Raw genomic sequence first — 70,972 nt, 5'->3', positions numbered from 1 at the left:
CACGTATTCATTGTGTATACTTCATTTCATAGGAGGAGAATTCTTCAATTTCTTTTACGTTTTCATAAAAAAGCTAAAGAATGAATTTGAAAGGTTTTTTTCATAGCTGAGTATATCCCAATCATATCTAACGAATCTAACTATATTAATATAATATCATAGAGTGAGTGTAAGTATATAAAATTATTAATGAAAATTTCGTTCTTTAAAACTTTAAAGCCCACTAAAAAAATTAAAATCATGAGCAAATGAAAAACAGAGTAAGCAACAAAACGATATAAAATCTCTAGTTTCACATGCATATGAAGTTTTTCCTGAATAACATTCGCTGTTGCACGGTGTATTAATGCCCACCTACAAAAAAGTTTATCTATTTGTCTGTTGTCGCACGCTGAGGGTGCTGCTATGTACCTCACAGAGATATTTTTATTATAAGTGAGGAAGAACGAGTTTCGCACTACAGCCGGCCGACCAAGAGACTTTGTCTCAAAGATTGCTAGAACAAAACCTTGGAGGGGCTATAATATCTAAACTGGGAAAGATGTAAAGGGCCGCATGTATTGACATCACAGGCGCATTTAGAACTTACCCCAATACAGCCCTGAATGTCGTTTTGCACTTACTTTCCACAGCCTTTTACGTTATTTCCCCGAAGTGTAATCAGGTTAAAGAAAGATGGCCTCTCTCAAGGGACAAGGGAGCATTTTTGGGTAGTTAAAACCGTATTTCTCTGAGCTTCGGACAAATCTCTCTATTCGCAAACTGGAATTTGAGGGTCGTGCTAGGGCAATCTTTTCTAATCTGTCTTCACTGACAACTTCTAGATGGAATCGTGAGTCGGAGCATGGGTTTTCTCAATAAATAAGCCAATTTAGCCATTTCCTTAAAATTCCCGAATGCTTTGCGACCCTGCAGGTCGATAAAATGCTTAGGGAACGTGGAAGCGAGGGAGATATTAACATATTTTCCGATAGCCAAGCCGCGATCAAGGCTCTGACGACGCCATGGTACAGATCCGTAAGGAGGCGATCAAATTTCATTTCTCTGATCTGAATTCCACGTCATGGGAACATAGAGAGAATTGAAATTGCTGATGAGCTTGCCAGGCAGGGGACTGAATTGGTCTCATAGCCCTGCTATCCGGTCATCGGCACCCCTGTGACTGTTATTAAAGGTGAATTGCACAACTGATTTCTCAGAAAAGCGCAGAAGAGCGCCATTTCTTCGTGAGCTATTTCGAAAACCCTTTGGCCCCAGGACAGTAGTAACAGAACTCAGAAAGTCCTGGGGACTCCACCCCATTCAATTTTCAAACTCGCAGTTGTGTTACCGGTCATTGGATAATCGGCGCACACCCGGAAAAGCTAGGTTTATCATTTAATTCCCATTGCAGAAGCTGTTGAGGGTTTGGTAGTTAGACGATTAAAGTCACTAGGTTCTCCTTTCTGCGACAGCCTGGGGTACTGTGCCAACCTAAATTTCATCAATATTCTACATTCAGAGCTGGCTGGCTGTAGATATCTTCCTGTTGGGGGTCTCATAATGGTATCAAACGGCACTTTAGTGCTACTTGAGGAGTGCCAGACTAGCACTTCAACCATTTCACCTACCTAACTATCTATAACTTCTAACCGCCTCTACTTTTCTGCTAGTCCTCAACAATGTTCTCGCGGCATCCAATCGACTTTTTCAGAGCATCTCGAAGGTCTTGATTATGCTGATGACATTTGTTTGCTCTCAAATTTTGTTATTGAAGTAGAGAAAATTGAACTTGTCGACTATTTCAATACTTTGGAAGTGAGATTACGATGGATGGTGGTGCAAAGAAAAACATAGAATCCAGGTTAGCAAAAAGCGCTGGAGCTTTCGCTAGCTTACGAAAAATCTGGAACTCAACCAGTTTATCTGTGAAGACAAAATTGAACTCGTCCAAATCCAATGTCCTTCAATTCTATTATATGGATCCGAGGCATGGCTAGTTAGCGACAGCCTTACAAGTAATTTACAAGCCTTTATAAATAAAGGTCTGCGTCACATACCCAAAATTTGGTAGCCCAACACTATAAGCAACTCATCATCATACCAACGCTGTAGCATCGAGCCAGTCGCTACAATAATAAAAAGGCATAAATGGGACTGGATCGGGCACACTTTACGGAAACCTCTCGGAGAAATCTGTCGCTACATACTTGACTGGAATCCTCAAGGCAGCCGGTAATGGGGAAGACCTTAAACGTCATAGCGTCGCACTGCTGAAGGAGACAGAGAATGCTGGAAAATCATGGCTGGAGATAAAGGAGTCAGCAAAAAGTCGAACTCGGTTCAGATGTTTCCCCTCGGCCCTATGCTCCCATAGAAGTTAGAGGAAAATATTGATAATGATGATGATGTAACCGCACACCCTTGTTCTAGGAGGAAGAACATCCCTTCTTATCCAAATTGTTTCAATTGAAAGATATAAGTTGCCAATTACTTTCACTAATATAAATATTAATAGGCGGCCGCCGTTGCCAAATGGTTGGTGCGCGCCTACCATTCGGAGGGCATAGACACGCACCATGTATTTATTTTTATATTTTTATTTGCGTTACATTGTCAAGGTCATTTAGCATGGGGACGTCGCCAAGTCTGTCATAACCTGTAGGAGCAATAATCCACGAAGCATCGGTAGCTTATCCAAGTTTTTACTTTGCTTAAATTTTCAAACCATCAATGGCAACATTTACTCATCTTACCCGAAACGTTAAATTCTGAATTGAGCAAAATAATTCAAGGGACTTACTAAGTTGAAGGAAATTGCCAAATTAAACGTTTTATACTTACATACATACAAAAGGAATACACATATTTCGGATTGACCTAGTCGCGTGCAAATACACACTTTCAGATTTCATAAAATGCTCCTTTTATTGAACTCACAACAGGGATTTATGTATTTACATTTTGGAAAGCACGCAGACACCTGTTTGTAGGACACAAACTCCAGATAATCTTTGGAGAGTGCACGGTTATACAATACGGCCTTGAAAAGTGGGCAACAGATGTAGGCCAATTCACTTGTTGGGGCCGCACACGACCGACGTTGGTTCATGTCGCGTGCTCCACGCGTTTGCATGCGCCCAGCAGCAGGAGATACATAGATAAATAGGCCGGCGCAGAAAGGCAGCGCCCATGACGATAACGGCGGCAGCGGCACAAGTCTGGGCTTTGTTTTCCGAGATACGTCAAGTGGCTACAGCGGCTGCAGCATCGACAGCAGCAGGCCACCAGTGCATCATGTCAATCAACAAGCGCCAATCATTGTTTGAATAGGCCACACATACAAATCTACGTGAATATGTGCGCAACTATTTAGATTTGTATGTGTGTGTGTGTGTGTGTTATATGTATCATAGTTAACGGTAGTAGCAATAACAAAAGTTAACAAGAAGCACCTTGCATCTCGTTATGCTCTCACTTAGCTGCAGCACAAACCCCCAGGTGAGTGCGCCTTTATAGTTCTATGTAGATAAGTACATACATACATACACACACGTCCATTATGCATATGAATGAGCAAGTATTTACCACCACAACAATTCACCAATAGCGAAGTGATACTGAGAGAACATATGCTTTACACACTCTCTTTGTTTGCTCTTCGTCGAGGATCGATGTGCTCTCCGCTCGAACCCTTTATAGCCAATCTTCTACCGCATCCTTCGCAGTCGCCGTCGACTGCGACTCGGTCGTTGTTTGGCACTGTCAGTGCCGGTCAACGCTCGCTTTACTGCAGCACAGCCTCGGGCGGTGGGTTGGTTGTCACCACCTTTGTTGGTAAAGCCGGCCGTCGGCACATATTTGCGTATAGCGAGGGGTTGGTTTGAGTTCAGATTTTATTGGTGGCGCTACGACTGGCATAGTGCAGGATACGGTGAAAGCAGAGCAAGGGTTCAGGATATGCCGGCACATGCAGGTCGCACGTTGGACATGCGCTGCAAAATCAGTCGAACGCCGTTCGTACACACGATAAGTCACGTGTGGCTACTAGCTCCTGTAGTAATTGAACAAAAATAAATACATAGTTGGTTTTCATAGAGGCTTCATCAACTTGACCACACTTTTAGTTTCTAACCTGTTCATACGACGCTTGTGTTGAATATAAAACAATGGAACATAATCTGCACAACAATACGCCAGCACATTGGGGCTACGGAGTTACTCCGGTGCCAACTACGCCGCAGACCCATTGGGCTCCACCGCCACAGAGTCATGGCTTGAAACGCGCCCTGTCCGAAAGTGATTGTGACGATCTGTATTCCGAGGAGTCCTCAAAGGAGCAGTAAGTAACTATGATTTAATCAGTCGATGAAAGTGTATTTAATGATATTTCTTAATGTAAAAAAATTTAAGAATATCACCCAGTGAGCCGGGAAGCTGTCAACTATTAACACGTAAGAAACGACGAGGTGTCATCGAGAAAAAGCGACGGGATCGCATAAATTCTTCACTCACCGAGTTAAAACGCCTCGTGCCTTCAGCTTATGAAAAGCAAGGATCTGCTAAACTGGAAAAGGCAGAAATCCTTCAACTGACCGTAGAACACTTAAAAAATATACAAACAAAAGGTAAGTCAAGGACTTTAATTGTTGAATAGCTTGTGCACACACATACAAACATATAGGCATATATGCACTTTGAAAGTGATTAAGGCACTTCCTTATTAAAGGAAAGTAAATTATTAGGAAAGTGAAAAAAATATTAAGGAAGTGGAAAAATTATTAAGGAAGAGGAAAAATTATTAAGGAAGTGAAAAAAGTGATTAAGGAAGTGATAAACTCTTAAAAGTGCGCAAAAAAAAAAATTAAGCGAGCAAAACCTTTAATGCCACTGAGAAAGTTGCTTGAAAAATGTGGAAATTGGTGTGGAGTTCAATAAAAAACTTATTTATGATGAATACTAAAAAAAAGTTATAAGACAATAAATCTACAGCCAATAAATGGCAGCCGCGGTAGCCAAATAGGTTGGTGCGTGACTACCATTCGGAAGTGCGTAGGCTCGAATCTCCGTGCATGAAATATAATATTAAAGGGAAAAAGCTTTTTCTAATAGCGGTCGCCAATCGGCAGGCAATGACAAACCTTCGAGTGCATTTAATGCATGAAAACCATCTGCCGTTCAGAGTCCGTTTAAAACTGAAGGTCCCTCCATTTGTGGAACAACATCAAGACGCACACCACAAATAGGAGGAGAAGCCCAGCCAAACACCCAAAAAGGGTCTAAGCGCCAGTTATATACATATATACATACATGTACATATGTATAAGATATGTGGAAAGTTCTAAAAAATCAAATAAAATTGAGAAAAAAACACAAGTAACGCCAACTGCTATAGCGCGGAGAAAGTTGAAGCATCTCGGCCGATTGCAGCCAGAAGAAAGCCACATACGCTCAGTCCAACACAGCTCTATCTTAAGTTTAATAAGAGAACTGAGTTTGGAGTAGGTACTGTGGTAGAGGGCACAAAACACCATGAGGTCAAAGTGCAAGCTTAAAATTAAATCTAATCTAAACTAAGCCAGTGGATGTTCAATCTATACTTAACATATGAGAATTATGAGCAATTTAGTGAAAAATGTGTCAGTTAAGATTTCCTCCGGTAAAATTTTTTTCAATACATATATTAGCTCATTTAGCATAAACAATAGCGAGATGATGGTAAGCATTTCATATAACGCATATTTGCACTATTTTTCGTCATTTTTCATAATAATTCGGAACATGTCTGGGGTTAAGGCGTCAATTTCCTTACAAATATCGTTTCTATCGAGTCTGTGGTTTTTAGTTTGCATCTTTACCTTTAAGTAGCCCAAGAAATAGTCCAACGCTGCCAAATCGGGAGAGCGAGGAAGGCAAGCGAAATCGCCGTGGGAACTATTCAAGCATTTTTCTGCCATATTCCAAGCAAAGCGACGAGTCCATAGGCAACAAACGTTGAACAAATTACATTTTATAGTGGAAAAAATGCAAAACTCCACGATGTTCGCATTCGCTGAAGTTGATATACAGTTGAAACATTCCCGCAAGACACAAATTTCCGCTCGAGAGACTTTATTGTATTCACTAAAGGTGATGGGCGATTCTGGTACTTTCACTGGTACGCACTTTGAGTTAAGATATTCGAGGAGTTATTTTCAAAATAAAATTTCACGATTTCTGCGCATTCTGGGCTATGTACTACTCAATTGGTAAAATAGTTCGAGTGCGCGACATTTTTTTTTATATGAAAGAAACACCGATCACAGTCCGCAACAAAAAATTGTCAAAACTCGATTTTCGAGCCTCTTCAAACTGGCACTTTATAGTAAAAAATTTAATGACCTACAAAACTGCATACCCAGAATTTTTAAAAAATATTCTGACGTTTAAAAAGTTTGCAATTTCGATGAAAATTTTTCAATTTTTTTGTTTATATGTATGTATGTATATGAATTTGTGCAAAGTTTGAAACTTGGAATCATATGATTTTTGTAGGTAAATGAATTATATTTTCTAAAAAAAAGTATTAAAATTAATGGAAAACAAATAAATTGTCAAAACTTGTATTTATCGCAGTGCGTCTTAATTTTTTGGCAGAAATACTTTCAGAGGTTTGTTATTGCCTACGGAGGGGCAACCGCTATTAGAAAAAACGTCTTCTATCATTTTGGTGTTTCATGCACGGAATTTCGAATTCCGAATGGTAGTCACGCACGAATACATTCGGCTACGGCGGTCGAAAAATATAAGTAGGATAATAAACACAATTTGAGCAGGTTGATTTGTTGTTGTTGTTGTTGAGGTGGTTCAACATTTCTCAGCTGAAATGCTCCTAATTAGTGACCAGCACCGTTTTAATACCACTATCTCGTGAAATTATGAATTTTTTTTTTTTTTTTTTTTTTTTTGTTTGTTGTTTCCAAGTCAGATCCATTTAGTGAGGTCCAAGTGTAGGAGCAAATCTTTTATCTCGATGACTGAGATCTCCTTAATTTGCTGTAGGAAAGGCTTACCGAAGGATTGGAGTCGTGCCTGGCTAGTCCCGGACATTCACATAAATAGTGGAACAGACTTTCCTTCACCCCTTCCGCTTGACAGCTTCTACAGATAGGATTGAAGGGTAGATTGAGTCTAGCTGCATGATCCCCTACTTTCCAATGTCCTGTAAGGGTTGCAGTGATGCGTGAGATGTTTGGTCGAGAACATCCTGACATGTGTTTTTTGTTGTAATGCATGTAGGTATTTGCTTCCATCTTCTTTCGGCTAAAGCATGATAGTGTGAAGCAATAGATGCTTTTAGTGTGTTCAGTGGGGTGGAAACTGACACCGCCTCTGCTATGTCTAGTGTTGAGCCCTTTCTTGCTAGCTCATCCGCTATCTCATTGCCTCGTATGTTCCTATGACCGGGAACCCATATCAGGGTAATTTCAAGCCAGTGGCTGAGCAGTTTCAGCTCCTCTCTACACTGTAGGACCAGTTTGGATGAAATGTAGTTGGAGTCTAAGGCCTTAATAGCTGCTTGACTGTCTGAGAAGATAGCTACTCTTGCACCAACTAACTTGTAGAGTTCTAGGGATTTGCATGCTTCTCTGATCGCTAAAAGTTCTGCCTGGAACACGGTGGCATAATCAGGAAGACGAATTGATTGAGATAGGTTGAGTGGCTCCGAATGGAAGCCAGCTCCCACACCACAGTTCATCTTAGAACCATCGGTATAAATTTCGATATCGTGTCTTCCAATCACCTCTCCTTTGCTCCACTCGGCTCTCGGTGGAAAGCGTACCGTAAAGCCTTTCTTGAAGTTAAGGTCGGGGACTGTGTAGTCTGATCCGTTTTTGAGCAGCGGGGGTCCCTGTAGGAGGATCTTGCTGTGACCGTACGGTCTTGTTGTCCAGCTTCCTATGTCTCTGAGTCTCACCGCGCTGCAAGTAGCTATTGTTTTAATGTGTAAATCTAATGGCAATAGATGTGTTAGTACATTGAGCGCTTCAGTAGGACTGGTGCTAAGCGCTCCTGTAGTTAGGATACACGCTGTTCTTTGTATCTTGTTCAGCTTAGTTTTGTTGTATTTCCTTTCTGTTGCAGGCCACCAAACTAGTGCCGCATATGTTAGTATTGGCCTTACAATGGCTGTGTAGGACCAGTTGGATAATTTTGGTTGGAGACCCCATTTTTTTCCCAACATTCTCTTACATGTGTAAAGTGCTATGTTCGCTTTCTTTACCCTGTACTCTACGTTGGACTTCCAGCTGAGTTTGGGGTCCAGGATAACCCCTAGGTATTTGGCCTGTTTGGTTAGCGTGAGGCTGCAGGTTGATTTAAGGAACATAAACATATCATAAAATAAATATGTTTTTAGATATTCCAGTCATTTACTCAACAGACACCGATTCATTTTTGTCGAACTTCGATCCCTCATTAAAATTTGTTTGCTTTTATTGAGTTTTTAAGCGTCTATGCTCGCTAAATTTTTACTGTATTATTATTTATTGAATCTATTAATTAAACTTAATACTAACAATAAGGTTTCGACTCTTAACCTAAATTAGAGCACCTACAGCTTCTTGAAGAAGGTTAAGGTTGTTATGGAGGCCCCAAATATGCGTCACAGGGTTGGAAGGTCAATTCTTCGGAGGCGTAACGATTTGACGGTATCCAACAGCGACCGAGCTAATGGAGTAGTTTTGTTGGATTACTGCTATTTCTGCTGCTATTAATGGAACATTTAGGTGTCGATGAATATTTTCATGGGTTATGTACCACCTTGTCTAAGTTGTATAATTGCAATATTTCTGGCACTTGCATTACCCCACAGTTGTGACGCATACGTCCATATTGGATTGATGATTGTATTGCAGAGAATGACTCTGTAATCAAGGCTAAGCCCGGAACGGGAATTGATTAGCCAATGAAGATCTTTCGTTTTTAGCTTCATCTGCCCACTTTTGGCCTCAATGTGCCTTTTCCATGTCAGGCTAAATAGGAGGCTTGTAAAAAAGGATTTATACCATTATTCTTCATCATGTATATATACATGTACTTATACGAAGTCATCGAGAGGGTAAAAATCATACCACCGGCCGTGTGCACTTTGGTCCCAAGCGTTTCTACTTGAGAAAATTGAGGATATACATATATACATCCGTAGTTTCGGAAGTCATAGTGTATTTGTCGCAAGCAGGTCAAGAGTTGTTAAGTTTTAAGTTTAAGTTTTATTTAATTTTAACAGATAGTTTTTTTAATGTATAATTCAACAAATTGTTCGAGTTGTGTATTCAATGTGATTTGATAGGAAATCATGAAGCGGTTTTAAAAGGTGATGCACGTTGGCAGCTTCTCGCTTTAATTTCGCCATCTTAACTCCCCTAGAAAAAACTGCATTGCTTCTTTGTTGATTCCGGTATGGATTTTTCGAAAGATCATGATCCAATAGTAATAAGTTATAGTAGTAAAACGTAGTATATATAGCCGGTTTTCTTCTATCGAAAAAATGGATCAAAGAAGTTGCATCAAATTTTGTGTATAAAATGGAGTTAAGTGCTCAAAAACACTTGAAATGTTGACAGTGGCATATGGTGAGAGAGAGAGAGAGAACCACTGAGTCAAAAAAATAAAAAAATTTGTACAAGTGGTACAAACTTTTCACAGAAGGCCGAGTAGATGTGAATGACGAGGCTCGCTCTGGACGCACCAGCACATCATCAACCGATGAAAATGTTGAGAAAGTGAAGAATGTATGTGCACATCCAGCAGTTTAATGTTTAGCTGGAGTTTTCTAATTGCTTTTCAGCATGGTTAGACCGTTAACCGGCTCTCAATGAAAGAATCAACTAATTAGCTGACGTAACTGGTGTCATGACAGCAGATTGTGTTGGTGTTTGACGAGTGCGTGAATACGTAAGAATTGAGCGGACGGAATTCTGGTGCCGAGTACCCGGTGACGTGCAGCCGAAGTTACTCGCTAAATTTAATTTTTCACAATAGCTGAAGGCCAAACCTAGCAATCTATCATCCTTGCCTCCTAGAGGTTCACAATAGTCTTTTTTTAATTTACAGGGTCCGGCACTCGAAGTGAAACCAATTAAAAAGGCCATACATTTTGTTTTGAAAATTACTTTTATTCAATTCAAAGTAAAAAATGTGTCAAAATAATACAAAATTAAGAATCAATTTACTTTTGTTCGATATGAATACCTTTTGCCTTGACTATGGCCTTGAGACGGTCCAGAAACGAATCGCAAGCTGCCCGAATGTGACTTGCAGCTATTTTGGCGCAATCGCGGACAATAAAAAAAATAATAGCAAACATTGATGGGCTCAATCCCCTATGGTTTTCTCCTGCAAATGCCAACAAACAAATTTACTAAAAGATTTCAGTTGATAAATTCTGCCTACGTAAACACTTATTTGACTAATGCCAACTAAATATTGTCTGGTACTCGCTGCCTTTTCAATTTTACGCCTAAAATACCCGCGAGAACTCGGTTTTATCAGTTTTCCCACCCAAAAAGTAGTTCCCACGCTTTCAATTTATCATTTTAATCCCACAACAGAACTCTCCCATAAAGCACTACCAACACCACCACCACCACCTCCACTGCCATTAGCAGGATCAGCAGTCAATTGCCGGTATGTGTGTGCGAGTGTGTGAGGGCAAGCGCCTTTGTCGCGTTGTTGTTCACCCGTAATGCAAATATTTTTTATGTCCCTATCACCAAACATACTTACATATAAACCCACCCTCTGCCGTGACAAAGGGGTTGGTTCGTAAAGTACGACACAGTTTTCACAATTGTGAGAATAAAAATAATGATAGTTGTGAATTATAAGTGCGCATATGTATATGTATGTGTGTGTGTTGTAAAATCCATAAGTCAACAGTGAATATTTAGATACAATTGTATGTATGTATTTATAACTGATTTTTTATGATTTACTTTTGCAGGTATTGAATCGTTCAGCTATGATCCTCAGCGCTTTGCCATGGATTATCATATTATCGGTTTTCGAGAGTGCGCTGCTGAAGTTGCGCGCTACTTAGTGACCATAGAGGGCATGGACATACAGGATCCGCTGCGCTTACGCCTAATGTCGCACTTGCAGTATTTTGCTCAACAACGCGAGCTATCGGTGAAAAGTTGTGGCAGTCCAGGTGGTTGGGCTACTGCATCGGCAACTGGTGGATATCAGCCGAACTGTGCTGCTGCACCTTATCAAACCTATGCAAGCGCAACTGCTGCGCACTCGACTATCAATCCTGCTTACATGGCCGCGCCACTACATCCTTATCCTACGCTGAGCACCTCACCGACCAGCACCTCTCATCTACATGCGCACCATCATCAGCAGCAGCAGCAACAACAACAGCTGCAGCAACAGCAAGCAGCACCAGTGCAGGTTAATCGCACTTCTTCTGCCTCTGGCGCAGTGCCAAGTGAAGCAATGCCACCGATTAGCCACTCAACAAGCCAACAACAAAATCCTCAACAACAACAGCAACAGCCGCACTCTACGCAATCAACGACGTCACACGTGCAACAAACGCCCGTGCCACATGAAGCACATCATCAACAGCAACAACAACAACAGCAACCGACACAAGCGCAAACGCAGCCTCAGCACTACACACAAGAGCGTACACATCCCGATCAACAGGGTCAAGTCACTTACGCCGATTTGTCCAACTCACAGGTTCATGCCGACCTACGAAATCCCACAGCGGCCATTGCTACAACCGGCTTGAACTACAGCGGCACAACTCACTACCCAGTTGCAGGTGCGCAGGAATACAATGCCAATTATGTTGCAGCAAACGGATCTAAACCATATCGGCCATGGGGTGCCGAAATGGCCTATTAGGGGAGCTAAAGCAATCAAGTCCATTAACTCGCATATGCGTTGATGGCTGAGAGGTGAAATGATATTCAGAATCTAGTCGCTAGAATTTAAATAAAATTAGTTAAGAAAAAAGTTCAAGTCCTCCAATGCGCCAATGCATGGAATTGAGATATTTTGTCGATATATGCAAATAATTATGATTATATATGCATGCACGTATACTATTACATAAGCCCACGCGCACATACATACATACATATAGTGTTCCACCATGTACAAATATACTATACACATCAAATGTTTACACGGAGATAACTAAATTTAAGCTTTAACATTTACGTATTTACAAAACGTCAAAGAAAATGACTATATTTTTTATACATACATACATATGTACATATATACGACATGATTTACCAGCGGTATATAAAGTTGTATATACTTTGTTTCTAACAAAACAATTAAAACCTAAACTCTTCACCTAAGTTAAAAACTAAGTTTAGCCCAAATACAAATTTTAAGATATTTTTTTACGGCTAATAATAAAAGTACAAACACAATGAAAAAATTACCAAATATTTACACTGGTTTTATGGGTATAAGCGCTCGGTCGAATGGACTCAAGTTCAAGCTGCGATTCTCACGGCTGCGACGGAGCTTCTTGGAACGAGGAGATCTGAAAAGAATGCAGTCCGGTTTGATGCCGAGTGCAAGCAAGCGATTGCGGGTAAAAATCATGCCAGGGAAAGGCTACTCAAACGGCTTACTAGAGGTAATTTGGAATCTTACTCTGAAAAATGAAAAAGGGCCACCAAACTCGGTTGTAAAAGTAAGAGAGATTCGCTTAAAGGCAAAATAAAACAAACACAAGGTTTTCAACCCAGGGTAAATTTTTCTAGAAATTAAGTTGGTGAGTTGAAAGCGGACGAGAATCATATAATGGAATTCCTGTAGGAATTGGGAAGAACCTCTCCGACCCGTTCGATACCAAACGAGATTTCAGACAGGGTGATTCGCTGCCGTGTGACTTCTTTAACCTGATGTTGGAGAGGATCGTATGAGCCATAGAGCTTAATCGCTCAGGCACAATTTTTTATAAGAGCGTACAATTGTTGGCGTATACCGATGATATTGACATCATCGGCCTTAGCAACCGCGCTGTTCATTTTCTCTTTCCCAGACTGGATAAAAAGGCAAAGCGAATGAGTCTGGTGGTGAGTCACGAGGTGGTGCAAAACGAAGTACCTCCTGTCATCACACAAACAGTCAGCGCACTCGCGTATCGGCACCCACGTCACTGTTGACAGTTATGATTTCGAGGTTGTAAGAGACTTCGTTTATTTAGGAACCCGCATTAACACCGATAACAATGTCAGCCTTGAAATCCAACGAAAAATTTCTCTTGCCAATAAGTGCTACTTTGGACTAAGTAGGCAATTGAGTAGTAAAGTTCTCTTGCGACGAACAAAACTAATATTTTCTTCATGGCTTTCATTATGCCCGTTCTAACGTATGGCACAGACGCCTGGAAGACAATACCCGCAGAAGTGTTTGAAAGAAAGATTCTGCGGAAGAAAAATCAGGTGGAGAAGGAGTTGACTTCACTTGGTCTATCCAAGTGAGCACGAGAAAGAAACAACTGGCGCGCTTTGTTAAATTCGGTCAAAATCGCGTAAACGGTTATCGCGCCAATCAAGAAGAAGAAGTTTACCCCTAACCCAGTAAAGGAACATGCAGATATGAAAAAGTAAGTTGGATATGAGAATTGTGAACCAGAGCCGACGCTAACTGAACTAATAAAGATTATCAACTGTATGAAAAACAACAGCGCAGCTGGTGAAGATGACATTAGCGCTAAACTGTTTAAACATCTGAACGAGGATGGAGTATCAGTGACTATGACTATTGAGAGAAGAAACTGTACCTGACGCATGGCTGGTAAGATTAATAGTACCAATCCACGAAAAAAGGGGCAAGACGTGGCATTACACTACTCAGCACTTGCCACAAAATATTTGAGTTTGCTGGCGAACCGCCTCAAATGTACAGCGGAAAATATACTGGGAGAGTATCAGAGGGCTTTTCCCCCGGTCGCTCAACAACTTACTGAAGCCCTGGTCTAATGACCTGAAGACCTGGTATAAACAAAAAACTACATCGCTTAACTATGGTCACCTTTAACAACACCAAAGGAAAAGCCGTTAAGTCGTTGTGCAGCAGTTAACCTCGAAACATTTTGCCATCAAAAGAGATATCAAGCAAGGCGACAAGTTATCAACAACTCTGTTCAATTTGCTTTTGCACTACACAATCGAAGACAATGTGAAATCCGGTCATCTACTCAGCCGCTTCGGCCTATTTATCGCGTGTGCTGATGGCATAGCCATCCTTGCTCGAAATCAAAGGTACAAGGATGAACTTTTCTCTAACACTGAAATACAACTATACACTGCAAATATAACTATTGGGCAGTAGGTTTTTGAAATAAACGGCCAGTATGTTTTTGCCCATCGTAAAAACACTTTCTTTATAAATTGTATAATAAAATAATAATCGAAAGTCGAATGTACGAAGCCCGAAAAATCTTCACCTTATTTTTTGAACACTCCTCGTATATTTATGTTTTTGTTGGGTTTGTATTTGCGGGGAAGCATCGAAAGCATTTACCCCGTCAGTGTTGGACAGTGTTTAACCCGAACTAAACCTCTTACCGTGTTAGTACCGGTCCCCCCCGGTATTATCGTTAAGTAAATCATCGAGAGGCCGTTTGAGCAGTAGGCTCTACATCAGTTACTCTTCACATGCAATCCGTCAAAAGTTCTTCTTCTTCTTAATTGGCGCGATAACCGCTTACTCGATTTTGGCCAAGTTCAACAAAGCGCTCCTCATCTCTTTCTCGTGCTAACCAGTGCCAGTTGGGCACACCAAGTGAATCCAAGTCCCTCTCCCCCTGATCTTTCCAACACAGAGGAGGCCTTCTCTTCTCTCTGCTTCAGATACCACCAGTTGGTACCGCAACGAATACTTTCTGAGCCGTAGCCTTTGTATCCATTCGCTGGGCTATGTGTACTATGTCGCCGTAGGGACTTATATTGTCATCGTCTAAGCTTCTGCGCCATACGTTAGAACGGGCATGATGAGAACCTTATAGAGTGCTCGTTCGTCAAAAGTTGCATGTACCACATCCCACATTTTTGTTGGGCCTGTTCACCATTTCCCACCATACTTGTCTGACGTCGACTTAGAGTCCGTTTCTTTCTCGAATATCGTCCGCTTAGCAGCCGCTAACCTTGTAGACGAATGCTTTATTCACTGCTGCGTGTTCAAGTGTGCATTTTGAATATCGCCGACTGCTCACGAAACCGAATCCCTTGCATGCTTCGAAGTCATCATGATATCGGATAAGTTTTCTGGTATTATCGGCTCTACTAATAGTGCGTCTAAGTCGCGTATGCTAGCCGCAATTCGTGGACATACAAAAAACACAAGCCTTCCATCTTTGTCTTCATCACATACTGAACGTAAAGGCGACTCACGCAGTCTAAAGCGGTGTACTTATACATAGGTACTTCTGGTAGCAACCATTACCTATCAAGAATTATATTAGCTGGAACTTAAGCTCGCTCGATTTAACCATTATTTGAAGTTTGGGATTAGTGTGTATGTCCACCTTCTTTTTGTCGAGTTTTCCCAATGCTCCTGCCATTTTACTAAGGCCGATAGATTTACCAGGTTTAGCCAATTAGCTATGCTGAAAAACAAAATTGTGCGAGCAACTTCGGCTACAACCGCAACAAGGCCCTCGGCAGCAGACTTCTGCACGCTCGTTTCACACGTATTCACACACTCGTTCAACCAGACGGCAACGAAGTAACTTTAGAGAAGGTTGTGTTGATTTTTTCGTATATCACTAACACAATCTCAGTTCTTTGAAAAACACATCTCTTGTTACGTCAACCCATCAGTTGGTGCTGCCAAATGCATTAAGAGCCGGTTAACGGTCTGATATTGGCCGCACCATTAAAAATCATTTCACCATGTACGTAACCTTCTCTTTTCCTATAATCGCTGATATGTCCGTGTACACGCACACTCTCACTCGTTCTTCTGCCAATATATCGATTTACAAGCACCAGCATTTGCTTAACTATTTATGTGCATACATACGAATACATATTTACGCACATTCTCAACAAAATTTGAAATGATTTGTTGAAGTGGAAATTTCGCGTTTTTGGTTTTGAACATATTTTCCATAAATACAGTCCATATGCAGAGATTTGCATATTTTTATGTTTCACCGCGCATGTTTATGTTTATGTATTGGTGACCATTGGTCAACCCAATTTGCATACTCACTTCCGCAGCAGCCAAGGTACGAGTATGTAAATGTACCAATATTTCAAAAAGGCACGTGTTTATTTTCATAATACGGACTAGTTAGAGCACTCGAACTTAGAAGTTTTGCATAATCCTTACTTAAGGAATGGTCACTAATTACAGATGTACGTATGTATGTGTGCATATTTTGGGTCCGCGAGTTCAATGCATTTGGGGTGTCTTCCTTGGAATACGGCCGTGGCCGTGTAGCTGTGCAGTATTAGTTGAATAGATGTATGTGTGTATATGTGTATATACAAATAAATGTACTTTGTGAGCATTCATACATACAAACATGCGTGTATTTCTGTACGTAAATGTCGAATTCACAGATGATTGAACACATTTGATTACTCATTCATATTTTACTCATATTTCCTGCAACTTCTCATGCAGCAATGCAGCAAATGAGAAAATGCATTTGGTAAGAAACAAAACATACAAAACTATTTTATTTTAGAAGCTGTCGATTATATGTGATAAGTACTGGAAATACATCTTCGTGTTTTTTTATAGGTCAGGTTAGGTTAGGTTAGCCTGGTTGGCAATAAGCCACGCATAGACCTTTTGGTCCCTAGCGATACCAGATGGAGGCCGACCTGTATGAATACCGAAAGTAGACATCATGTAGGATGTCAGCGCTTTTGGCGAATCTAAGCAGAGCTGGGACCCTCAAACAATGGGGCTCCCAGGCATTTTAAAAGCGTCTTTAATAATGCCGGACAGACAAACGTACAGAAGGTGTTCTAAAGTTGCCTTAACCTCCTCTCTGCATTTCCTGCATTTGTCCGTGTTAGCAATCCCTATCTTGTACGCATGTGCAGCCAATAGATTATGACCTATTAGCATACCAGTGATAGTTCTGCAGTCCTTTCGCGAGAGCGTAAGTACGAATTGAATCAGTTTCTTGTTGTTAGTTCTGCACATGACTTTTGCTGTTTTGCATGTGGGTAGATTAGTCCACCTAGCTTCCACTCGCCTTTTCATGTAGTCGTCTATTTCATTGTATTTGTATTTAGCGGTTTTGGTATGTTCTTGTTTAAAAGGTAGTCTAACAGTGCTTTTTGCTATCTCATCTACTATTTCATTCCCCATAATGCCTTTGTGAAACCTGGGCTCCACTTTACTATTGAGCTGTGTCCGAAGGTTCTACAGGTGAATACCGCAGCAGCCACGAACCTTTATTGTAGGTCAATTTAAAGGAGATTTAGTTTGCATCCGCCATTCTATTGCTGCGTTTTTAAATTATTCGTCTGGTCTTGCTGTTGGAATAGCCAATTAACTACACCTGTGCTCGAAATAATAGAAGCGCGATATTTTTTTTTATCTAATTTTTTGCTACAATATATTTTTTATAAAAGTATAGTGCATTCTACAAAAAAAAAACCATATAAATCAAACCTCCAAACGTAGTACAAAATTCACATATGCTTAACAGATTTAAAAAAATTGCCATCGATATTTTCGACTTTTTAATCAGAAGATATAGAAAACTTCGGCCGCCATAGCCGAATGGGTTGGTGCGTGACTACCATTCGGAATTCACAAAGAGAACATAGGCTCGAATCTCGGTGAAACACCAAAATTAAGAAAACGTTTTTTCTAATAGCGGTCGCCCCTCAGCAGGCAATGGCAAACCTCCGAGTGTATTTCTGCCATGAAAAAGCTCCTCATAAAAAATATCTACCGTTCGGAGTCGGCTTGAAACTGTAGGTCCTTCCATTTGTGAAACAACATCAAGACGAACACCACAAATAGGAGGAGGAGCTCGGCGCCAATTATATATATTGTATATATAATATATTAATAGGTCTATTTATAAGTTCGTGCGGTTTTACAACAGATGGCGTAACTTGATTATTATTCCATCGATGCACATTTCCAAACATTCATTGGAGAGCTACTGTCGTAAGGCACAAACGTCAGTATAAGTTTTTTATTTGAAGCGTAAACAACAATATTTTTACCACACTTGAAAATGTCGAATTTCGTGCCAAATAATGTGTTTTTGCGGGGAATTCTTCTTCATTATTTTAATATGAAGAAAAAAGCAGCCGAAAGTCATCGTATCTTGGTGGAAGTTTATGGTGAGCATGCTCTATCTGAGCGAACGTGCCAGAAGTGGTTTGCACGCTTTAAAAGTGGTGATTTTGGCTTGGAAGACGAAGAACGCGAGGGTGCGCCGCCAAAGTTCATGGATACCGAATTGGAGGAATTGCTCGATCAAGATCCGGCTCAAACGCAAGAAGAGGTTGCAAAAACTTTGGGAGTTGATCAATCAACCATTTCCAAACGTTTAAAAGCCATGGGAATGATCCGAAAGGTAGGCCATTGGGTGCCGTATGAATTGAAGCCAAGAGACGTTGAACGCCGTTTTATGGCATGCGAACAACTGCTTCAACGGCACAAAAGAAAGGGTTTTTTGCATCGAATTGTGACTGGCGATGAAAAGTGGGTCCATTACGACAATCCAAAACGTCGGGCAACGTATGGATACCCTGGCCATGCTTCAACATCGACGTCGGCGCAGAATATTCATGGCCTGAAGGTTATGCTGTGTATCTGGTGGGACCAGCTGGGTGTTGTGTATTATGAGCTACTGAAACCGAATGAAACGATTACGGGGGATGTCTACCGACGACAATTGATGCGTTTGAGCCGAGCACTGCGAGAAAAACGGCCGCAATACGCCGATAGACACGACAAAGTTATTTTGCAACATGACAATGCTCGGCCACATGTTGCACAAGTGGTCAAAACATACTTAGAAACGCTCAAATGGGATGTCCTACCCCACCCGCTGTATAGTCCAGACCTTGCGCCATCCGATTACTATCTCTTCCGATCGATGCAACATGGCCTGGCTGACCAGCACTTCCGTAATTACGATGAAGTCAAAAAATGGATCGATTCGTGGATTGCGGCAAAACCGACCGAATTTTTCACAAAGGGAATCCGTGAATTGCCAGAAAGATGGGAAAAAGTAGTAGTAAGCGATGGACAATATTTTGAATATTAAATTTGTAACCATTTTACGTCAATAAAGTTTCAAATTTCGAAAAAAAACCGCACGAACTTATTCATAGTCCTATTATATATAGAAAACTTCAAGCTGGACAATTTTATGTAACTTGAACTTGTTCAAATAGGCATTGATTTTTTACATTTTTTCTTTTGCATACGATATTGAGAACTTTCTTCAGTATGTGCGGAAGTCTTTTATGATGAAAAAAATACTCAATACTTCAGCGAAAAAAAAGGGCAAACATCAACCAGAATTTGAAGTACTGGAAATTTGCAGTTTTGCAACCAATATTGATTGAAATATAAAACTGCATAGCCAGAATTTTTCCAAATATTTTGGATAAAAAATTGGAAATACTTATGACAATTTTTTTAATTTGTTAAGGGGTTAGGGCTAGTCAAAGGCCGGAAAAACTATGATTTTCAATAATTTCGTTTTGCTAGTCAATTGCTTTATTTTATAAAAATAAAAACGTAGCATTTATACATCATGTTTCGACTTGACTTCCGCAAAATTAAAAAAACAGTGCGTGTAGCGTAGTACACATAACAGAAGTGAAACTTTCAAGGCAGACAAAGAAAGAGGGAGAGATCCGAAAGAGAATGAGAGCGAGAGAGAGAGAGAGAAAGAATATATATCTAAATAAATTCACAACGTTTGCGGAGAATACAAATAGACAAAATTTACAAAAAACGGAGAAGGGTCGATCGGTGTAGGTAAACGCCGGACACAAACCGTGGCAACAACGCACACTATTCCGAGCGTTTATCACCCGCACAAACGCAGCGATTCCAGGACCGCAGCAACGGCACAAATTACCGCAAGGCAATACCAATAAATCCGACGCCGGAATGGATAGCACTTTATAGTACGCACAAGCACTAGCCAGGAAACGGAAATAAACGCCAAAAAGTAGGCACCACCAGGTATAGCTCTCTCTCTTCTTTTCCTCTACGTTATCTCTTTTTTCTCTATCGCAGAACAAAAATGCCCAAAACGTTGCATGGCCGTAAAATTTTACTCTCCATTCCCGCTCGTCCATCGACGCCTAAGAAGTTTCACTTCAAAAATTAATAATTATAAAAGTTATCACTGTTTGTGTGGAGCCCCTTTCGCCAGAAGTCCCTTGCGGTGATCATCACAAGTCCTTGGAGATTCATCTAAAATCAATCGGACAAATGAAATTAGTTGTATTAATAGATAATCTTGTGCCTGATCGAAGCTTTTCTTTTTTTAAATTAACAATATGGCGGCCCCAGGAAATATTTTTCAGATTTTCGAAAAAATATCGGCAATTAATTATTTATAAAAAATCGAAAATTTGAAAAAAGAATCCTTCGATCTGGCACGATTTGTTTAGGTTTTTCAAAAGCAGTATAAATTGTATTAAAAACTACCATGTGGCTTTTAAGTTACAGTGATCACCAGTTCAAAAAACACAGTTTTGAGAAAAACGCATTTAAAGTTTTGCTATCGATTTATTAGAGCTATACGAATTATTTAATTACTTACACTAAGTCATCTATTCGTGGGCTATATAATAGTTCCTCAGCCGTCAAAGCAGCTTCCAAAATATCGATTTGCTGTTACCTACGTAGCATTCTACCTTCTCGACTGTTAACGTTAGCTCACTTATCTGCCACTTTCATACGTGCGGGATCCATTTTTTTTCAGCATACGAACGCTCCGGAACGCCCAAGCGCCCTTTGTTAATTGTTGAATAACTCAAAAAGTATTTGTCGGATTCACTTTAAATTTTCACACGATATTTTTAAGATATTATTCTTTAAGAAAATGAAAAAAAAATCTGACTACCCCTAACCCCTTACATTTTTGTTTTGTATGTGAATTTTGTACAAAGTTTGAGCTTTGAAATATATGATTTTTATGGTAAAATACATTACATATACACCAGGGAACGCAAAATTAATCACTCTATCGGAAGATTTATAATTTTTGCAAATTTCAAATCTTGCAAACATAAAACTTATCCAGAAACTTGCCAACAGTAACTTAATTGCCGAGAATTCGCTCTCAAAGAGAAAAAAAAAAAAAAAATGCCATAAACGCCAAACCAGTGACAATTTCCAAGTTTTATGAACAGTTGATTAAATTGTTCGCAAGAAAAATTGCAAATAGTAAACGTTCTTTTAGTTGAGCTACCTCGTATTAAATAAAAAAATGCAAAATAACGAGCTTAGCTTCACATGAATTTACTTTGTCCTGAATAATTTGTTCCATTTCATTAGATAAAGAATGTTCCATTAGCAATTCTATTGTGGCAATCACAGCTTGCTTCCGTCTGTGCATTTATGTATGTATGTATATTTATTTCCAAATTAGTTAATAACCAAGAAGCACAAGCATAAAACACAAGAGATACCTTCAATGCTTTCGATTTGTATTTCGGAAACTGCAGCAACGGTGACTGGGGACTGTGGTACAGAAGTGCATACGTCTCTCTATATCATTGGTCGGTTCCTATTTAATACATGACTTCAAATAAACTTTATCAATTTTTTCTTAAGTATATTTACTTCCATTCGCCATTTGAATCACGATTTTTATTAAAATTTAAACTATGACTCAATTCGCAAATTTGAGCTCGTGTTTATTTTTACTTTCCGATCAGCTGTTTTTCTCACTTGCAAATTCTTACAAGTAAAAATTTATCCAATAAAATCTTGCAACTTCCCCTCAAAATTAAATGTATTATTGCTCTCTCACTTTCTCCTACTTTGTAAGTTTCTTGGATGCATGGACAGCAAAACTTGAAAATTTGTAACAATTGTCACAAATTATTTGCTTCATGAACAAAGCAATGATAGATAGGATGCTGTCTGAATCGAGCTGTTAAAATCCACCAAACGTATCGTTTAGCGTCTTTACTCGCCACAAGTTTTGCGAATCGCAATAAATTCTTGTCATTACAGGCCATATATGTATTTATGTATGTTTGTTCATGTGTGTGATACATATGAACTATATTTTTGTTTTTTGATCAACAGAGCGTTAAAGCGAATGACGTTTGGACCACCTGCGCATATATTATAATTCCCTGCCAAATACCATCCGGATTGCATATGTGTATGTACTTATGTATGAACACATTTTTAACGTAAATATACGCAACTCCTGTATTCTAATTCTGCGACACTTTCTACACAATTTCAATGTTCATTTATTATTGCCAATATCGGATCGATGTGCACATGCAAATGTGTGTCAAATAAAAATGACAATAACACAACATACATTACAAAAACATTATCCACTTAATTGCACTTAACCACATTAAAATGTTTGAATGAAATATTAACATCAAAACACTTAAAGCGATGATCGTTGTTTGGAACTCCGTTCGAAGGCTTTGAAGACCTGTTGCAATGAAATCATACAGCAATTATCGCTTATCGCCGAGTTGGGTGTCCTTCAACCACCCTAAAATGTCAAAAAAAAAAGAAATCTATAAAATCATATTTCACTATTTCCATTGCAGAAATATGTACATAAAAGCATGATAGGGGTTGATTTTTTGATTTTGAGTGCAACTTTGAGTTAAGTTTGAATGAAATCGTTGATTAAATAGGGGTGCTGTGTGCCGATAGTATGTAGATATGATGGCAGCGTGGGAAGTCGAGTCAAAAAGGTCTCTCACATTTGACACGAGCTGCTCGTGGTGCACCACTATTTTTGATGCAGTGCCTTATTGTTTGTAGATATTTTCACTTGTGGACAATTATAATTGAATGTGCGCGGGCTGAAAAAAAATTAATTGTCACGGGTAAATGTAGCGGTTTGAATTAATATTGTCAAGCGAAGTGCACGTATCATATCACATTTAGAGGCAATGCTCGAGCAGTGAGAAATTTCAAATCGATAATGAAGTGTTTCAAAAAACTTAAAAATAAAAATTAATATTAAGTGCCCATTAGGTCGAATGTTTACAATAGGTAACATTGGCAGAACGCGCGTTCTTTTAGTTAAGAATTTTTTTTGTTGATAGAATCGTCACTCAGGCGCGATGGTAGTACCTGTGTTCAAAATAATGGAAGCGTGAAGAATTACATCTTTAAAATTTATGTGGTATTTTCTTCTTTGGTTTTTATTTTACGAACGAACTCGTGCCTGACTACTATTCAGAAGTGCGTAGCTTCGAATCTCCGTGCAGGAAACACCAAAATGATAGAAAAAGTTGTTGTACAATAATAGTGGCCGCTTCTCGGCAAACAAAGCCAAATCTCCGAGTGTATGTATTTCTGCCATGAAAAAAATCCTCATAAAACATATCAGCCTTTTGGAGCCGGCTGAAAAGGAAAGACGTCAAGACGTACACCACAAGTAGGAAGAGAAGCTCGGCCAAACACCCAAATAGGATGTAAGCGCCAATTACATGTATAAAAGGAAGCAGAAAATCAAGCGATTGTGCTTTTGAATAACTTTTTTAATAAATGAAAAAAAAACATGATTTTGAGTGATGAAAATTATTTAGGACCTTTACGCGCTCTATTGCCTGTCTGAATGTGTACTGCAGTTGTCTAGTTCACAAAATATAGGTGGTAGCATATGCCGATGACTTGGTCCTGATGGTCTCAGGTCCCTTCCCATCAGTAATGGCTGAAATTCTGGAAGGAGCGCTGGCTACACTCAGCAGATGGGCCGCCAGTTGCGGTCTCAGAGTCAACTCTGACAAAACAGAGTTGATGCTTTTCACCAGAAAATACAAGCCTCCACCTTTTAAGCTTCCTAGGCCTCAAGCCACGTGTCGTACTTTGGATGTACAACTTAGTGGTTCTGCCAATTTTGACATACGGTTGCCTAGTTTGGTGGTTAACTCTTCAGAAGGGCTACAACTTCACTAAATTAGAGAGAGTGCAGAGAACTGCATGTGTAGGCATCACTGGTGCCTGTAGGACATGTCCCACCGCTGCGCTCAACGTTATTCTCCACTTAATTCCTGTGGATCTGCAGGTTAAGTCCATTGCTGCTCAGAGCGCTATTAGACTGAAGGAGTTTGGCCTTTAGAGACAACCCCCTGTAGGGCATAGCAGCATCTTGAAGCAGATCTCCCCTTCCTTCTCTGATATTCGCACCGACCTCTCCATCCGCAAACTGTGCTTTGAGGGTTGTGCTAGGGCTATCTTTCCGAGCAGGCAAGATTGGAAAGAGGGCAGAGTTGTTGCGGATATAGATGCCTCTGTTTTCACTGACGGATCTAAAATGGAGTCTGGAGTGGGGGCAGGGGTCTACTCCAAATCAGCCAGCATTTCGGTCTCCTATAAACTGCCGGAGACAAGCAGCGTCTTTCAAGCAGAGGTCTTCGCGATCCTGCAGGCATGCAAAATGCTTCGGGATCGCTGTTGGGAGGGAGACATTAAAATTTTTTCCGATAGCCAAGCTGCAATCAAGGCACTGTCGTCGCCGTACTGCAGCTCTCGTCTCGTGAACTCCTGCAAGGAGGAACTTAAACGCCTCGAACGTGCTGGAAACATTTCCCTCATCTGGCTTCCTGGGCACAGGAATATAGAGGGAAATGAAATTGCCGATGAGCTTGCCAGGAAGGGGGCGGCAGAACCAAATCCAGCTGCCCTCTTCTCAAACATCGGTATCCCCTTGGCCGTCGTTAAAGGGAAGCTACACAACTTCTTTCTAAGAAAAGCGCAAGACAGATGGAGGTCTGTCTCATCGTGTGCCATTTCAAAGCACTATGGCCTCAATATGACATAAACAGAACGCTTAAGGTGATGGGAACTCCCCACCATTCAATTTCCAAACTCATTGCGGTGATCACTGGCCACTGGGTGATCGGCACTCACGCGGAGAAGCTTGGAATTCCGTACAACCCCCATTGCAGAAGCTGTGGGGATCCTGCAGAGAAAGAGACTGTGGAACACTTTCTCTGCAGATGTCCGGCCTTGGCGGCTAGGCGCTTGAGATTCCTCAGCGTCCCCTTTGGGGATGACTTGATGAAATTCTCCAGCCTAGATCCCTTTTCTCTCCTCCGCTACATCAACAGCACTGGATGGCTGTAGACGGGCTTATCTCCTCCCTTAATCCTTTCACAGGTAGTGGTCCACTTTATGGTATCAAAACGGCACGTAAGTGCTACTTGTAGTGTACCTGGGGTACTCTTGCCATCTTACCTACCTACCTACCTACTGGGTACATTTTTACTTGTAAGAATTTGCAAGTGAGAAAAACAGCTGATCGCAAACTAAAAATAAACACGAATTCAAATTTGCGAATTGAGTCATAGTTTAAATTTTAATAAAAATCGTGATTCAAATGGCGAATGGAAGTAAATATACTTAAGAAAAAATTTATAAAACTCATTTGAAGTCATATATTAACACGTTGGCTGCCACGTATCACCGGTGATCACAAAAAAAATCTACCCCCAGGTGCCAAGCAAAAAAAGTCATGTTCCCGTTTGAATTTTAACGAGATATTTTTACCAGGAATAAAAGTCACGCTCCTGACGCGTATGAGCACGTTTTTGTGCTGTGTTCACCGGTGACCACTTGCCGTTTTTTAAAAACTATTCTTATTTTTTTTGAAATGTGATCACCGGTGATCACATTTCGAAGAAGTAAATCAAAATAAATCAGTATCAAACTTGAGTTCATAGCGAGCAGTTGGTTGCAAACTACAGTGAAATATAATGAAGTGAAGTTGTGAAGTTATGAATTCCGACGAAATACGTGACGCGTTGAATTCAATGGAAAATTCCAGTGTTAGTGGTGAGGATTTTAGTCCAGATGAAGATGAGTACATCCCAGATTCAGGCAGTGATACAAGGAGTGATGAAAGTATTGATGAAGACCTCGATGTTAGTGCTACAAATGTTAATAATAATGCTGATGAAGAACAGACGGAAACTACGACAGCATGGACCTCGCCTGCTACCGGAGAGACTTTGAAGAATTTAGAAGAATTTACCAATCCACCCCAGGTTTTGCAATATGATGCCGGTACGCCATTTTAACATTACCGAAAGTTTTTGACCGATGAGATATTGGATATTATTGTTGAAGAGACAAATAGGAATGCAAACTCTCAAGTAACTGGCATCGGTACTCGCAGCAGCAGTAGGCGGAATATGTGGAAAGATACTGATCGCCAGGAGATCATGGAGTTTCTGGCCATAGTCATGTATATGGGAATGGTAGAATAGCCTGCAATAACCGACTATTGGAAACCAAGCACATTGTTCAAAAACGCATTCGTCCCACAAGTTATGGCTGGTAACCGGTTCCAGATCTTGCTCAAATTCATTCACTTCGCAGATAATGCCCATTCCTCTGAAACAGTATCAAAAACTTATAAAATGCAAATATCTGACTTTGGTCAAAGCATTATCCTTTTCATGAGTGGAAAAGATAGCGCTTCAATAGCGCGCTCATCTCCGCAGGGAAAACACTTTTTAATAACGTCGACAGAAGCAACAAAGGAAGGTAGCAAGAGGCGCAAGAGACATCGTTGCGGCATGTGCTATTCAGAATTAAAGACTACAAACTCGTCGTCAGTCGCCAGGAAGAAGGCCAAACTAAAGGCAGCATACTGCGCCCAATGTCGGAGGTCACCATACCTATGTCTTAAACATTTTCAACAACTACATTAAAATTAAAAACAAAAAATATAGTTTTTTCTGTTTCCAGAATTGAATTGAATTTTCTTATTTTTAATTTCGTATTATTTCAAAACTTTGTATTTTACTATGAAATAAAATATTTTTTCTTTTAAAATAAACTTTCAATTTTCCCAAAACTCCTTCCGTTAGGGTCCCAGCCCCTAAAATCTAGGGGTCTAAGCGTGTATCACCGGTGATACATTGGCACCTGGGGGTAGGTTTTTGAAATGATCACCAGTGATACATTGGCAGCCAACGTGTTAAATAAGAATCGGCCAATAATATAGAGAGAGGTATGCACTTCTGTACCACAGCCCCCAGTCACCGTTGCTGCAGTTTCCGAATACAAATCGAAAGCATTGAAGGTATCTCTTGTGTTCTATGCTTGTGCTTCTTGGTTATTAACTAATTTGGAAATATATACTCGTATACATACATAAATGCATAGACTGAAGCAAGAGAAATATGAAGCAAGGTGCGATTGACAAATGTATCAAATTATTGTGGGGAAAATAATATCATGTGATCCTAAGCTCGTTATTTCGCAATTTATTTGCCTAATTTTTTATTTCTTTTTTTTTTTGTTTTGTAGTTTAATAAGAAGTATGTAGCTCAGCTGAAAGATTTTTAATTTTTGTGATTTTTCCCGCCAACAATTTAATCAACTGTTCGTAAAACTTGTAAATTGTTAACGGTTTTGCGTTGATATACTTTTTTTTTTATATTTTGCTCTTTGACGGTGAATTTTCGGAAATAAAGTTACTTGCAAGTTACGGGACAAGTTTTACATGAACAGACCTATTGCAAACAAGGTTACTTAACTCACAGAGCTGAATTTTCACATTAATTCGAGGAGCTTCAAACCTTTCAAATAGTGTGGTGATATCACCATGCTACAAAAATTTACTTTTTTGTTATCTAGGGAAAATTTTAAATGCGCTTATAAAAAGTACATCACCGCTATCCAACGTCTGCAAAAAAAAATCCAGCGGAGCATAGTAAAGGCGCCATACTATAAAAGGAATGGCTATGTACCTTCATCGCGATTTTGGCTTTCCAACTGTGACTAAAGTAACGAAGCAATTTGCCATAGCTCACAAACAGCGACTCAAAAATCGTGTCGACATGTGGAAACAACAAATGGAAATTTAAATCAAACAAAAAATAAATGGAAATTTAAATGAGCTAAATTAAAGGTTTACACAAGTGTAATAAAGTATTCGCTTCGAAACTTACTTTTGCTGGTCATATAAATTTTATTATTATCAAATCTTACGCCATGCTTGCTTTTATTTGCATCATAGCACCGATTTCTCCTTATACGCTGAAGCTTTTGTATTCGGCGTTTGTACATTCCAAACTTGAGTATGCATCTTTCATTTGGTCTACGTACTATGAGTGCCATGCTGCTAGAATTGTACGAATCCAGAAAGTATTCTTACATTTTTAATTGCGTTGCGTAATTTACACTTTTCGGATCCTATCCCTCCCCGTGAAGCGCGATGCTTATTGATTAACTTAAAATCATTGCAGCACCGGAGAATAACCTTGTCTTTGGCTTTCATTTTTGATTTGATCCTGTTGCTGTTGCCTGATGCTGTTGATTGTCCGGAGTTCCGAGTTTTTCTATATTGGTCTCTCAAAATCTCTTTATGCTCGAAATGCTCCTAATAGTACAGCCGTAATTGAGTTTAATACATAAAATCTCTAAATTTGTTGAAATAGATTTTTCATTTTCAAAAGATCACCTATTGAAATTTTTGAATATTTTTTATAAATACTTTAATTTTACTTTCTTTTTTTTAAAGCCTATTAAAGTTCAACAACATATTTTTACGTAGAAGTTCAATTTTTCGCAAGAAGAACGAACTTAAAAAGTAAACAAAATACAGCTCGAGTTTTTTTATATGGAAAAAAGGGGATCCCTACAAAATGCTGTATATCAAAATTCTTTTCGTGCGAAATACTGCAAATTAACGTAACAAAATTCTGCAGTGACAAAATTCTGTATTTACAGAATTCTGTATTTATAAAATTCTGTAAAAACAAAATTCTGTATTGACAAAATTGTGTATTGACGAAATTCTGTACTGACGAAATTCTGTACTGACGAAATTCTGTATTAAAATTTTGTGTTGACAAAAGTCAACGAAAAAAGGAGTTCTACGCAAAAATACGGTGGATTGCGTAGCCGGAGTCGGACTGATGAGGGTTATTTTTTTGAAGCGCGGCCGAAGGCCACCCACGCGAAAAGGAGTTCTACGCAAAAATACGGTGGATTCTATCGAAACTGAAGAAAAAAAGTGCGCACTTTTTTTATAAAATTTGTTGAATTTCTTATCATTTACTTACAGCATTTCGTCAATACAGAATTTTGTCAATACAAAATTTCGTCAATACAGAATTTCGTCACTACAGCATTTCGGCAATAAAGAATATTTTTTACAGAATTTTGTATACAGCATTTTGTAAACAGAATATTGTATCATACAGCATTACGTACCCAACCCGAAAAAAAGCCTAAAAAATTCTGAAAAATCATTGATATTTTCTAGTCACTTGAAACTTGAACTTTGCACTACTCAAATTCAGTGGGCATTAAACTGCATACCTGGAAAACTTCTCAAAATTCCGTTTAAAAAGTTGAAAGTTTCGACAAAATCTGAAAATACATATTTGTTCAAAGTTTAAAACTTTGCGATATATAGTTTTTGTTGTAAATTTTAATAAACTATATAATTTTGAAACGAGGTATACGTATATGAGAAAACATCGTAGGGTTTCACATGTATTATATGTATATAATAATTCCCTCAATATCAAAGGAGTATTTGCAAGGCGAGGAGGATTTGGAGGATTGGTTTTTATTTGTCCAAAAGTACCACATACATAGTTACAAAACTGAACTCATAATCGACAAGAAGCTGCAGACATGCTGGAAAACCGTCCTTATGTAAGCCTCGGGGCAACTTTTGATGTCGTTTAAACGCCATCTCGCTCTCGCCTCATGAGATAATCATTATACAGATTACACTATAGATAGGTATGTGCATAAAAAGAAAAAAAAACCTGTTTCATTGTAAATTTAAAAGGAATAAGCAAAACATGAGAATCGCATGAAACAAATTCTTGCAATATGTGCTTATTTAACCTCCGAAGTTTGTTAACAAAATATAATATATAGTCACATACCTATGCTTCCACTTCCATGACCAACACACACTTCCTTAGTCATTCTCTCCTTACCTCTCCTACTTACATATATTCTCACATCTCTTCTTCACGTTTCTTAATTTGACCCCTTACTTACTGATCCTTCTTTAATGAGATTATCTAAACGAATATATTCCTATTTGTTACATAACACAAGAGTGAGAGTCAAAATGTAAGACTTTCATTATTACTTTTAAGCTCATATTTGTTAACTTAGTAGTAAGAATTATATATACATATAATTAATATAATTAATAATATGTTATAACCTTGGAAATTATCAATAAAGCCACCTACGAAAAGAACGCATTATTATTATATAAGTATATATTTTGTTTAGCTTGTTTCGTATACATAAACATATACATTGTGTACATTGTTTTTTAGAAACAATTTTTTGCAAGAAACAAATATTTGCAGACGACACAGTTTTAATGTCAGCTAACCACAATGAAGAAGCAGCAACAAAAACTCTGCAGCTACAACACAATGGTTTGAAAAATGGGGCATTGAGGTCAATAAAGACAAAACACAACATGTAATATACGCAAAGAAAAAATCTGCAAGATATCCTATCCAAATTAACGGGGAAGACATAAAAATCCACTCAAGTGCAAAATACTTAGGCATAACGATTGACTCAAAACTCACATAGAAAAAACACATACTGAACAAGAGAAACGAGATGAAAAACAAATTCCGACAACTCTACTGGCTACTAGGAAAACAATCGACCCTAAGCTTATTTAATAAACAAATGATATACAAATCAATAATCAGACCGACATGGACCTACGGTCTAGAAATTTGGGGGACTGCCAGTAAATCAAACCTACAAATCATTCAGAGAAGTCAATCTAAGATGGTAAGGACAATCACAAACGCAAATTGGTACATAAAAAATGACGATATTCACCGCGACCTCGGCATAGACACTGTCACTGAAGCAGTAAAAAGAAGCAGCAGTAAGCACATCTTGCCACTATTAGAGCACAAAAACCATGAGATGAGACTGATACCGGAAATGGAACTTAAACCAAGAAGACTAAAGCGCAAAACACCCACAGATCTTGCTCGTACTGTAATATAAAATAAAATATAATAATATAAAATTATAGAAAACTATGTATTTGTAAAATTGTAACTAAATACCACCAAAGACAATAATGTTCTCTTTCTAAGGGAAGGGACATTTTAATTCCAAACCCTAACACCAATTACTTATTGTTAATATTAACAGATTGTAATTTTTATTGGAAATAAAAAAAAAAACAATTTTTACGATGTGTAGGAAATTTGTTATATAGGAAATGAATGACTTTTTAAGTGTTTCTATATACATATATAGGTGTCATCTGTGCGATTATTTCATCAAATAGATATTTTTCTCAACTTAAAATGAGATATATAAATATTTTAAAAGGGTTGACACTTTCAATAGACCGTTTCAATATTAAATGTTTGTTAAAATAATACAATCCCCTCTAGTTATAGCCGTAAGTTAAAATAAATTTCAATTAAAACCAAATATTTACTTGAAAGCAAGTTTTGTATTTCTGCCAATATTAGACATTCAGAAACTAGCTTTTAACTCATGATTCAATTATTAAAGGTTTGCTCACTAGTGACATTCGAATTTTGACACTCCCTTACAAAAGGTTGTATTTACAAATGTGCATAAAAAGGAAAAAATTAAATCCTTTTTGGTAAAAATGGTAGCAAAATAGTATTTTCTTACTTAAGGCCGGCGTAAAAGGTCAAAAAAATCGATTTTTTTTTCCTGAAATCAATAGCTTAGATATTCAAGAACATGAGACACAAATTTTCAGAGTTAAATTCCAAGTATTTGCAGAGCTACTGAGCCGAGCGTAGTGCGGCGTCGAGCAACCGTGCGCTTATTGTTGTAGTTTGAAGCGCGTTTTCTCGGCTTTTCATTTTCACGATTTTACCTAATTTATGTACACGATTGCAAAAAAACTAAACGAGCTATCCATTTCATTCAAAATGCGTTATCTTCAGTATTGTTTTCTCTTCTATGTGAACTAAAAAAAACATCCAAAAACTTTTTTTAAGCGACTTTTTTACCCAGTTGAAGAGTTTTTTTTTCCTTGAAAAACCACTTTTTTTTCTACCTTCCCCAAAAATTCGAATTTTACGTGTTTCTCCCAATTTTCTTAGTTCACATCGAAGATAATTACATCAAAATTAATAATCTTTTTTTTTTTGTTTTCAGATGAAAATTGCAAGTTGTATCTTGTACAGAAGTTGGATACTTCAGTGGCAAGGCGCTCTGGGAATCTATTGATAACTCGGCTTACAATATATTGTTGGAGATTGTACAAATTTTTTTTTTTTAGTTCAAATATATATTAAACTATCCCCAAAACTTCATTTGGCTAATTGTTTTTTTTCTCATCCTACAACGCTTCGCGAAAACTACTGAATTTAGGACATCTAATTGGCCCGCCGGCCTTAAATGGAAACAAACTGCGAACGGCTTAAAAAATAAATTTTATTTAATATTTGAATGTAAATAATGGTATAGATAGAAGTGATTAGCAGAAATTGCCAAGTCTAATCAAAGATTTTATTTTGTGAATTAATTTTGAAATTTAAAACCAATCGCGACGTTCCGCCAATATGAAACTATTTTGTTAAAAATAAATAAATAATTGGCACGTACAATTCTGTTAGGTGTTTCGCTGAGATCCTCCTTCTATTTGTAGCGCGCGTTCCACAATTGGAAGGCCCTACAGTTTTAAGCCGATTCCGGTAGATTGTTTTTTATGAGAAGCTCTTTCATACTGGTACTGTGCTTTTCTAAGCCTCCTCTGGACACTTCATCCATCCATAGGAAGGTGGGCTCATTGGAAACAAGTTCTGCCAACTTTTTTATAATGAGGTCTGCAATGTAATCGATTGCGTCGGGACTATTCAATAATTCTCCCTGCTGTAACTCTTTAGCAAACGCCAGCTCTTTGCAAAACATGAGTTCCGTTTAAATCACCACATCATAAGAAATAAAGCTTCTTCTAAATTCTCCATCTCCATCTCGGATTGCGTCAAATACTCTATCATGTCCTGACTTAAGCGGTATGTATTCCATGTCGTACTACCATAGTCCTGAACATACCGATGAAAACTCTTGAGCGAGTTGTTGCTCGTAAGCAGTCCATTTTGAAAATGAAATGTTTTTTCTACAAATTTTACTTTTCCTCCACTTTTAGTCAAAATTTCTAGAGCTAGCAACCCAGTGTCTTGCTAAGGGAGCCGATTTGTCAAGAGGGAATGAGAAAGCTGCTTACTGAGCAAACCTTTTATTATTGAATCATGCTTTTAACTCTAATTACAGAGTCACCCAAATGAAGTGAAAAAAAATCAACCAAGCACAAGAAAGAAGTTTGAGTATTTTAACCCTCTAGTGCCCAAATTTTATTTTTGAATGAAAAAAATTGCTTTGGGTGGGGATTATGGTAAAATTATAGGTTCTTTATCAAGAAAGTGAAATTTTGTTCCTTGATCCGATTATATAGGGATAAAACCTTACCCCGCCTGCAGGCGGCTTTGGGAAAGAACACCAAAAAAAAATCTAATTGAAAAACTTGCAATTCAGTGTATTACGTACTTTTATTGAACAAAACAGAAAGTTTTTAACAGAAATCAATACAAAACAAACAGTCAGTCTTATTTCAAATAGTTTTAGAAAAATGTCCACAAAAGAAAGGCATGCTTTTGGGCATAAATAGGCAGTTGGTGCAAATTTTTTATGGTGAAAATTGTGAAAGCAGTCCTTTTGCTGGGAAAAACAAAGATTCAGATTCCATTTTCGGCACACGATTTGAGTTTCGGAGGTGCAGCCAGGATATTCGCACCTATTTTTACCGGTGCGTGATAAAAACTTTGCAAAATGTCCAACTCCGTCGTAGCGAACGTCGCCAGGAGGTAAGTAAGCTTTTCTTCCAGTAAATTTTACTTGAGGAGTTTGTCATGGACGACCTGGAGCTCTTGGTATTGAAAAATATTGTTGTTTGCATAGTACGTATGCGATCTCTGCCCGGAAGTTCGGCAGTTGGTACTGCCTAGCATGCGTGTCAATCTTGTTAATTCTTCTGAACAAAACATAAGCGTTTATCATGGCCATATCAAGCAGGTGATTAAAAAGTCGGTTTGTGTACTTATTGCTCTTTACCGGAATCTTATATCGCCCAATTAGTCCATCCATGAGGTCGACGCCCCCCATATATGACTATTATATTCACGGACTGCATTGGGGCAATCGACATCAACAAATTTTTTTTCTGAGCGGACGAACCGCGACACCTTATTTATAACATTTGTTTCATTCTGGAAGGGCTTTTCGCCTGCGTAACTCGATGCGAGTCACACTATTTTATTGTCCTTCCAAACTGATAAAGAAATGTCAACTCCTAAAGCAGATCCACAAAATTCAGTTGAATATCCACGGGGTTGTTTCCTGAGATCAAGATCTGTCGGAAGTTTGCAATTCGGAATTCGATTTGAACGAATAGTTCCCAGCGAATGTATTCCGCGTGATTTTAGATAAACCAGAAGTGGAAGTGACGTGTAATAGTTGTCGAAATATGTTATATGGTTTTTAAAATCTGGAATATTACAGGACAATCGGACCACCACATTCGCTGATGACCCAAGATCTGGTGTATCAGTTAAAACAGCATTGTCTCCTGCGCCGCAATATTTTTCGAAGTTATAACAAAATCCGAAGGAGTCACACAAAACGAAGAGTTTTATACCCCATTTATGTGGTTTATCTGGCAGATATTGTCGAAGGAAAGTCCTAATCTTCGGTGCGCACATTTGTTCATCATCACATAAACGTTGAGTCATCGGAATGGACTGAAACCTGTTATTGAAAGGATCAACGAGACATAAATTGACACACACTTCTGATTCCAGCATAGAATCCGACAAATTTACCGCCCTGTTAATCACCTCGTCAATTCCAGTGTCGATAGGTAATTCTGCATCGTCCACATCTTCGTCTAAAAGATCTTCCAAATCTTCTTCCACGTCTGTATCATCGTCGATTTCCAATAAATCCAAAAATGTTGCAATATCTTCATCATTGAGGGATGATAATTTAGACTTTTGTCGTTGATCCATTTCTAAAAACCCAAAACTTTAAGCTTAGCCCCCCTCTAAAAATATCAAAATTTCAAACTTACCGCATAATGTTATTTATTCCGAGTTATCCCAGGACCGCCTCTAGACGGGCTGTCTTCAAAGGTTTATAAAATACAGGAAACACTTTTTTTTGCTATTATTTTTAACTTTCGTATTTTGAACACAACCAGCAACACTATGCTAGTTTTTATTATAAGCTAAATACACTTCTAATATTTTTATTTAATTTTTAAAATACACCACTTTTGCAGAATAATTAATTTGACCGCTTTTCACTATTTTCCGACTTCAAATGACTATGACGGCTGATTAAAAAACAAGACGCTGCTGCAAATGCACCAGCAATAATTTTGGGACTTTCCGGAATTAGAAAGAGTTTAAAAAGTAACGAAATGGTATTTTAAAAGGGAATAAGCGTGAAATAAACTTAGGCCGTCTACAGGCGGTCTTGGGTACTAGAGGGTTAATAAGTTCATCCTGTACCAGCAACATATACATATACATATATATGTATGTATGCACATATTTGCAGTGGAGTAACGAAAAGTAAAAACCAAACATTTGTGTAATTTGCTATATAACCTTCGTAGAATCGAGGGGTTACTTTTATTACTAGGTTCGTCAATATTAACGATTTTTTTTGCTCAATGAGCTCCGTCATCCCGTTCAAAAGGCTCCAGAGAACGCAAATGCATTTACGTTATTTATGCATACATTTACGTTCTCTGAAGGCTCATAACGTTATTTGTACTTCTTTGTTGTTTCACGAAATTTTCTTCGGCTTTTGAATCAAAATTTTAAGAAAACTTCTGGACACGCAATAGTGCATTCAGTTTTCGTATGATGCGATGTTGAGCATTTCCTTCCATATAAAAATCTTCCGGCCATGTGCTTTATATGGAAGAAAATTCCCAACGTCGTATGCAAAAGAAATTGTAAAAAATCAATGCGATTTTTGAGCTACTTCAAATTTAAACTTTATACTTTATATTAAATACTTTATACAAAAATTGGGGTGGCAATTTCTGAAATATTTTAAATTTTTGTGTAATTTTGCGTACAAAATTTAGAACTTTGATTATAATGTTTTTGTTAGTACAATATTTTTATAAAAAATTAACGAACAAAATTTAGCACGGAAAATATGCCAAATATTGAAAAACGATAAAGTGACATTATTATGTGAGCAGAGAAATGTGGGTACAAGTCGCCGTTACGCCCATAAAAACTGCTGTTTTTCAATAACTTTTCAGGAAAGCAAAAAAGTTGATTTTTCAGATAGCGAGCACTAAGCTGACTTTGATTGCTACCAAACCAAAAGAGATTTAAACAAAGCAAATGCAGAAATGTGGGCAATAGATAGTGTAAATAAAATGTGAAATAAAAAATTACAAAAATCAGATAACAGTTTTTGTTGGCACAGCAACAAAGGATATTTCAACATCAAATATGCATCAAATTTTCAATACAAAATATAAAAAAAATGTTTGATTGTCCGGTTTACACTTAGACGTAGGGTTGCTGTATTGCTGCAGTTATACATTTTCGCGAACGTACCCATAATGTTCATCTGACTCAGCGTTTATTTGGACCCGTTAGGTCGTGCTGGAGTCGAGATATTTGTGAAAATCTTATTTTATCTTTCTCATATATAAAAAAGTAAAAAAATATGATCAGTAATTTTGCAATTATGTTCATGGTCTGATTTGTTTCGGGACTGCGGTTCTATACCTGAGAAATAATGTTTCTGCAGAAAAAGAAACCCCTAAATGGCAATGGAATCAAGATATTGGCCCCTATTATGAGCAACATTCGATCTTCGACTGTAGTCGAAAGTGCTGATCGAACGAATTTTCATTTGGTATTATGGTGCTCATTCGTTGAAGAATAGGACTATTGTGAATTTCGATCGCTCGACGCATTTACAATAGATAATTTTTTCTCAGCTGATACAGCAAATCAAAATAAAAGAAAAACCGATTGTGTTGAAATTCTTTGCTAACATTATTTTTAAAAGTTAAAAAAAGTATTTTTTTGTGAAAATGAGTACAACGGAGTTGTGGTTCGACGATTCATCGGACGATGAAAGATTAGTGGAACTAGCTAGAAGTAGAAAACAGTTGAGGGACGCAATTTAGAATTTTCAAAATGTGTTGACGTACTTAATATTACAGAAATTTCCTTACAGATTTTTAAAGAACTTTAGATTATCTAAAGAGCCGTTTGTGAACCTACTGTCCAGTACAGAAAACCAGTTGCAGCAGTGCACCCGAGCCAAATTGATTCCAAATATTTTAAAGCTAGCCACAGTTCTGCGAGTTTGTGCTCAGGGATCGTACCAATTGAGTATTGGTAATGAAGGTATGCTAGGACTTGCTCAACCCAATGTGTACGATGATGCTGAAGATATTGAAGTGGAGTCAAATAACGGAGAATTAGAAAACATAAGAAATGAAATTTTGAGAATATTATAGAAAAATCTAAAAAGTATTAAATAGAAACCTTTACACCACCACACTTTCTGTTTTATTTTTGTTATAAATTTTCTTTATTCAATTATTCGTCATTCGAAAAAAATATGAAAATGTATTTCTATAAACATCACAAAAAAAAAACCATTATCAAGCTTAATCCATTTTGCTGCCGTTCTCACTGGTGGCCCCAAGCAATTCAGGTCCGTTGTAAATTCCTCCCATTTTTTTGCTCCTTGAAGTTTGGTGCAAATCCCTTTTGCGAATTGTGGATTCGCCTTTCTAAATGTTGTTTGGTACTCACGACTTTCGCCCTGCATAATATTAACAAAATTAGTATATATTTATTATTTGGTTACTATAAAACCATAAATAATCGCAAACAACTTACACTTTAACAAGTTTTCCCACTATACGCTACACGATCGAAAGCAAAATTGCATTCGACTCTAAATTCGGTAAACAACGAAAATTTCGATAGGGTTGCACCGCTCATAATACCAAATTGACATTCGATTTTCGATCTTCGACAACCAGCGAATATCGAAGATCGAATACAACTCATAATAGGGGCCATTAAAATAAATATTTGCGGTCGGAAATTAAGCAACTAACCCCTCGGTCGCAGGGGTTATATAAATCTATAAATTTGTTTGATCCAATTTATAAGCTATTAGGGAATACAATGCTTAATGCATATAAGAATGTCTAAAAATTTCACGGTTCACATTTATTTCTTTATGAAATAGCCAGTTATATGCCCGCCTGCTTTCTATTGGGAACTCCAAAAAAAATTTTTTTTTTTTCAGAATATAAAAAACCCAGAAATAGAGTATCCTAAGAGTTGCGCATGCCAGCTATTTTAGTTTTCTAAAAAAAAATATGCGTTTACATATCTACTTGAACGCGCATACAAAAACTGCGATCATTAATCAAGTACGGATTGTAACTCATTAAACCTCAAATAACAACACAATATTATTGCCCGTTAAATTCTAAGTAGACAAAACCGGCAAAAACTGTTAGAAAGCCCCCACTAACGTTGCCAATAAAATTAGATACAAAACTATGTAAAACTTTATTGAAGCTTACAAATCAATAGGCTAATATTAATTACTTAAATATAACAAGTTTAGGAAGGGATATAAATTCAGTGGCGCTTGATCACTGAACACTAAACTTAATGCCATGGCACTTGATTCGGATTACTAATTGTCCCCTTCTTATAGTATTTGGCAGTTGCAGCAGCTGATGTAGTCATTGACGGCGAGTTTAGACTTGGTTCATAAGACGGGTAACTACCCTCGGCCTTTATTACCGCAGCACATTTCCAATTTCTTGTATAATTTTCTATAAAAAAATATTATTCATTAGTTGTGTGCTAGTCAACATTAGTACAATTTTATTTACTTCGCCAAATCCGCACACATCCATCATCGCCAGTGGATATTAACATTGTTGCCAGCATATTCCAGCAAACTCTCCAAACGGGGCAGTTGTGATCGCTAAACTTAGTTGTTTGTATGTCAAGTTTTGTGTTTGCAGAGGCATCGCTATTTGAAAATAGTTTTAATAAAAAGGACTATTCCGTGCCAAATTTAAAAATCTTACGTGACGCCTCGAATGTTCACAATATATAAATCCTTGCTAGCCACCGCCAACATATGGAACGTACGACCGGGATTAGGTGCGAATGCTAAGTCAGTCACAGGTTGAGTTATTTCATTGATTGTTTCAATCTTTACACATTTGCGAGCACTTTCACTATATGCAAATATAAAAACCTTCCCAGTGTGTGTAGCTGTCTCGTCACTTCCCGCCTATAAATAATAAGAATTTTTTTTATTTAGCAAAGTTAAACGGAGCTTGATATTTTTTACCGCTAAAAGTTGCGAAGATAACAAATACGTCGAAGTATTCCACGATATGCAGCTTAGTGGCAATTTGTTGGCAATTTCATGTAGAACAGGCCATTGAGTAAGGTTCATTATATCGGGGGCTTCATAAATGCGAATTATGCCGTCCGCTGAAGCCGTAGCCAGCAAAAGTCCCAGGTATTTTGGTGCGAATTTAACGTCAGTCACGCTTGTGCGAGAGTCAGCAAAAGTCATCTGTCTCACCCAACGACGAGCGGATGTCGTTAAAGACGCCACTTTTTCACCAACAACTTCTTCCCACACGGATGCAGTGCGGTCAAATGAGCATGTGACTATAACTTGCCCGAACTCGGGATGTGCCCACGAAATTCTCCATATCGAGCCAGAATGTGCTTTCCAACAACTTGATTCTATCCAATTGCCTTTCTCATCTTCATCCCAGACCTTAGATAAAAAATTTATTTTAAATGTTTTCCCGGCATGCGGTATAATTGTATGTATAAACCTTGACTGTTTGGTCACTAGAACAGGTTGCCATGCGACGTCCGTAATAATCGAATGCTACATCGTGAATAACATCCTTGTGGTCCGCTGCTATTAATTCAACCTCAAACATTTCACAAGCAAAATCAAAGAAACCTCCCCGAGTTGGCGGTACAGATCGACAAAACAATTCACTCAATTTACCAATAAAATAGTTACTGAAAAACGAATTAATTCTATCTTAACAGGAATACAGAACAGGGTGACAAAAACTATTAAAGCGCTAACAGAGTATTCACAAGCCAGAGAATGTTAATGAAATGAGAAGGCGCAAATGTTACTGTTAAATATTTTTAGTACAATTGAGTTTTGAAGGGTTTCTTGTAAAGGATTTTAGAACATCGACGATACTGAGTTTTGCACCACACAAAAATTCAAAATACTACCCATCTCTCACATCAAAATTAAATTTGTTACTATATTTTTAATTTTTGATATAATAAGTGAATACAAAGAATTTATTAAGGAAAATTTTTTCATACCAATTAAAAAAAAAAAAAATTAAAATAAATGTTTGTTTAATCAAAGATGATTTTTAAGTTGCTGGAAAACTTTATGTAAAGAACACTGAATATTCGTTGTATTTAAAATATCTTTATTACGTACATAGAAACATAGTAAAGGGCTTAAAGTAAATTAAACTACTTACACTAGTGCCAAGGCACCTGACTTGGGTTGCTAATTGTTCCTTTTTTATAGTATTTGGCAGTAGCCGCGGCTGCGGCAGTGAATGTCGGTGAGTTTAGACTAGGTTCATAAGACGGATGACTCCCTTCAGCTTTTAACACAGCAGCGCATTTCCAGTTCCCTGTATAATTCACTAAGTACAAGAGATAATAGGTAATATTAATACACTTTTTAAGGTAAATAAAGCTACTTCGCCACATTCGGACGCTATCATCATCGCCAGTAGAAATCAGCATTGTACCCAGCATATTCCAACATACTCTCCAAACGGGACAATTGTGATCGCTAAACTTAATGGTTTGGATTTCCAGTTTCGCATTTGCGGAAGAATCACTACAATTTAAAGAAATGTATTGAATGTAAGGCAATCATTCATATTTTTATTCTTACGTTGCTCCTCGGATATTTACAATGTATAGATCTTTGCTAGCTACTGCTAATATGTGAAATCGACGACCAGCGGCTGGAGCGAACGAGAGGTCAGTTACAGGCTGGTTTATTTCATTTATAGTTTCCACTACCGCACATTTTCGCGCGCTTTCGTTATATGCAAAGATTAAGACTTTCCCCGTATGCGCAGAAGTATCGTCACTACCGGCCTACGAATATTTAATTCGTACATAGAATAATATAGATGTTTTATTTCTTACGGCTAGAAGATGCGAAGAAAGCTTGTATGTGGAAGTGTTCCACGATATGCAGCTCAATGGTAATTTATTTGTTATTTCGTGCTGAACTGGCCACTGTGAAAGATTCATTATATCCGGTGCTTCGTAAATGCGAATTATGCCATCCGCTGAGACTGTGGCCAAAAGAAGGCCTAAGTATTTGGGAGCGAATTCCACATCGGTAACACTGGTGCGAGAGTCCACCAAAGTCGTACGACGCACCCATCTACGAGCTGGTGTCATGGTGGCTGCGACTTTTTCACCAGCCACTTCCTCCCATACCGAAGCGGTACGGTCAAATGAACATGTCGCCAGAACTTGCCCGAACTCTGGATGTGCCCATGATATACGCCATATAGAGCCAGAATGTGCTTTCCAACTACTCGAAACTGTCAACTTGCCTAAATCGTCTTCATCCCAGATCTATAGTACTTTTTATGTTTACATAAATATGTTCTTAGTTGGGAAAATCAACTACATATGTACATACTTTCACAGTTTGGTCACTGGAACAAGTGGCCATACGTCGTCCGTAGTAATCGAAAACAACGTCGTGGATAACGTCTTTGTGGTCTGCGGATATTGGATTTACTTCAAACATGATTGTAAATAAAAGTTATTGCTTATAGATCATAATCATATTCCATCACTTGAAAATGTTGCAGAAAATTTGCAAATCTAAGTTTACAGAAAAGTACAACCACAGGGTGATTTGATAATTAATATCTCGCGTATTGAAATTTTGTGAACAAGCTCAGCTATCACGTAGTAGCGAAAATCATCAAGTAAACTATTGAAAACTCTCATTCATAATTGCTGATTATCAATTTGCGAATATCTGTAAAAAAATAGGAGTATAGTAAAAATTAAAACTTAAACTGAAACTTAATTAAACTTCATACGGTACACTAGACAGGGCTAGTTTACTGGGACGGCAGCCCTTGGTCGAAAAAAAACCCGAGTCATTCCGGTAACGTAGAACCGGCTGCCATAATTCCATAATGATGATTTTAATAAAATATTTTTCTTTTCACTCAGTCTTAATTTATTTATCCCTTTAGGGATAATGCAGGGAAAATGCTTTCAAGGAAATTAAATAAATGCAATTACTACACTAAGCCTTTAAAGATTGAAATTCTTAAGGGCGTTTCAGTGCATAAAAGTACGTTCACATATGCTTTAATTATCAATAAATCCATAAAATTAATCAACCCTTTCATATATGGCAGATTACCTACAAAATTGACAATCAGCTGTCAATACTGTTGTGAAAGGCTTTTCTTCATAGAAATTATTTTGGTGAAATATTTCGGTGTTTTTGGTTTGCTTAATTATTACTAAAGATATGAAAAAAATAATAGGAGAAGGAATAGCTAATTTAATTGTGCAATTGGCTGCTAATAATAAATAGTTGGAGGAATTCCGTAAACGACGTTTATTGAGGTTTCAAGAAATTATGGCAGCAATATGCATTCGAAATTCGATATTATATTTTATAATAAGTAATAGGAGGACACACGTTTATGGACAAACCCTTTTTTCTGTAAAATGAATCCATAATTAATAATATTTAACAAAAATTGTATTAGAAATGTGTTTACAGACCTGTTTTCTTGGCCAGCGTCCAATTCATTTAGTTTTTATTTTGATGTTTCTCCTTACACTCGTAAAAATAATTATCGATAACACGGAAAACACAGGGTTGTATGTGAATAAGTATCGTTATTATCTAGGATTATTTTATAATCTCAGATTTTGGGAGAGAAATTTTGTATGGTAAATCTTGCTTTTTAATTACGGATTGGGAGTTAAGAACGAAGAAGTAGATTACCTACTTATATGTGAACGTAATATTAAACTTCTTTTGAGGCATGCAATTTTTTTGTGTTATACAGATGTATAGTATATTGAAAACATTTTAACAATTCAGCATCTAGACCTATAATGAGTTAAACTCAAAAATTTAAATAAAATAACGTCAAATATGCGTTGATCAAACTGGCTGGCACATTTTATTTCATTACACTATGGCTAACCCTCGATAACTATCATCCTTGCAATCGCACTGTGGTTCGCAAATTCCGATTTCATATGTTTCATTTCTATTTGATAATCGAGCAATGTTATTAATAAAAAAGAAGTTCATTTGCCCTTTGGAGAAGAAAAGATTTGCTTTTTCGTGGAAAGCAGTTTTCTAAAACGTGCTGAAAAGATTGTGACGGATTACGGGCAAAACAATATTTTCGAAAATGTGTTATATTTTATAATTGAATACAATAGGAGTGTAAGGTGACGAGGAAAGTTCTGAGTTGTGTGGTGTACAGAGCTAAACGAAGAATCAAGTTTAGTAAAAAAAAAAAACATGCAAACATGTTCTTTGTATTTACGGAAATAAACTTTACGTATAAAACAAAACCACGAAAAAGAGATTTTAATTTTTTTACAAGCAGTCAATGCTCAATAATTATCGCACGCCGTTAGTTATAACACAAAAATCTCATTGTGTTGAGAAAAAATCCTACATACATAGCCACACATATTTATAGCACGAGTGGATAATTATTCTCTGTCCAACGACGTTTACCTGCTATCACCCAGAGAACACAACGCGACAACAGAAGCAGTTGGTGACATTTGCTAACCCACCTAACACCTACATTTTTGCAATAAAAAAACGCAGTCAACTGACAAAGATAGAATATTTATAGTCCACTGTGGTATTTGCTCCTAACAAAGATGTCAGCCGACTCGGATATGGAGTATTCGGACAACGATTGTGAATACGAAGATTACTACAATTCAGGTAGGTAAAACTTAAGTAGAAACAAGTAAGGAAATGTTAACTCCGGACCGAACTTTGTTCATCCGCGCACCTTTTGGTGAAGTTTAAATTGGCCTGGCTGTTAATATGGTAATCATCTATTTTACGGCCCGGTTCCAAAAATTGGGTATTGATCGATGTATTTTAATCCCAATATTAACATTCCGGAATCGCAGCGTCAATTTTTTCAGTAACGGTTGGCCCATGAAGTACGCTGTTTCGACAGGGTGGGTCCAAAGGGAGATGCATGTTAGGACAGCGATGGAGAAACTCCTGATACACTCTATTTAATGGGGTGTATGCTTCCGTTCAAGTAGCATAACACTAAGCTCAGCAAGCAATTGTCGCTAGAGGTGAGAGAAAAACGGTGCAGCTGAGGTGAGGTCCAACCAAAAAGTTGAAATAAAGCACCGTACCGGTAGGGGTACCGCAACTACAACCAGCAACCTCTCGACGTTCCCCCGACAGTTGGTTCTACTTTACCGGAACGACCCTGATTTACTATACTCGTATATCCGGCCAAGGACTGTCACTCCAGCAGCACTCCCCGTACATTGCTGCTACAACAATAACCACAACCTCTGCTTCTCTTTTTTCTTTATACAATAGTTTTTATAAATCTTCGTTTTTTGCTACCTTTTTTATTTTTATTTTCAACGTAGGAAAGCGTGTTTCCTTGTTAAATGGACTATTTGCTATACCATCATGATCTGTACCAATAGCGGTTCCATGTAGGTTTATGCCGACCACTTCTAAGCACTCCGTTGCACTAAAAGCTAGTTGCTATTAACGACATTCTCCGAGAGTCTCTTGAATTTCGTAATGGTATTCGGTGCGCATTTTCTATCCTTTAAACTGTATTGCACATCTAGTATTTGTCATACCGCAATTACTGTGCCTGGGTCTGTACGAGTGTGTCGTGTCAGTGAATACAGTAAATCACAAAAAATTGAACGCAATACTAAAAACTGAGGTTTTGAATTTTTATTTTATTTTTATTTAATTTGCAGGTGAAGACTGCGATGTGGAGCGCTTGGATCCGAAAAAAACTGACCCTGAATACTTCGAATTTGAATGCCTCACAGTCGAGGAAGTGGAAAAATTGCTCAATGAATCTGTGGAAAAGCTTAATACGATCCTCCAGATTACTCCATCATTAGCGAAAGTGCTGTTACTAGAGCACGAATGGGACAATCAAGTAGTGGTGGACAAATATCGAGAAGACGCAAATGCTTTGCTTATAACAGCTCGTATTAAACCGCCGAATCCAACGCTTAGCCTACCTGACCCGTCAGCACCATCCACCAGCAAAGACGCTTTTGCCTACAGCAATAGTAATACCGGTGGGAATGGCGACCCGCCTCGGAACGTGTTGATCTCAATCGGTGTCTATAACACGGCGACATCTGGCAGTCAGCAGACGACTTCGTACCGCAGTCAAATGTGCCCGGTCTGCGCCAGTTCACAACTCGGTGACAAATTCTTTAGCCTCTCTTGTGGTCATGCTTTCTGCAAAGACTGTTGGTCAATGTTTTTCGATACGCAAATATTTCAGGGGATTTCCACACAAATCGGCTGCATGGCTCCAATGTGCAATGTTCGTGTTCCTGAAGATTTGGTCCTCACCCTAGTGACACGGCCCGTAATGCGAGACAAGTATCAACAGTTTGCCTTTAAGGATTACGTAAAATCGCATCCCCAATTGCGTTTCTGTCCCGGACCAAATTGCCAAATTATAGTACGTTCACCTGAGGTTTGTCCGAAGCGCGTCATCTGTACTTTATGCCATACGTCATTCTGTTTCAAGTGTGGCATGGATTACCATGCGCCTACCGACTGTTCGATAATTAAAAAATGGCTCACAAAATGTGCCGACGATAGTGAGACAGCCAATTACATCAGTGCTAACACCAAAGACTGCCCAAAATGCATTATTTGTATTGAAAAGAATGGAGGTTGTAATCATATGCAATGTTTTAACTGCAAACATGACTTTTGCTGGATGTGTTTGGGTGATTGGAAAACTCATGGCTCTGAATACTATGAGTGTTCGCGCTACAAAGGCAATCCGAATATTGCCAACGAATCGGTGCACGTGCAAGCTCGCGAAGCATTGAAGAAATACTTGCACTACTATGAACGATGGGAGAACCACTCAAAATCGTTACAGTTGGAGCAACAAACCATTGATCGATTGAGGGACCGTATCAATGAAAAAGTGATGAAGGGGCGTGGCACCTGGATTGATTGGCAATATTTGTTCAATGCTGCAGCTTTATTAGCGAAATGTCGGTATACGCTTCAATACACCTATCCGTATGCATACTTCATGGAGAGTGGGTCGCGAAAGGACCTATTCGAGTACCAACAGGTGAGCGCAAACAAATATTTGTTAAATAAGTTGCTCCGCAGGCCACCCTTATTATTGTTTTTGTTGTATCAAAATTACTAAACCTTACCTAACAAAATGTTATTAAGGTCATCCAACGACGGACCCAGGAAACATTGTGTGAACTCGGTGTATATAAGTTAATTTGAGTGGTTGTGTTACGGCCGTCGTGGCCGAACGGGATGATGCGTGACTACCATTCGGTGTTGCGTGGGTTCGAATTTCGGTCACTCGATGAAACAGCAAAATTATAGAAAAAGTTTTTTTCTAATAGCGGTTGACTCTCGGCATGCAATGATAAGCCTCCGAGTGTATTTCTGCCATGAAAAAGTTCCTCATAAAAAACCATTAGCCAGTCAGAGTCCGCTTAAAACGGTAGGTCCCTTCTTTGTGTAAAAACATCAGCACGCACACCACAAATAGGAGGAGGAGCCAAACACCTAACGGAAGAGCACGCGCCAATTATTTATTTATTTTTTTATTTTTTTTTGAAGAGGTGATGAGCACCACGCGCGGCAAGTTCGAACTCATCCTGCGTTCAGGGAATTACATCTACTGCAGTATCCAGAACGAAATAAAGCCAGCATCATGCCTGTGCATTTTTTTGAATCAGTTGATATTTTAACGTTGGCAACTTTTCTCGCTCCAAATCTTTTCTGTCAGTCAGTTGTTGTTTTTGTGATGATAATTTTTATGATAAAAGTCTTGGGAAAAATTGGTTTGTCAATAAGTGCCGTCGCAGTTTTGCTTTGACGTGACTACAGCGCATCTAAATTGCTTTCGGCTGCTTTTGGTCAGAAGTTTAAACATTTACTTCAAAAGTTCAAACAGAAAAACTGTCAAGTTCAACGCAGAGTACTTGCTATTTCGCAGGTATTGCCAAGCTCTAGAGTGCATATCCGTATACAAAAAGGTGTCATAGAACTCATACCCCGTCTAAGATGCCGTAAAGCTACAGCTAAATTGGAGAAAATAAATCAGAATAGTGTGATTTTTCAAAATTGTATGCCACTCAATATTATTTTTTTTAACCCTCAATGAAACTGGAATTTGTAACATGAAGCAGACATATACATGTTTAAGATAACTGATGTACTAGTTAATTGCCAATAAGATTTTAAAAATAAAAAAGTAAAGTGCAAATACTAGATTGTTCAATAAGTTTTGCGGTTCTATAAGAAAAACATAGTTTTGTGGTTTGAAATGCACTTTATTATTCAGTATAGTCTCCCTGAGCATCAATACACTTTTTGCAACGAGTTTCCAATTTATGAATTCCATCCCTAAAGTGGCGCCTTGCCGCCGCCGTAGCCGAATGGGTTGGTGCGTGATTACCATTCGGAATTCACAGAGAGGTCGTTGGTTCGAATCTCGGCAAATTTAATAAAAACATTTTTCTAATAGCGGTCGCCCCTCGGCAGGCAATGGCAAACCTCCGAGTGTATTTCTGCCATGAAAAAGCTCCTCATAAGAATATCTGCCGTTCGGAGTTGTCTTGAAACTGTAGGTCCCTCCATTTGTGAAGCAACATCAAGACGCACACCACAAATAGGAGGAGGAGCTCGGCCAAACACCTAACAGAAGTGTACGCGCCAATTTTTTTTTTTTTTTTTTTATCCCTAAAGTGAGGATCTGGAAGGGCTGCAAAAAACGCTTCCCCAGCTGTTATGATCTCATCATTTGATGCAAAACGCTTTCTTGTAGGGATTTTTTATTAATTTTTTGAACAGATGGAAGTCGTTACTTGCCAAATCATGTGAATGCGGTAGATGCTTCGAACTGTAGTTCATGGATTTTAGCCATTGTCAAAATGCTTTTTCTTCACAAATTGTTTCCTTCAGATGGTCTAAAAACTTACATTAATAGTCAGAATTTATTGTTTTATCAGTTTGCAGGCAATTGTCAGACCTATCCTAACATACGGCATATTAGTATGGTGGCCAGCTTTAGATAAATTGTACATTAAAAGAACCATGGCACACGTACAAAGAATGGCCAGTCTTTGCATCTGCGGGGCCCTCAGAACCACACCCACAGATGCACTAAATATCATGCTTAACATTTTACCAATAGAGCAGTACGGTAAGCAAACAGCTGCCAAAGCAACTCTCAGACTAAGAGAAATCGGCCTACTCAGAACGAACCAAAGAGGGCACTCCTCAATTTTAGAACAATTCCCCTGCATTCCCAACACAACGGATTTCTGTAGGACCAAGGACATCAATTTTAATAAATCCTTCGTCACAGTATTTCCTTCCAAAGAGGAATGGGATAAAAGAGGGGCTTAAAGAAATAAAAACGAGAGTATTATCCACAAATGAAGTCTTCATTTACTCGGACAGTCAAGCAGCAATAAAAGCGCTGGAATCAAAAACGCACTCGTCAAAAACAGTTCTAGAATGTTTTAAACTACTAGATGACGTATCTAAGTGCTACAAGGTGCACCTTATCTGGGTACCAGGCCACAGGGACATTCCAGGAAATTGTAAGGCGGATGAACTTGCAAGAGCCGGTACAACGCTCGATCTCGAACCGGATAAGGCGCTGATACCCATGCCTATAGCCACTTGTAAATTACTTATAGACAGGGAAAGCATCAAAAAGGTAAATACAATCTGGCAAAACCTCACAACATGCGAACTAAGCAGACAGACATGGCCGAACTGGAACAGCGGTCGATCGAAGATCTTGCTAAGATTCAACAGGGAATCTATAAGAAAAATGATAGGTGTATTAACAGGTCATTGTTTAATAGGCAGCCACGCTAGAAGGTTAGGACTACCTTACTTCGATTTCTGTAGAAGCTGTCTAAATACAGAAGAAGAGGAAACAGTCAGACACCTTTTATGTGAGTGTGAAAGCCTAGCTAGGAGAAGGCTGCGCACCCTCGATACAGCATTTCTAACCGATGTAGCGGATATAGCCCATCTAAAACTAACGAAGCTCTGCTCGTTTATTAAAGCAACCGGATGGTTTGAAAGGGAACACGTAGAGTAAGGATAAACTCCAGTGGTATCACAATGGACCTACCTATCAGTTTGCAGGTAATCCAGAAACAAAATTTCTTTCGCATCCCAAAAAACTTTTGCTCATACCTTTTTGGCCGGTTTCTGGACACGAACTCGTTTCTGAGTCGAAGAACCAGATTCACGCCACTCTTTAGTTAGCTTCTTTTTTGATTTAGGAACATGGTAAAATACCCAAGTCTCATCCATAGTAACGAATTGACGCAAATAATTTATTTTATCCTTTCCGAAACGCTTTAAATGTTGCTGAGAAAGTCGTATTCGAATGTATTTTTGTTCTATTGCTAGCGAATGCGGCACCCGTTGTGCACACAGTTCTCTGAAACCCAATACTTCAGTCAAAATATTGCTTGAACTGCCCAATGAAATGCCTAGGCCTTCTACTCTTTCAGTAACTCGATGATTTTCCAATACGATATCCTGTGTTTCTCCTACAATTTTTGGTGTAGATCGTCAGGAACTCAATGAAATGAAATTTCACATACGTTCATAGAAAGAGTGCACCAGCATAAAAAAACAAATTTAGACTAGCAGCAACGCCCTCTCTAATCGAACCTTGTGAGCTCGAAAAAGTAGACGATTGTCATAATTTTTTTTAAATATGTTTTAGAACTTTTATTGAAATGAGGCATACCTATATCATACTGAAGGGTAACTCTCGAAGAATACATTTTGGTGTTTTTATTTAAAAAAATATTATTTATTGTTGATATCGCCCCTTTCCCGAAACGCCGTTTTTTAGAAGAGGCTTGCGGTGATAACGGTTGCGCATGAGCAGCTCAACTGAAATCAAAAAAATTAAATGATTATTGTAGAAAAATGCTGAACGGTTTATTTACCCCAAACAAATTTTTCTCGATATGAAAACCGCTTTGCACCAGAAAAACGTTCGGATTCACGTGGTTGTAACTTCGAATAATTAAAAAAAAAGTTTTTGCAAATCGGTCAAATAGTTTTTGATAAATAATGATCACCGCGACGGTAATTTTCAAAAAACTCGACTTAGAGATAATCGCGTATAAAGTTTTGCGTGCACTCCAATTAGGATAAGGTCGCGCGCTTCCACGGTCTGTAAGTGTCGTTCTAGTCCTCCGATCTTTATGATTTTTTGAATTTATATTTTTAAGATGATATACTTTCAGAATATGCCATAAAAAAAGTTTTCGATTTTTTAGTTCAACACAAGGTATATAACCCCTTAAACGACCTTCAGATTCTACTTAAAAAATAAATAAATAAATAATTGGCGCGTACACCCTTTTTGGGTGTTTGGCCGAGCTCCTCCTCCTATTTGTGGCGTGCGTCTTGATGTTGTTCCACAAATGGAGGGACCTACAGTTTCAAGTCGACTCCGAACGGCAGATATTTTTTATGAAGAGCCTTTTCATGGCAGAAATACACTCGGAGGTTTGCCATTGCCTGCCGAGGGGCGACCGCTATTAGAAAAATGTTTTTCTTAATTTTGGTGTTTCACCGAGATTCGAACCTACGTTCTCTCTCGGAATTCCGAATGGTACTCACGCTCAAACCCATACGGCTACGGCGGCCGCCAAGATTCTACTCAGTGTAATAAAATTCGGAATAAAGAAATATGTACATTACTAACAAGTTGACACAAGCAAAAGTTTACATTTTCCATAAAAAAATGTTCCTTTTTATTTTTTTACAGGCTCAACTTGAGGCAGAAATTGAGAATCTTTCTTGGAAGATCGAACGTGCCGAAACAACAGATTTGGGTGATTTGGAAAACCAAATGGATATTGCTGAAAAGCGTAGGACAACGCTGCTCAAAGACTTTTTCCCCATAGACGTTTGAGTGCCAACAACAAAATGACTGCAACAAAATAGCGAAATTATTACACATTTAAGTTATCAATCGTTAATCCATATACGATAGTTGATAGAACCATTTGGTTCACATGGCTGCTAATACGAATGGATAAACTGCAATACAAACGCAATGCGCTAAACATTTTAGAATATACTAAAAAAACATACATACATAGACACATGCATATAAACTATATCAAAACCAGGATATAATGTATTAAAAAATACTATATGTAGGTATGTGCATATATAATCAATATCATTGGGCAATAGGCGAAAGGAGCGCCATATGTGTTAAATATTAATGTAGTTCACAACAAATGCACTTCTAAGCGCATTGACCGACAACCAGTTGGAAATAATTTAAAAATAATTGCCTAATGTTAGGACACATTTTTAACTTAGAACAAAAATCAAACTTCTTAGCAAATTAAATGTTTGTTAGAAAGACGGCAATGTAAGCTTAAGCAAATGTAGGCCTGTTAGCTATGAATTAGCTTATCAAATTTGGAATTCAACAGAGAAAAATTACAACTTGATAATCGAACACAGGATGGCGACTCAATTATAAACTAATGAAAGGGAACACTATATTATGTATTGTAGGTATATAAAGGAATTGCAGTTTCGTGTGCACTTGCGAAACAATTACAATTTACGTGACATTTTTTAAGGGAATATGGGAAATAACTAGTCATTACCGACAAATTGTAAGGCGCTGAATCCAATCCCGATGTCTAAAAATTTTCTCCCACAATTATCCACTAATTCCCGTTTACCCAGTATTAAACCTAAAAATGTGTTTTTGTTTAAAATTTTTTATACACCTAACGTAATGGAAAGTTTCTGATACCGCGCCACGGAACCTATTCAAAACATCTAGTGGCTTCCCGGCCACAAAATTAATGTTACGTAGTGTAATCATACAATGTTTTGTATATACGTATGTGGTATTTACTTAGCTTTAGATTTTTGTTTTTATTTTTATTATTCGTTTATTTTATTTGTAAATTTTACTGTGTATAGCTCGACTTACACATTTTGACTGAACAAGTAACTTTATTGCATAAAAATAAGCGTAGAATTAAATTGAGCTCTTCACTTGGGCTCTTCAATTGTATAATTAAAAGGTAGATATCGTGTCCAAGGAGGAATACCGAAAATAATGGAAATTTATTCACTAATTATATCCCAGCTGGGGGCAAACAGCATGATATTTTTAAAGTTGCAATTGAAACTATATTCGAGCGCATTCTTATTTTAAATAAATTGTAAATTTTAACATATGTATGTATAAGGCATTCAATTGAAATAATTGACAAGAGAATATGCTTTTAAAATTACAGCATTACGTATAAAAGTGTAATAATAACAAATAAAATACAAATGTAAATAGATTTAGTGTCAAAAAAGTGTGTGTTCATTTCCACCATGAAAAAGCTTCAGAAAAATACATCTACCGTTCGCAACAGTGAATTTCACCCATCTTCGCTATACAGGATGGCTTGAAGACAAATGAAGGTATAGGCGCTGGGGTAAAGAAATGTTCTGAGGGCCTAGATTGGTGACGTCGCGCCGAGTAACATAATCAGCAAAATGCCCGAATGCGAGAACAGCTGGAACGCGATAAGAAATACATCGAGAACGTACTACGAAAAAAAAGATTGACCTCCACACAGTGCAACAAAGCGAAGCCGCACAGATAGAGACACAAGAAGACAAGTCTAGAGCATGAAAGCTGGCTAAAAATATGGCGGACCCAGACGAGGGTGAATAGAATTGGTCCTTTATGGGCCGTTCTGGGCCCACCCGAAATAATATAGAAAGCAGTTCCGGGAATGGTGTCTCCCCAGAAGGAAAGAAGGGATAGTTTTAGTGGCCACACAACTCGACGCAGTAGACGACGGTCGCTGTAAGTGCGAAGGCATTTTGAACCCTACCTCACCCACCAAACAAAAAAAATATAAACCCTGGGGTTTATAGTCACAAAACAAAGTTGTTGTTGTTGTTTTTGTAGCAGCATAATCATTCCCCATACGTATATGGGGAATGCTGCTGAAGTGACAGTCCTTGGCCGGATATAAATCCGGGTTGTTCTGGTAACGTAGAACCGACTGTCGTGGGAAGGAAAACAAAGTTGTTGGTGTCGATGAGAAAACTATTCAGCATTTCCAAGCGGAGGTCTATGCCATCTGTCGATTTAGAAAGAAAACTCCGATGAAAGAAAATGAGCGATAGATGCATTAACTAGAGAAACTGCGGCCTCGCTACTAATAGGATGAGAGCCCTTCCTTGAAGAGTTTGAAGCGAAGAGTTGAGGCTACGACATATTAACTGCCACCAAACTATGGGGCTTCGCCAGTCTAAGTCCTTATTGAGAGGGTGCAACCTAAAAAAATTTAAGTATCTCATGAGCCTCCCTAATGACAAACTATTGGAGGTTGAATTAGTTTTAAAGGTTTTTTTCGAAGATTTGGGGCTTTATTGTGAAAAAACGGTACCAAATATTTTATTCGAAGTATTGGCCATCGCTAGCTACAACTTTCGCCCATCTTTCGGGCAATTTCCGGATGCCGTTTCTCCAAAATTCTGGCCGCTGCTTGGCTATCCATGACTCAACCCATATTTTGGTAGCCTCGTACGAGGAGAACCGCTGGTCCGCCAAATCGAGACTCATATGCCGGAACAAATGATAATCGGAGGGAGCTATGTCTGGACTATACGGCGGGTGGGGTAACACTTCCCAGCCAAGCGTTCCAAGGTATTTTTTGACAGGTTGAGCAACATGCGGCCGAGCGTTGTCATGTTGCAAAATAACCTTGTCGTGCCTTTTTACCGTTTCCGGCCGTTTTTCTTTCAATGCCCGGCTTAAACGCATCAATTGCAGTCGGTAACGATCCCCCGTGATTGTTTCGCCCGGTTGGAGCAGCTCAAAATATACGACGCCGACCTGATCCCACCAAATGCAGAGCATGATTTTCTTGCCGTGAATATTCTGCTTGGCCGTCGACGTTGATGCGTGGCCGGGCAAACCCCATGATTTTTTGCGTTTTGGGTTATCGTAGTGGATCCATTTTTCGCCGCCAGTCACCACCCGATGCAAAAAACCCTTCCGATTTTGTCGCTCGATCAGCAATTCGCACGTAAAAAATCGCCGTTCGACGTCGCGCAGCTTCAACTCGTACGGGACCCAATGTCCTTGCTTTTGGATCATTCCCATCGCTTTTAGACGCTTGCAAACGGTTGATTTATCAACGCCCAATGATTCGGCAAGCTCTTCTTGGGCTTGGCACGAGTCCTCGTTTACCAATTCCCCCAATTCCGCGTCCTCGAACTTTTTGGGCTGGCCAAGACGCTCCTTGTCTTCGGTGTGAAAATCACCACTTTTGAATCGTCGAAACCAGTACTCACATGTTGAAATCGACGGAGTATGGTCTGGGTAGGCCTCCTGCAGCAATTCACGGGCTTGGGCTGTATTTTTTTTTTCAAATTGAAGCAGAAAAGCAAAGCTTCCCGCAAATTGCGTTTCGACGGCACGAAAGTTGACATACTCGGAGCACGAAAACACTGCGTTGTTTATACTTCAGCGAAATGACAGATACTCAGTGATGGTAAATGGTTTTTTGAAAAATCCCTACACAACCCAAAAAAATTCCCTACTTTTCCCAACGCTTACAACAAATTTTCCCAACGAAATTCCCTACATTTTTGTCTCCTGTGTTTACACTATAATGAGGCAATTGCAAAGTCAAAATTGAATTTTTTGCTTAAGATTTTTTAAAAATTCCGTACAGAGCTTCTGCATTGCATTCAGTTCTTATTTGAATTAGATCCAGCAGCTTAACCACAAGCCGCTCGCTTTCCTCGCCGAAAAATCTCACCATGAGACACATAAGCTTATTGAGTCCGATGTCTGTGCTCTCATCGATTATATGGAAAATTTGTTTACTTTTAATTTTTTAACTAAATTGTCTTTTTCTTCTTTTGCCAATTCATTTTTTATTATGTTGGTGCACTTCTTTCTTCCGAGCTCAGAGTTTTTTATTATTTCAGAGTCAGGCACAATTTTTTTTAAGAGTGGGATTAAATGGTCCACGACTTGCAGCGCAACATTATGCTCAGCGAAGAACATGCTAAGTCTTATTTCGAAATTTCTGGAACCATTTGGTTTACTCGCCTTTTCTAAAAAAAGCTGTTTATTTTAGATGTCTTTTTAATTGCCTTCATATTTTTTGGTGCATTTTTGTTTCGGCGGGCTTCTGTTAATCAGACTTGCTCGTTAGCCACAGCTTCAAACTAGCCACTAAAATTTCGTCGTCAAGCCACTTGTTATTGAACTTTTGTTTCCGATACTTGCATTGTTTTTCCTGGTGTTCCTCCGAAGAGTCAGTCGAAGAGGAGGAGCTCATTTCTGTAAAATATATGCATTTTAAATATAAAAAAGCTAAAACTAAAATAATTGTAAACTTACTTCAAAAGTGAAAAGCACCAGAAAACGTGGGACAACTAACAATTTCCGCGCAAAGAAAAAATCGTGCTAGCGTTAACGAAGAAAAAAACGGCAATGTTGCCATATTAACGCTTTTTAAAGTATGCTGCCATAAGGAAAAGAAGTCTGGCATGAAATCTTACTGCGGATTTTTATTTTAAATGAACTTTTTTAATTTTACCCCGCTATTTAAAAATTGTTTCTGTCCTTCTTGAAAATTCCCTACATTTACAGAATTTAAAAAAATCTGTCCTTCTTTTCCCTACACCCACATTTTTCGACATAAATCCCTACATGTAGGGAATTTTCCCTACATTTACCATCACTGCAGATACTGATAAACAAAGCCTAGGGATGAGGCTTTGTCATGAATATATATTCAGTATTGCCAACGCGATAAAGTGATAAATAGCGCCATCTGTGTGTCACCTTTAAAACTAATTCAACCTCCAATAGTTCCCACGACAGTCGGTTCTACGTAACCGGAACGACCCGGATTTATATCCGGCCAAGGACTATCACGTCAGCAGCATTTCTCGCATATGCACGGGGAATGTTTATGCTGCTACAACAACAACAACAAACAAAGAATGCTCTCTGGCATTCTCACAGGTCGTTGTAGATTTCCTTTTTTTTTTAAGTCTAAAAGCTAATTATAGTTCTTATAGACCACTTACAGCTAAAATGAGCTCAAATTACTGCAAATAGTTTAATAAATTAATTGAACAAAAGGACTTTAGAAATTTATAAAATTCATTCTTTGACATCGAAAAGTCAAGCGGAATAGAACTCGAGATCTTATTGAATTAGCGCGTAATGCGCATAATTCATGTTAAGCAATTTAAGATGAAATGGGTAGGTCTTTCGTAGAGATCGAGTAGGGATAAGGAATTGAATGCTTCGTAATAGGGATGAACAATCAATTTCTGTTTTAGTACCTTAGTTCTGCCATAATTTCTGTTAAAAGGTAAGTCCGTTATAGATGTGAAATTATAATATTTTTTTTTAATGAAGTTAGTTTTATTTAATTACATAAATATTAAAATTACGGATCTTCCAGCAAGATTCCGCTCCAGCTTATAAGGTGAAAACCGCCCTGCAGTGGCTAAAAACCAGTAGTCCTGGGATCGTAGCCGCAGAAGATTGGAAGTCCATGTCTGAATCTAGTGAACTACAGTTTGTGCTCAGAATTGGAGAGCCTCACATTTGACATTTTAATACACACAAAACACAAGCGTGCTGCTCCTCACAACATATCGCTCTAAATGTTATGTAACTGCGTTGCTTTCAAAGCCTCCCGACCGAAAGCATGTATTGAAATTTTTTATTGCCTTTATAAATTATTTATACACAGTGTTAACGTTGTTGGAAAAATAAAGAAATGATGACAAATAGTTTTGACAATTTTTGTTCAGCTACTCAAATTGTTCAAAAGCTGGAAATTTTCAAACAAGCAATTCAGTAGTTGAGCAGTGAACGAGTTTCGAGTGAGCATCGAGCTACTTGCATTGCTCGACGATACCCGAGTATCTGTGGCACTAGCATGAACGCCGCATTCGAAATACAAAAATTGGTTGCACTGCTGGCAATACTGGTTCGTGGCCTCGCTGTCAGAGTGATGTTGTCAAAATACAACGAGTTTAATTTCTTCGAGCATCAGCTGTCAGATTTTAACAATTTTTTTAGCGACGAGGAAAATTGCCGCTGTTGTTGCAGACTATCCGAAAATTTTTGCATTTCTGTTTTGCAAATTTGGTGATTTGAGGTAAACCAACAATAATTTATGATTAAAGTACAGTTTTATTAACTTTAAACTGTAAAATATGTAAGTGATTTGTGGAAGTCACACTCGATGTGGCGTATGCCATGTAGTAAACGTGTATATGTATTAATGTCGAAAAATCGCCAGCATGCATTTATTTGTATTTTGTGAAATATAGTTAAATTGGAGGATCCCTGTCCGCTGTCATCTCCAATATGTCTGCAGCCGATGAGTTTGAGGAACCAGCACCTGCGCCCACCTATAATTGCAAACGGTGTAAAAAGGTAAAAATGCGTATGCAAATATGTGAACTATTGTTTTTAACGTACAAATATTGTTTCCATTTTGTTTTTGTATTCGATAATTTTGTCAACATAGACATTTACTTGCAAACGAGATCAACTACTACACAAAAAGGAAGTACATTTTCAAGCTAAATCATCTTATGAGTGCAAATTGTGCTCGAAATTCTTCTGCAATAGTGGCAATTTAGAACGTCACATGAAGGTTCACAACGATGTGCGGCCATTTGTGTGTCATATTTGTGAAAAGGCATTTGCACAAGCCGTTAACTTACAACGCCATTTCTCGGTGCACAATGGAGAGCGACCATACCAATGCAGTTTTTGTACCAAATCGTTTACTCAACAAAGTAACATGCATCGCCATCAACTAACTCATACTGGTGAGAAACCATTCCGTTGCAAGCGATGCGGTCGGTATTTCTCTCAGCGCGTCAATCTGAAGAAACACATAATGGGCCATCTTAACGCGAAACCTTACTCCTGTGCTATCTGTCAGAAATCCTTTATACAACTTAGTAATTTCAAAAAGCATCTGCAATCGCATGTTAGAGACGGAGTCGCAGTGGATGTAGCAGCTACCGTTGCCGCTGCATCTGCCGCAGCTCGTCAAAGTATTGATCTTGCATCTCAGCCAGTGTAAGTAAAACGTTTTGTAATAGAAATGGTGAATATATGATTTCCTTTTTATCTTGAAGGGCTTTTGAATGCGCTATATGCCGCAGCATTTATGATAATTTTGCTGACTTTGAAATGCATGAAAGTGCATGCACTGGAGCTGTACAACCGAAAGTGGAAGCTCTGGAACCAAATAACTCTGTTGAAATGTTTGCTCCAATGAAATTTGAGGTTTCTCATCTGGACACTCATGAAATAATTATTGAGACTACCCGATAAAACTATTGAATTAAAAAGAACATGTTTGATGAAACATAAATTTAAAATACACCTAAAAATAAAATAATAGCATACGAGTACACACTTACAAAAGTGTACTGACACTTTGCAAACGCTATTTGCATTTATGTACATAGTAGTTCATACGATACTGCAAGGAAGGTTCAGGGCATAGGTAGACAAAGGCTATGCTAAGTTCTATGCGAGCATCTACAATTCTGGAGTTTGGATACAAAATTTCAGAAAGTTAGGATTAGTAGAAACAAGTACCTGCCGTTTTTGTGACTTGGACGGTGAGGATGAGCCAGATCACATACTCTGTGAATGTGTAGCTCTAGCTAGACAAAGACTCGCACATTATGTGGTGCTACTTTAAATACAGTGTTGATATGCATCAAAAAGCTTGAGGAAATGCTCGGTCACGCGGTCAGCAACCACGTCAGAGGTTGCATTGCACTAGAAATTAGTTGTGTAGTGCAGTAGTAGAATGTAGCAGTACGTGATGTGGTAGTGCTTACTTTTAAATTGTTTTTGTAGCAGAGGTAGTCCCAAATAACGATATAGTAAATGTATCGGCCGCCGTAGCCGATTGGGTTGGTGCGTGACTACCATTCGGAATTCAGAGAGGATATATGTAGGTTCGAATCTCGGTGAAACACCAAAATGAAGAAAAACATTTTTCTAATAGCGGTCGCCCCTCGGCAGGCAATGATAAACCTCCGAGTGTATTTCTACCATGAAAAAGCTCCTAAAAAATATTTTCCGTGCGGAGTCGGTTTAAGCATCAACAACAAGATGTACGCCACAAATAGTAGAAGGAACTCGGCTAGACACCCAATAAAGAGTGTACCAGCCAATTATATGTATACATCTAAATATATGTATCTTTATATACAAGTATATATATAATATATAACCGTTGAAAAATACTGCACAACGATACCCGATTCTCTCCATTTTGTTTGAGAAAAACATAAATATTTTTACTTCATGCACAAAAGTTAATACAATACGTAGTAGTAGTAAAGTTAATACAATAAATAGTAGAAAAATCATTAAAAATACAAGCGGGAGGGAAGGGTATACATTAATATTTTGTTGAAATCATTACTGGTGCACAGCGCCTTTGCATTGACATTGACATTATTACACCTCTGCTGACTTGACCTTTTCAAATAACTGATCCAAATTTCTGATATTCTGCGTACAAGTGCATTTTTCAAGCCGTTGATGCCCAATCCAGAACAGAGATCAAATTGTCTTCATAAGTTTCCTTATGATAGGTGAGACAAACTTGGGGTATAATGCTGCACGGTTTGGCCACCGCACGTACTTCCCACCATCTGGACCAATTCTATTTATTTTCGTTTCATCGCTGCGTAAAATATAATCCCACTGATTTTGAGTCCAGGATGTGTGCTCTGGAGCAAACTCAATTCGGCGTTGTCGCTGCGACGCTGTTACCAATGACTTCTTCCGTGTCAGTATTGAAGCACAACTGTTTTTTCATTATTGGCTTTTCCAGGTGAACAAAAAATTCTCAATTGATGTCAGCGGTACTCTTTCTGTGATTATATTTTGGCAATATTTCGTTCATCCTCTCAATGTGGCTAGTAGGCTTTCGCGCTTCCTTTTTTCTGGCAACGTTTTGTGTTATTTTATACTCGGAAAAATATTCCAAAGCATTAAAAACCATCGTTTTTGAAACGTTTAAATGTGTTGAAATATCACTGGATGATAAACCGGGCTTTTGCAACTCTATGATTGCTTTTCGAAGAGCTGTGATGAAATTTTTCTTTCGTCATTATTGAATCGATTCAACTGTAGGAATACTCCAGATGCTTAATTTTTTTTTATTTATCAGTTACAATGTAAAACTGAAAACAATTCACAAAATTTTGAACGAAAACCGAAACGTTCTTAACCCTCCGTTGGACACCTTTTTTAAAACCTTCGGTTGGGCACCCGGTTCTGGCATTTTCCTCGTCCTGTTCGAGGATCCGTTTTAAAAGGTTATATACATAAATTGAGAGAACATTTAATTTTAGGAAGCTACCTGAAAGCTCAAGTCTTTAGCAATTATCAAATTTAATTCAAAAATATGTTATAAATGAAAAAGAGAATCTGGCCAGACCCGGGTGCCCAACGGAGGGTTAAGTATATTCCTCACAAAAATAACAGTACTCGTACTAAAACGCAAAAAATCAATAGGAGCTCTTTAAGAGAAATAGATAAATGAACGTATTTCAATAAATGTGATCACAGAAAATACATTCAAACGTAAAAAGTACCGTTGTTGGACAACTTGCTGCCAATTTGAAGGTAATTACATTAAGACTCTCTTATAGAAATGTAAGAAAGGTATAATACAACATTTGAGCATCCGAAGCGAAATTGTGAGACTAGTTTTGGCTGCCAAGTCAGATGTATTCTTCTAATGAGTCCGTTGTTCAGACGGCAACGAAGTAATATGGGTGACGGTTGATTTGAAATTTTCTTATGTTTTGATCAATTTTTGCCGATCTCTGTTGTAAATCAGCCGCTGTCCGTATCCCTTATTACGGCAGAAAATCAGCTGATTCCTTCAAATTCGCTTATGGTGATCACACTCACCAACGTAAACGTACGGCCGTGTCAACTGACACGATGCAACTAAAGAGAGCCCCATGTAAATGAATTCTCACCACCGTTCCGTTGCGTAGTATCGTAGATCGTTGACGTGGAATTTTGGATTGCATCAGCTGATTGTTCTCTCCCCACACAGTGTTGCCAAACAGTACATTTCCAAACCATTTACAATATAAACTTAGAACAATTTTAATTTTTATGAAAATAATTTAAAAACAATGTTGAATAATATTAATTATAGATAAATGAACTATTTGCATTTGTGCGTTTTTCGCTTTGGTTTATTAAACAATGAAAAATTGTAACTGATAACGCGGAAGTGCACAAAACTGTATATGCAAAAATATCAGTGGCAACATTGTTTTGGTACCACGAAATACAAACACACACAAACCGGTTTAAATATGGAGGAAAGCAGGAAGGAAAGCAGCTGTTTTCTACGAGCACAAGTGTTGCTCAATTTTGTGTATAACACGGATTAACGGTTTGATGTTGGTCACACCTTTGCATTCTGGCAAAAATTGAGAGACAAGAGAGAAAATTGCCAAAAAAAACTGAGAGTCTAATTTCACAAGCTGTTCTTAAATCGAGTTTTTCAGTAATAAACATCATTTGCCACAGATAGTGCGAAACATTACCCTTAAATTTTTAGATAAAATTAGTTTAAATCCCTGTGCCACTTTGATCATCACAAGAACACCCTTTTGCGTTTTGACGATCAGCTGCTTTTGACGTTTAGTCTGCGCCTTGTATACAATATTTCGGCAGTTTTGAGTATTTATCGCAAACCGTAGATTTACAATAAAAAATGACGAAAGTGGAGAATGGTGGAAAATCGGATGGGAAATCTGCCAAATCTGAAAAGGAGAGATCCAACAAACGCTCCCACAAGAAGGAGAAACAGAAGCCCCAAACAAAAGTAAGCTATGTTTGCTTTTAAGGACGCCTTATGCTTGCGTATGTGTCCAATACGTATGTAAATTTTATTTTGTTTTTACTGTTGCAGATAGTTATTCGACATTTGCCACCAACCATGACTGAAGAGGAGTTTCTTAAACAGATTGATCCTCTACCACCACATGACTTTTACTATTTCGCCGCAGCTGATTGGTCTCTGGGATACGATGCTACTTGTCGAGCCTACATAACGATGAAAAACTACGACGATGTTTTTTTATTTAGAGATCGTTTTGATGGCTATGTGTTTGTAGACTCTAAAGGTGCTGAATACCCAGCTATTGTTGAATTTGCGCCTTTCCAGGGACAAGTTAAGAATAAATCACGGCGCGTGGACAATAAAGTAAACACTATTGAACAAGAGTCCCACTATCAGCAATTCTTGACCAAGCTCGAGGAGGATAGGGAAGCTGCTAAAGGTGGAGAATGTAAACTAGAATTCAGCTTGGATCGGAAGAAAGAGGAAAAAATTACTTCAACGCCGTTGTTACAGTATTTAGCTAATAAAAAGGAGAAGCGGCGCGAAGAGGCCAAAAAACGGCAAGAGGAAAAACGTCGCTTACGTGAAGAAGATAAAGAGAAACGAAAACAGGCACAGCCGCAGGTTACGAAAATAATTTCCAATCAAGAAGGTGGTGGCGGAGGTGGAAAAGGTAGCAACAAGTCGGGAGGTGGTAAGGAAAATATTGCGGGCGAAAAAAATAACCAACAACAGCCGGCGGAGGAGGGTAAAAGCTCACGTTCCCAGCGACGGGCTGAGCGCAATCAACGGAGGCGTGAAGAATTTGAACGCAAACGCCAAGAGCGAGAACAACGAGACAAAGGCACTGAAGGCAAAACAAAAATGGAGAACGAAGGTGAGCTAAATGCTGTCGGTGAGAAGAAAGTAAAAGAGCAACCACAGCAGGCAAATAAGCCCGATGATGGAAAACAAAATCAACGTAAAGAGGGCGGTAAGCGTTACAGTGAACGTCGGGAGCGTGAGAGAAACCGCAATCGCAAAGATAAAGAAAAGGAGAAAGAGAAAACAAAGGATGTGATAGTGGAAAAAGAACCAATCAAAACTGAAGGCTCAGCTTCAGAAGCCATTAAGGCCGCAGCAGCAGCTGCTGTTGGTGGAGAAGCGATCGTCAGTGAGTCTGTAATGAACTTCATACGAAGTGTGGCCACTGCCAAAGAGTTCGTTCCTATGCACAAGCAACAAGAAAGGGAAGGTCTACAAAATAAGTCGTCTGATGAAGCTATGCCCCAAATAAGCGATGAGAAAGATGTTGAGAGCAAACCCTTGCCAGACGAGCAAAAGAAAAATGATTCCGCGATCGAAGAGGACGCACACACACAAAAACAACGTGCTGCAGAAGAGCAACGTCGCATTAGGAATAAGGTATAACATTTTTATTATATCAAATATTTCATACATAACATGTAATATTTCCAAGGATCGACCCTCGATTGCTATCTATCAACCAAAAGCGCGATTGCGTATATCTGAGGAGCGCGATCCCAGTGCTTCGCAACTGCAGAGCAGTAGTAAAAGCGACACACGCAGCAATCCTACTTCTGATTGCGAAAGTGTAAAAAAGGAAGAAACGCAAAGGAAAAAGGTTTCTCGATATTCCGAGCGTCGCGCAGAGCGACGCAATATCAAAGACAAACAAAAACTTTCTGCAGATCCCATAGAATCTGAAGCAAAAAAAGATGCTGTTGAAGAGCCGAAGCTCGATGTAGATGAAAGTGTTTCACATTTAAATATTAGTAACCGAGATGAACAGCAGTCTGACAAAGGAGCTGAATTATAAATCAACCGAGAATTTGTGAATAAAATTATTAATGCATTAATTAATTTGAACTTCGTTTATGATTTCATTTCATTAACTCAATACAGAAAGACCGCAACTCACATTTTTAACAAATCGAATTTTTAACAGATTTTAATGTATAAACTTTAAATACATCTTTACTAAAAAAATTATTGCATTACTATGAGAACCAAGGGCTTTATATGGATTGAAAAAAAGCTCGAACCAAACTTACCCCTGTTCTGGGTTAATCTGCATTCATGGGTTACTAACTTCTTTAAAGTAACAGAAATGTAAGTCGGGATCGGGATACTAAGATCACAATATGTACTTGCACATGGGACATTAAATGGACTTCACTCAAAACAATTATTTTGCATTGAACTTTAGAAAGCTTTATAACGCATGCCATAATTTAAAAATGTATATCATGGCGGATCTATTAAAGGTGGAATCGGCAAATCAGCTGATTTGGTTTTTTTTTTTCTTTCGCCGTGCCCCTGTGGCTGTCGGCACAGAATGAAACAAGACGAACTCATTCTTTGTTTTACACTTACGTACAAAATATTGTTGTTGGTTTAGTGTCACCACCTTTAATGAATGTGGGTTGATCTATACTCATAATATAAACGAATCCACTTTTCCAAATTTGATTAGAATTTTTTTCAATAAGAATTAGAATTTTTTTCAATAAAAAAACAACTTGAAAACATTGAATAATCTTTATAATTTAGTATACATAGTAAATTTATTAAAAATGACACTTAAATTAATCTTTGACAATCGCAGCTGGCCACTTAAGGGGTTATATACGTCTAGCAGCGCAAAAAACAGTGTAAAAGAAAAACTGTTTTAAGAAGGGATAACAATAGAAATAAATTTAAAAAAAGTTGCTCTACGGTCTGCTTCATTTCTCCTTGAAATGTTGATGGATCTGTAGAAAGTAAAAAAATTCTTGTAAAATAAATTTGTAGTTATAGTCTGTCGAACCGGATTTTTGATATTTTTATTAAAAAATTGAATGAACATAAGAAAAGTTGACATTTATGACGTAAAACGCATACTTTTTTTAAAATGCCGTAAATTGCAATTAAAAAAAACACGCATCAAAAAATATTAAAAACTGTATGAGTTAGCATGCAGACCGTGCCGGAAAAAGTAGTTTCGAGAAAAACGAGTTTAAAGTTTGAGGTACAGGAGCGTACGGATAGTTCTAGTATACAAACAGACAAACACGCACATATAAAAAGGAAATGCTGCTCGTTCTTCTTAATTGCGCGATTTTGGCCGAGTTTAACTAAGTGCGCCAGTCGTTTCTTTCTCGTGCTAACCGGCGCCAGTTGGACACACCAAGTGATGCCAACTCCTTCTGCCCCTGATCCTTGCAAAGCAGAGGAGGAGTTGATACCGCATCGAATACTTTCAGAGCCGGAGTGCCTGTATCCATTCGAACGACATGACCCAGCCAACGTAGCCGCTGGATCTTTATTCGCTGTGCTATGTCTATGTCGTCGTAGGGCTCATACAGCTTATCGTTCCATCGCCTGCGATATTCGCCGTCGCCAACGTGCAAAGGTTCAAAAATCTTCCGCAGAATCTTTCTCTCAAACACTTCAAGGGACGCTTCATCGGATGTTTTCATCGTCCACGCTTCTGCGCCTTACATTAGGACGGGCATGATGAAAGCCTTGTAGAGTGCTAGTTTTGTTCGTCGAGAGAGGACTTTACTGCTCAGTTGCTTACTTTGGACTAAGTAGCACTTGTTGGCAAGAAAGATTTTGTGTTCGATTTTCAGGCTGACATTATTTTCGGTGTTAATGTCGGTTCCTCAATAAATGAAGTCTCGAAATCATAACTGTCAACAGTGACGTGGGTGCCGATACGCGAGTGCGCCGACTGTTTGTGTGATGACAGGAGGTACTTCGTTTTGTCCTCGTTCACCAGCAGACCCATTCGCTTTGCCTCTTTATCAAGTCTGGGAAAGAGAAAATTAACAGCGTGGTTGTTAAGGCCGATGATGTCAATATCGTCGGCATACGCCAACAATTGTACACTCTTATAAAAAATTGTGCCTAAGCGATTAAGTTCTGCGGCTCGTAAGATCCTCTCCAACATCAGATTAAAGAAGTCACACGACAGCGAGTCATCCTGCTTGAAAACTCGTTTGGTATCAAACGGCTCGGAGAAGTCCTGGCGCTGCTCGTTTTGAGCAACGTCATCTTTCATAGCCGTATTAGTTTTGCGGGGATACCAAATTCAGACATCGCGGCATACAGGAAATATTTTGCCTAGAAACTCATGCATGCACCTTACCAGCTCCTCGCCGTCATGTTTGAATAGCTCAGCCGGCAGTCCGTTGGCGCCCGTGGCTTTCTTTAACTGCGTTATCGCTATCATCTCAAGTTCCTCGCACTCACGTATTTCGCCCTCTCGGGTTTTCTGTCTGATAATACGTCTCTCTTCTTTTTTTAGCTCCCGGTAACGATCCTACATGGCTCGCATTGCGCCCGATCACAGCGTGGCTCTATAGGCAGCATCTTTTCTTTCGGCAGCAGCATTACATTCTTCGTCGTACCAACTGTTTTTTCGGGCTCGCCGGAATCAGATTTCTTCTTCGGCGGCGGCACGTAGAGAACGAGAAATGTTTCTCCATTGCTCGTGCATTGCCGGTTTGTTGGGCAGTACTCTCTGAGAGCAGGAGTGGGAGTCGAGTGGCGAATCTTCTGGCAGTCTGTTGTGATTGCAGCTTTTCGATGTCGAACATTCTTTGCGTATGTAGATGTAGGTTTTTTGCTGCACAGAGGCGTGTGCGGCAGGTTGGCTGCAACGAGGTAATGATCCGAGTCAATGTTGGGTTCTCGGATCGTACGTACATCTAAAACACTAGAAGCGTGTCTTCCATCTATCACAACATGATCGATATGGTTGCGCGTTTTACGATCAGGAGGTAGCTTGGTGAATCTTTTGAAGTCGCCAAGCACGATTTTTATGTCGTGGCGGGGGCAGCGCTCATAGGAACGTTGCAGGCGCTCATTGAAAAAAAATCTTTGGTCGCATCGTCCTTCTCTTCCGTCGGAGCGTGGGCGCAAATGAGTCAGATGTTTAAAAAATGTTGTTGTTGTAATCAGTGAGCAATATAAACAAACATGGACCGGTAACTGGAGGACCCCTTCGGTACTGCGGCATAGTGGCTTCCGCCAGGAAATGGATTTGTGTGGGCAAAACTAATAAGCTGCTATCTGACAACCAGCATTAACATCGAAGAATTTTGAAACAAACTAGATTACATTGAGCACATGGCTCGCGAAATCGGAGGATCGGTAATTGTTGCCAACTCCGGGCAGGACTCTTGCACCTGATTGCATTGCTGGTCTAGTGAAAGCATGGATTCAAGATTTGAAGATTTCACAGGCAGCGACCACCAATACATTTCGTTCAGAGCACATTTCCACGGAGACACAATCCTTAAAAGTGCCATAGAAGTGGTGAGAGCAGAAATGTTTCGCATCAAATAAGCGATGACGACTCAGGCAAAGATATGTGTATACATATGTATGTATGTATGTGTGTGACGACACTTCAACTGATAGTTTCAAATATTAAGCCGCGTCCTTGGTTGAGAAAATAAAGCAGCAGAAATATTTTCTCTTTTTATGATGCAAAAATCATTTCGGCTTCCAACCGCAAATTCATCTCCATCTGTATTTTCTCGTACATACATAATTTGAAATGTAAATGAGTAGGTATATATGAATTGTGACTGAAGAGTAGAAGTGCAACTCAGAGGCCACACCTTATAGAGTAGTCAGAAAATGTCACAATTTTCGAAATTTCTTAATATATATTTTTTTTTTCACGTCGGATTCGCAGTAGCAAAAAAAGCGCGAAGGCCAACGACACAAAGCAGGTATGATGAGATGTTGGAAATTATTTTTATGCCATGCAACGCCAAATCACGAACGTGCCGTTTGTGCATTCTAATTCGCCGTGTGCACTGATGTACTTTCACATTCGCTGAGTTTTCGGGAGAAATCATTTCTACGCTGTGATCAAAGCTAAGTTTCCATATACATACATATTTAGGTACTATGTATTTTCCTTCTAACATGCAAATTTTTATGGAAATATTAAGTTAATTAAAATAAATGTTTATATATTATACATGCACATGCATCCATGCATACATATATACATCAGCAGTTTTAAACTATTGGAGCTTCTTGGATATAACTCACAGTAATCGTTAACCCACAACCTGTGTATATGAGATGCTTTTGAAAGTTTTACGAAAAGCAGAGAATAATAAAAGAACATCAAATTTAATTAAATACAATGAAAAAGATGAATTAAAATTAAATTTAGTTAAAAAAAATTAAAAAAAAAAAATTAAAAAAGAAATAAAAAGTTAAAAAAGAAAAAAAAATTAAAAAAAAAAAAATTAAAAAAAAAAAAATTAAAAAAGAAAACAAAAATCTTAAAAGCGAAAAATAAAAAAAAGTAAAATAAACTTAAATAATATAATATAAAAAGGGGAAAAATGCTGTAACTCGGCTGCATCATCAGATGGTGGAGCAGATGAAGATGCCAACTGCAGGCTAAACAAAGCAAGGGCGGCATTCGGGCGAATGCATACAGTATGGGGGAGTTCGCAAAGCTCCAGGCGCACTAAACTACGAATATTCGGCTCATGCGTGAAGTTCGCATTGTTGTACGAAAGCGAAACATGGCTGATCTCTAACACCTTCACACAGAGGCTGCAATCCTTCATCAACAAATGCCTCCGCATTATCTGCAGAATATTGTGGCCAAACACCATCAGTAACGACGCACTGTGGAGACGCAGAAAGTGGCGATGGATAGGTCACACATTTAGAAAACCACCACATAGCGTCACTAGAATGGCACTGGATTGGAACCCGCAAGGGAGCAGAGGTCGCAGTCGACCAAAAAACATTTGGAGAAGGTCGATGCTGCGCGAACTAGCAGATGCCGACCTCTCATGGGAGGGTGCGAAAACAACAGACATATGTACAGAACAGAGCAGATATATACAGAACCGTGTACGATGGAAGAGTCTTGTCGACGACCTAAGCTCTGGAGAGGAGTGAACAAGGAAAAAAAGGTGTGTGTGTGTCAGCTCCGACACGCGACTGGAGTTTACTCCGTAAGAACGATTACCGTGATATTTAAAAATATATTTAATATGCAAAAGGAGTAAATGAAGACCTTTTCTATATTACTGGAAAAATATAAATTTATTTATTCAATTCGCTATAGTAAGCCACCTGGAATGAACAATTTTTTTGGGGTTTTTCTTTTTTAAGGCCGGCGGGCCAATTAGATGTCCTAAATTCAGTAGTTTTCGCGAAGCGTTGTAGGATGAGAAAAAAAACAATTAGCCAAATGAAGTTTTGGGGATAGTTTAATATATATTTGAACTAAAAAAAAAAATTTGTACAATCTCCAACAATATATTGTAAGCCGAGTTATCAATAGATTCCCAGAGCTCCTGTATCCAACTTCTGTACAAGATACAACTTGCAATTTTCATCTGAAAACAAAAAAAAAAAAGATTATTAATTTTGATGTAATTATCTTCTATGTGAACTAGAAAGCACGTAAAATTCGAATTTTTGGGGAAGGTAGAAAAAAAGTGGTTTTTCAAGGAAAAAAAAACTCTTCAACTGGGTAAAAAAGTCGCTTAAAAAAGTTTTTGTATGTTTTCTAGTTCACATAGAAGATAATTACATCAAAATTAATAATCTTTTTTGTTTGTTTTCAGATGAAAATTGCAAGTTGTATCTTGTACAGAAGTTGGATACAGGCGCTCTGGGAATCTATTGATAACTCGGCTTACAGTATATTGTTGGAGATTGTACAAATTTTTTGTTTTAGTTCAAATATATATTAAACTATCCCCAAAACTTCATTTGGCTAATTGTTTTTTTTTCTCATTCTACAACGCTTCGCGAAAACTACTGAATTTAGGACATCTAATTGGCCCGCCGGCCTTAAGCTGTCGTTGCAATGTCCACTTATAATAGCACTACAAATATCAAATAGGTATTTTTGATCCGTACTTAAATCTTTTTCACTGGATATACCTGGTAGTGTGAATATAATTGGTTTATAATTGACGAAAGAAAGCTTCTCACAATCCTTCAATTTTTTCTCTATTTCACCGTTAAAGCTTTCAGACGTAGAGCCATCAATGTATTCAAACAAATGTCTAAGCGGTAGTACATTGGCGTGTAATAGGCAGATGAACCATTGTAAGGGTTTTTGAAGACAATCTCCTCCAAAGGTTCAGACGATATCACTGGTATATGTATATACATAGGTTCTCAACGAACGCACAAGCACTAGATAGGAAACGGAAATAAGCACCAAAATATGGGCAGTGTTATTTCTGACTAGAAATTAGCAACCACAAGGAAATATTATATATATTTCCTACAAGTTTGCACCAAAAATAAAAATAACAGAAAATATTTCGTAACGATTTGAATTACCTACTAGTAAATAATTCAATGAACTTAGCTCTTTAATATCCTCGAAC

The 70,972-nt window shown here is 38.3% G+C and overlaps 6 protein-coding genes across 7 annotated transcripts; 4 read left to right on the top strand and 2 right to left on the bottom strand.

The window, feature by feature from the left end:
- The first annotated feature begins 4,059 nt into the window (after nt 1-4,059).
- Nucleotides 4,060-12,329, top strand: LOC128867353 (hairy/enhancer-of-split related with YRPW motif protein). Its single transcript, XM_054108501.1, has 3 exons — nt 4,060-4,321; nt 4,393-4,607; nt 10,964-12,329. The coding sequence occupies exons 1-3, from the start codon at nt 4,149-4,151 to the stop codon at nt 11,875-11,877; spliced, it is 1,302 nt and encodes a 433-aa protein (XP_053964476.1). The 5' UTR covers nt 4,060-4,148; the 3' UTR covers nt 11,878-12,329.
- Nucleotides 12,330-38,792: 26,463 nt separating this feature from the next.
- Nucleotides 38,793-40,325, bottom strand: LOC128866064 (nucleoporin seh1-like). The gene is made up of 5 exons (XM_054106555.1): nt 40,121-40,325; nt 39,619-40,059; nt 39,350-39,558; nt 39,149-39,291; nt 38,793-39,088 (listed from the first exon to the last, which is right to left on the bottom strand). Exons 1-5 carry the CDS (start codon nt 40,229-40,231, stop codon nt 38,919-38,921), a joined length of 1,074 nt encoding a protein of 357 aa, XP_053962530.1. The 5' UTR covers nt 40,232-40,325; the 3' UTR covers nt 38,793-38,918.
- A 366-nt stretch (nt 40,326-40,691) lies between these two features.
- On the bottom strand, nt 40,692-42,201 carry LOC128866299 (nucleoporin seh1-like). The gene is made up of 5 exons (XM_054106908.1): nt 42,004-42,201; nt 41,496-41,936; nt 41,236-41,444; nt 41,036-41,178; nt 40,692-40,978 (listed from the first exon to the last, which is right to left on the bottom strand). Exons 1-5 carry the CDS (start codon nt 42,112-42,114, stop codon nt 40,809-40,811), a joined length of 1,074 nt encoding a protein of 357 aa, XP_053962883.1. The 5' UTR covers nt 42,115-42,201; the 3' UTR covers nt 40,692-40,808.
- A 1,421-nt stretch (nt 42,202-43,622) lies between these two features.
- LOC128865891 (potential E3 ubiquitin-protein ligase ariadne-2) lies at nt 43,623-52,980 on the top strand. The gene is made up of 3 exons (XM_054106285.1): nt 43,623-44,316; nt 45,345-46,705; nt 51,419-52,980. The coding sequence occupies exons 1-3, from the start codon at nt 44,250-44,252 to the stop codon at nt 51,563-51,565; spliced, it is 1,575 nt and encodes a 524-aa protein (XP_053962260.1). The 5' UTR covers nt 43,623-44,249; the 3' UTR covers nt 51,566-52,980.
- Nucleotides 52,981-57,703: 4,723 nt separating this feature from the next.
- On the top strand, nt 57,704-59,142 carry LOC128865890 (zinc finger protein 583). 2 transcript variants are annotated; one of them, XM_054106283.1, is made up of 4 exons: nt 57,704-57,833; nt 58,009-58,114; nt 58,209-58,771; nt 58,831-59,142. In XM_054106283.1, exons 2-4 carry the CDS (start codon nt 58,046-58,048, stop codon nt 59,027-59,029), a joined length of 831 nt encoding a protein of 276 aa, XP_053962258.1. In that variant the 5' UTR covers nt 57,704-57,833; nt 58,009-58,045; the 3' UTR covers nt 59,030-59,142. The 2 variants fall into 2 exon arrangements, with proteins under 2 accessions (XP_053962258.1, XP_053962259.1); XM_054106284.1 differs by lacking the exon at nt 57,704-57,833 and having other exon boundaries at nt 57,990-58,114.
- Nucleotides 59,143-62,358: 3,216 nt separating this feature from the next.
- On the top strand, nt 62,359-64,878 carry LOC128867806 (regulator of nonsense transcripts 3B). Its single transcript, XM_054109314.1, has 3 exons — nt 62,359-62,576; nt 62,664-63,998; nt 64,054-64,878. Exons 1-3 carry the CDS (start codon nt 62,466-62,468, stop codon nt 64,411-64,413), a joined length of 1,806 nt encoding a protein of 601 aa, XP_053965289.1. The 5' UTR covers nt 62,359-62,465; the 3' UTR covers nt 64,414-64,878.
- Nucleotides 64,879-70,972: the final 6,094 nt, after the last annotated feature.

This window comes from Anastrepha ludens, chromosome 6 (genome assembly GCF_028408465.1).
Source record: "Anastrepha ludens isolate Willacy chromosome 6, idAnaLude1.1, whole genome shotgun sequence".
Classification (NCBI taxonomy): domain Eukaryota; kingdom Metazoa; phylum Arthropoda; class Insecta; order Diptera; family Tephritidae; genus Anastrepha; species Anastrepha ludens.
This window is presented reverse-complemented; position numbering and strand designations above follow the sequence as displayed.

Bases quoted from the DNA above. Each gene is read 5' to 3' on its own strand.
- LOC128867806 (XM_054109314.1), top strand. From the start codon at position 62,466: ATGACGAAAGTGGAGAATGGTGGAAAATCGGATGGGAAATCTGCCAAA. The intron at 62,577-62,663 runs GTAAGCTATGTT...TTACTGTTGCAG, and splicing joins AACAGAAGCCCCAAACAAAA to ATAGTTATTCGACATTTGCC. The intron at 63,999-64,053 runs GTATAACATTTT...AATATTTCCAAG, and splicing joins AACGTCGCATTAGGAATAAG to GATCGACCCTCGATTGCTAT.
- LOC128866299 (XM_054106908.1), bottom strand. From the start codon at position 42,114: ATGTTTGAAGTAAATCCAATATCCGCAGACCACAAAGACGTTATCCAC. The intron at 41,179-41,235 runs GTAAGAATAAAA...TTTAAATTGTAG, and splicing joins GTAAATATCCGAGGAGCAAC to TGATTCTTCCGCAAATGCGA. The intron at 40,979-41,035 runs GTAGCTTTATTT...TCTTGTACTTAG, and splicing joins TAGCGTCCGAATGTGGCGAA to TGAATTATACAGGGAACTGG.
- LOC128865891 (XM_054106285.1), top strand. From the start codon at position 44,250: ATGTCAGCCGACTCGGATATGGAGTATTCGGACAACGATTGTGAATAC. The intron at 44,317-45,344 runs GTAGGTAAAACT...TTTAATTTGCAG, and splicing joins CGAAGATTACTACAATTCAG to GTGAAGACTGCGATGTGGAG. The intron at 46,706-51,418 runs GTGAGCGCAAAC...ATTTTTTTACAG, and splicing joins ACCTATTCGAGTACCAACAG to GCTCAACTTGAGGCAGAAAT.
- LOC128865890 (XM_054106283.1), top strand. From the start codon at position 58,046: ATGTCTGCAGCCGATGAGTTTGAGGAACCAGCACCTGCGCCCACCTAT. The intron at 58,115-58,208 runs GTAAAAATGCGT...TTGTCAACATAG, and splicing joins ATTGCAAACGGTGTAAAAAG to ACATTTACTTGCAAACGAGA. The intron at 58,772-58,830 runs GTAAGTAAAACG...TTTATCTTGAAG, and splicing joins GATCTTGCATCTCAGCCAGT to GGCTTTTGAATGCGCTATAT.
- LOC128866064 (XM_054106555.1), bottom strand. From the start codon at position 40,231: ATGTTTGAGGTTGAATTAATAGCAGCGGACCACAAGGATGTTATTCAC. The intron at 39,559-39,618 runs GTAAAAAATATC...TATTATTTATAG, and splicing joins TATCTTCGCAACTTTTAGCG to GCGGGAAGTGACGAGACAGC. The intron at 39,292-39,349 runs GTAAGATTTTTA...ATTTTCAAATAG, and splicing joins GTGAACATTCGAGGCGTCAC to CGATGCCTCTGCAAACACAA.
- LOC128867353 (XM_054108501.1), top strand. From the start codon at position 4,149: ATGGAACATAATCTGCACAACAATACGCCAGCACATTGGGGCTACGGA. The intron at 4,322-4,392 runs GTAAGTAACTAT...AAAAAATTTAAG, and splicing joins GAGGAGTCCTCAAAGGAGCA to AATATCACCCAGTGAGCCGG. The intron at 4,608-10,963 runs GTAAGTCAAGGA...TTACTTTTGCAG, and splicing joins AAAAAATATACAAACAAAAG to GTATTGAATCGTTCAGCTAT.